Source organism: Oncorhynchus mykiss, chromosome 19 (genome assembly GCF_057628025.1).
Source record: "Oncorhynchus mykiss isolate SJ-2025 chromosome 19, ASM5762802v1, whole genome shotgun sequence".
Lineage (NCBI taxonomy): Eukaryota > Metazoa > Chordata > Actinopteri > Salmoniformes > Salmonidae > Oncorhynchus > Oncorhynchus mykiss.
This window is the reverse complement of record NC_143040.1, coordinates 28,084,404-28,141,133: the sequence shown is the minus strand read 5'-3', so window position 1 is coordinate 28,141,133 and position 56,730 is coordinate 28,084,404. Positions and strand designations below refer to the sequence as shown.

The 56,730-nt window shown below is 45.0% G+C and overlaps 1 protein-coding gene, 1 long non-coding RNA gene and 2 pseudogenes across 10 annotated transcripts; 1 reads left to right on the top strand and 3 right to left on the bottom strand.

Annotated features, from left to right (window-relative positions):
• Positions 1 to 8,574: 8,574 nt before the first annotated feature.
• On the bottom strand, positions 8,575 to 18,746 carry LOC149975160 (uncharacterized; annotated as a pseudogene).
• Positions 18,747 to 19,809: 1,063 nt separating this feature from the next.
• LOC149975159 (uncharacterized) lies at positions 19,810 to 20,635 on the top strand (annotated as a pseudogene).
• A 1,301-nt stretch (positions 20,636 to 21,936) lies between these two features.
• On the bottom strand, positions 21,937 to 47,778 carry LOC110497524 (ribosomal protein S6 kinase beta-2). Of its 9 annotated transcripts, none has more exons than XM_036954430.2 (16): positions 47,669 to 47,778; positions 46,682 to 46,736; positions 46,350 to 46,387; positions 46,103 to 46,217; positions 45,876 to 45,944; positions 45,565 to 45,712; positions 45,355 to 45,412; positions 45,059 to 45,159; positions 43,408 to 43,498; positions 41,957 to 42,047; positions 41,738 to 41,845; positions 29,179 to 29,241; positions 28,838 to 28,915; positions 25,142 to 25,249; positions 24,767 to 24,879; positions 21,937 to 24,257 (listed from the first exon to the last, which is right to left on the bottom strand). In XM_036954430.2, exons 2-16 carry the CDS (start codon positions 46,733 to 46,735, stop codon positions 24,065 to 24,067), a joined length of 1,428 nt encoding a protein of 475 aa, XP_036810325.1. In that variant the 5' UTR covers position 46,736; positions 47,669 to 47,778; the 3' UTR covers positions 21,937 to 24,064. The 9 variants fall into 9 exon arrangements, with proteins under 9 accessions (XP_036810325.1, XP_036810324.1, XP_036810322.1 ...); XM_036954429.2 differs by having other exon boundaries at positions 47,527 to 47,773; XM_036954427.2 differs by lacking the exon at positions 47,669 to 47,778 and adding an exon at positions 46,999 to 47,473.
• Positions 47,779 to 51,622: 3,844 nt separating this feature from the next.
• On the bottom strand, positions 51,623 to 55,176 carry LOC110497526 (uncharacterized). The gene is made up of 3 exons (XR_002469681.3): positions 52,898 to 55,176; positions 52,194 to 52,325; positions 51,623 to 52,087 (listed from the first exon to the last, which is right to left on the bottom strand). It is a non-coding gene; the product is annotated as an uncharacterized LOC110497526 (long non-coding RNA).
• Positions 55,177 to 56,730: the final 1,554 nt, after the last annotated feature.

The following is a 56,730-nucleotide window of genomic DNA, read 5'->3' as shown; positions in this document are numbered from 1 at the left end:
CAGTAAGTGCATTCAACTAAAGTAGGTAAGACAACCACAGTATCACAATCATTCCAAAACAACCTCTATCAGCTAGTTCTGTGCAAGTCAAATCTGTGCTAGTAAACTCGTCAAAGGAAGGACTCCCGTGCCTGACCTTTAACCTAAATGTAGTTTTACCTGAACAAAAAGGGAAATGAGCGGAACATGTGACAGCTGTTGTTCTGGGGTCAGAGGGCAATAGGACGGCTTCCAACTGTGACCTGCTATCAAAGTGTCCCTCTGTTAGTTCTCAGGGTAGCATAGTCTTCCATAGCTCATGACCCTTGCAACCCCAGGATATTGGGTTTGATTCCCGAGACCAGCCGTACGTAAAATGTATGCCCATAAGACCATAAGCAACTTTGGATAAAATTGTCTGCTAAATTCCATGTCGATTTTACAATATATGCTGAATAGACTTCCTAGCTGCATGATGACATTTTAACACGACATGGCTCCTCCTCTCACTTTCAGGGGCGAGACAGAGAAAGAAGGAGAGAGGAAAGAGAGACAGACGTACAATGAGAGAGCGAGAGAGAGCCAGATAGAGAGAGTCAGATGAGAGAGCTCCGTCAGTGAGGCATTTCAGAGTGCAGTAAGGAAACGTTGCTACGTGGAGAGACAATCATGGTCATAAAATAAATGCATTAAGACATTTTAAAGTGATTGAATCGTGTGGTAATAATGATTTTGTCATGTACTGTCATGTTGTGTCTTGTCTCTGTCCTTTCCCTTCACCCTGTCTCCCTCTGCTGGTCGTTGTTAGGTTACCTTTTCTCCTCCTCTTTCCCCCAGCTGTGCCTTGTCTCCTCCTAACTACCCATTCACCCTGTTTCCCACCTGTTCCCTTTTTCCCTCTGATTAGGTCCCTATATCTCTCTCTGTTTTTGTTCCTGTCCTTGTCGGATTCTTGTTTGTTGTGTTTCATGCCTGAACCAGACTGTCGTCATGTTTGCTGTAACCTTGTCTTGTCCTGTCGGAATCTGCCGGTCCGTCTGAGCCTACCTATGTTTGGTAATTAAAGAAGCTCTGTCTAAGTTAATTCGCTTTTGGGTCCTCATTCACGCACCGTAACAGAAGAATCCGACCAAGAATGGACCCAGCGACTTCGGATCCTCTCCACTCAGCCGTCGGGATCCAGGGAGCGATGCTAGGCAGACACGAGCAGGAAGTGTCTGCTGCTCGACATGCCGTTGAGACCCTGGCCACCCAAGTCTCCAACCTCACAGAACAGGTTCACCATCTCCGCCTCGATCCACCGGCCACTTCCAGGGCTTTCGAATCTCCGGAGCCCAGAATCAATAACCCGCCGTGTTACTCTGGGGAGCCCACTGAATGCCGCTCGTTCCTCACCCAGTGTGATATTGTGTTTTCTCTCCAGCCCAACACTTACTCCAGGAGCACTGCTCGTGTCGCCTACGTCATATCTCTCCTTATTGGACGGGCTCGTGAGTGGGGCACGGCAATCTGGGAGGCAAGGGCTGAGTGTACTAACCAGTATCAGGACTTTAAGGAGGAGATGATACGGGTTTTTGATCGATCTGTTTTTGGGGAGGAGGCTTCCAGGGCCCTGTCTTCCCTATGTCAAGGCAATCGATCCATAACAGACTACTCTATTGAGTTTCGCACTCTTGCTGTCTCCAGTGGCTGGAACGAGCCGGCCTTGCTCGCTCGTCTTCTGGAGGGTCTCCGCGCAGAGGTAAAGGATGAGATTCTCTCCCGGGAGGTTCCTTCCAGCGTGGATTCCTTGATTGAACTCGCTATTCGCATTGAGCGACGGGTTGATCTTCGTCACCGAGCTCGTGGAAAGGAGCTTGCGCTCTCCGTCGCCCCCCTCTCCGCATCACTACCATCTTCCTCTGCCGGCTCGGGTGCTGAGCCCATGCAGCTGGGAGGTATCCGCATCTCGACTAAGGAGAGGGAACGGAGAATCACCAACCGCCTCTGTCTCTATTGCGGTTCCGCTGGTCATTTTGTCACTTCATGTCCAGTAAAAGGCCAGAGCTCGTCAGTAAGCGGAGGGCTACTGGTGAGCGCTACTACTCCTGTCTCTCCTTCAAGATCCTGCACTACCTTGTCGGTCCATCTACGCTGGACCGGTTCGTCAGCTTCCTGCAGTGCCTTAATAGACTCTGGGGCGGAGGGCTGTTTTATGGACGAGACCTGGGCTCGGGAACATGACATTCCTCTCAGACAGTTAAAGGAGCCCACGGCCTTGTTCGCCCTGGATGGTAGTCCTCTCCCCAGGATTCAGCGTGAGACGCTACCTTTAACCCTCACTGTTTCTGGTAATCATAGTGAAACCATTTCTTTTTTAATTTTTTGTTCACCTTTTACACCTGTTGTTTTGGGCCATCCCTGGCTAGTTTGTCATAATCCTTCCATTAATTGGTCTAGTAATTCTATCCTCTCCTGGAACGTCTCTTGTCATGTGAAATGTTTAATGTCTGCTATCCCTCCTGTTTCCTCTGTCTCTTCTTCACAGGAGGAGCCTGGTGATTTGACAGGGGTGCCGGAGGAATATCACGATCTGCGCACGGTGTTCAGTCGGTCCAGGGCCACCTCTCTTCCTCCACACCGGTCGTATGATTGTAGTATTGATCTCCTTCCGGGAACCACCCCCCCCCGGGGTAGACTATACTCTCTGTCGGCTCCCGAACGTAAGGCTCTCGAAGATTATTTGTCTGTAGCTCTTGACGCCGGTACCATAGTCCCCTCCTCCTCTCCCGCCGGAGCGGGGTTTTTTTTGTCAAGAAGAAGGACGGGTCTCTGCGCCCCTGCATAGATTATCGAGGGCTGAATGACATAACAGTGAAGAATCGTTATCCGCTTCCTCTTATGTCTTCAGCCTTCGAGATCCTGCAGGGAGCCAGGTTTTTCACTAAGTTGGACCTTCGTAACGCTTACCATCTCGTGCGCATCAGGGAGGGGGACGAGTGGAAGACGGCGTTTAACACTCCGTTAGGGCACTTTGAATACCGGGTTCTTCCTTTCGGCCTCGCTAACGCTCCAGCTGTCTTTCAGGCATTAGTCAATGATGTCCTGAGAGACATGCTGAACATCTTTGTTTTCGTTTACCTTGACGATATCCTGATTTTTTCACCGTCACTCCAGATTCATGTTCAGCACGTTCGACGTGTCCTCCAGCTCCTTTTAGAGAATTGTCTTTTTGTGAAGGCTGAGAAGTGCACTTTTCATGCCTCCTCCGTCACATTTCTCGGTTCTGTTATTTCCGCTGAAGGCATTAAGATGGATCCCGCTAAGGTCCAAGCTGTCATTGATTGGCCCGTCCCTAAGTCACGCGTCGAGCTGCAGCGCTTTCTCGGCTTCGCGAACTTCTATCGTCGTTTCATCCGTAATTTCGGTCAGGTGGCAGCTCCTCTCACAGCCCTTACTTCTGTCAAGACGTGCTTTAAGTGGTCCGTTTCCGCCCAGGGAGCTTTTGATCTCCTCAAGAATCGTTTTACATCCGCTCCTATCCTTGTTACACCTGACGTCTCTAGACAGTTCGTTGTCGAGGTTGACGCGTCAGAGGTGGGCGTGGGAGCCATTCTTTCTCAGCGCTCCCTCTCTGACGACAAGGTCCACCCATGCGCGTATTTTTCTCATCGCCTGTCGCCGTCGGAACGTAACTATGATGTGGGTAACCGCGAACTGCTCGCCATCCGGTTAGCCCTAGGCGAATGGCGACAGTGGTTGGAGGGGGCGACCGTTCCTTTTGTCGTTTGGACTGACCATAGGAACCTTGAGTACATCCGTTCTGCCAAACGACTTAATGCGCGTCAGGCGCGTTGGGCGCTGTTTTTCGCTCGTTTCGAGTTCGTGATTTCTTATCGTCCGGGCTCTAAGAACACCAAGCCTGATGCTTTGTCTCGTCTCTTCAGTTCTTCAGTAGCCTCCACTGACCCCGAGGGGATTCTCCCTGAGGGGCGTGTTGTCGGGTTGACTGTCTGGGGAATTGAGAGGCAGGTAAAACAAGCGCTCACTCACACTCCGTCGCCGCGCGCTTGTCCTAGGAACCTTCTTTTCGTTCCCGTTCCTACTCGTCTGGCCGTTCTTCAGTGGGCTCACTCTGCCAAGTTAGCCGGCCACCCTGGCGTTCGGGGTACGCTTGCTTCCATTCGCCAGCGTTTTTGGTGGCCCACCCGGGAGCATGACACGCGTCGTTTCGTGGCTGCTTGTTCGGTCTGCGCGCAGACTAAGTCCGGTAACTCTCCTCCTGCCGGCTGTCTCAGGCCGCTTCCTATTCCCTCTCGACCGTGGTCTCACATCGCCTTAGATTTTGTCACCGGACTGCCTTCGTCAGCGGGGAAGACTGTCATTCTTACGGTTGTCGATAGGTTCTCTAAGGCGGCTCATTTCATTCCCCTTGCTAAGCTTCCTTCTGCTAAAGAGACGGCACAAATCATCATCGAGAATGTTTTCAGAATTCATGGCCTTCCGTCAGACGTCGTTTCGGACAGAGGTCCGCAATTCACGTCTCAATTTTGGAGGGAGTTTTGCCGTTTGATTGGGGCTTCCGTCAGTCTCTCTTCCGGCTTTCACCCCCAGTCTAACGGTCAAGCAGAACGGGCCAATCAGACTATTGGTCGCATCTTACGCAGTCTTTCTTTTCGTAACCCTGCGTCTTGGTCAGAACAGCTCCCCTGGGCAGAATACGCCCACAACTCGCTTCCTTCGTCTGCGACCGGGCTATCTCCTTTTCAGAGTAGCCTCGGGTACCAGCCTCCGCTGTTCTCATCTCAGTTCGCCGAGTCCAGCGTCCCCTCCGCTCAGGCTTTTGTCCAACGTTGCGAGCGCACCTGGAAGAGGGTCAGGTCTGCACTTTGCCGTTATAGGACGCAGACTGTGAGGGCTGCTAATAAGCGTAGAACTAAGAGTCCTAGATATTGTCGCGGTCAGAGAGTTTGGCTCTCCACTCAGAACCTTCCCCTTAAGACGGCTTCTCGCAAGTTGACCCCGCGGTTCATTGGTCCGTTCCGTATTTCTCGGGTCATTAATCCTGTCGCAGTTCGACTTCTTCTTCCGCGATACCTTCGTCGCGTCCACCCGGTCTTCCATGTCTCCTGCATCAAGCCCGTCCTTCGCGCCCCCGCTCGTCTTCCCCCCCCCCCCCCATCCTTGTCGAGGGCGCACCCATCTACAGGGTCCGTAGAATTTTGGACATGCGTCCTCGGGGCCGTGGTCACCAGTACCTCGTAGATTGGGAGGGGTACGGTCCTGAGGAGAGGAGTTGGGTTCCCTCTCGGGACGTGCTGGACCGTGCGCTGATCGAGGATTTCCTCCGTTGCCGCCAGGTTTCCTCCTCGAGTGCGCCAGGAGGCGCTCGGTGAGTGGGGGGGTACTGTCATGTACTGTCATGTTGTGTCTTGTCTCTGTCCTTTCCCTTCACCCTGTCTCCCTCTGCTGGTCGTTGTTAGGTTACCTTTTCTCCTCCTCTTTCCCCCAGCTGTGCCTTGTCTCCTCCTAACTACCCATTCACCCCGTTTCCCACCTGTTCCCTTTTTCCCTCTGATTAGGTCCCTATATCTCTCTCTGTTTTTGTTCCTGTCCTTGTCGGATTCTTGTTTGTTGTGTTTCATGCCTGAACCAGACTGTCGTCATGTTTGCTGTAACCTTGTCTTGTCCTGTCGGAATCTGCCGGTCCGTCTGAGCCTACCTATGTTTGGTAATTAAAGAAGCTCTGTCTAAGTTAATTCGCTTTTGGGTCCTCATTCACGCACCGTAACAGATTTGCCAGCCTTTGCCGGAAACTGGAAAGTGTGGTTGCCATGCAGACCGGAGGGCAAGAGAGACAGGGCCTTAGTGTTTGAGATGTGTTCAGGTTTTAAACTATCTTCTTGTTGCTGTGAAATACGGAACCACAAGCTCACCAATAGCATCTTAATTGGATTAAATGCTCATAAGATCAATTTAAGATACAAGGGGTATGATGAATGATGTTTATTTGTCTTTATGGAGACGTGTAGTTAGGGACTCTGTCTCTAAGCTTGACAGGATGTGGTAGGGCTGCAGATAAACAGAGATTATAGATAATGGGGGAAGGGAGAAATACACAATCTCTGACTAGTAGCATCAACCACACGGCCAAGGTGACAAGCACCAAATACCTGTTCAAACTAGATTAGTTGAAAGTATTCAAATGTGTGAATTCAGAGTAGGGTTAATGCCAAATAAAGTAGTGTTCATTGTATAGAATTTGACCTTTTAAGGATATGGTAAATGCTTTGTCTGTCTCTTTCCCATGGTGGAGTCTTAACAAAGATTAGGGACAGCTGCTGTGTGAAACTACACTGTAAAAGTAGAAAGTCTCAAAACGGCATGGTTGTGTAAATGAAACCATGGAAAGTTGTGTTCCTAATCAAAAATCAAATCAAATCAAATTCGATTGGTTGCATAAACATATTTTGCAGATGTTTTCACAGGTGCAGTGAAATACTTATGTTTTTAGCTCCAAAAGAGCAATACTTTAGGTAACCTGGTGGTTGGGCCAGTAACCGAAAGGTAAACATCTGTTGTTCTGCCCTTGAGCAAGGCAATTAACCCTAATTTCTCCAGGGTTGGCGTCAGTATTGGCTGATCCCTTGCCGTGAACCCCACTCCTCTCTGAGTGGGACATGCAAAAACAAAATCTAATTCTGGTGTTTGGAGGCGGTTTGTATGTAAACCCAATGTAAGTGATTTAATACACAGAAGTTCAGTGTTAAACCTAAATATTTGTATTTTTAAGAGAATGTTGTGAAACACTTTTGGGGGGTTTCAGTGCATGTAAAAGGCAGCATCAAAACACAACAAATATATTTCTCAAACAATCAATGGTTTAGAAATGCAAATGGTTTATAGCCTAAATATTTATTGATAATAAGGGCCTACTGAGTTTTTTTGGGGTGTAATTCCACCTATATTTGTTCAATGCTTTGTTAAGACAGATTGGAATCAGAAGGGGCAGTAAGATACTACATTTCATTGGAATTTTACCCCCTCAACCACATAGCCACACTGTAAGAATATTTAGGGGGTGAATTTAAATTGACAAAAAAGTGCATTCGGAAACTATTTAGACCCAATCCCCTTTCCACATTTTGTTATGTTCCAGTCTTATTCTAAAATTCATAAAATCATATTTTCCCCCTCATCAATCTACACACAATACCCCATAATGACAATGCGAAAACAGGTTTTTAGAATGTTTTGCAAATGTATTAAAAATAAAAAACAGAAATACCTTATAAACATATGTATTCAGGCCCTTTGCTATGAGACTCGAAATTCAACACCATAGTACCCTCAAAGCTGGGAACCTGGGACTAAACACCTCCCTCTGCAACTGGATCCTGGACTTCCTGACAGGGCGCCCCCAGGTGGTGAGGGTAGGTAGCAACACGTCTGCCGTGCTGATCCTCAACACTGGAGCTCCCCAGGGGTGCATGCTCAGTCCCCTCCTGTACTCCCTGTTCACCCACGACTGCATGGCCAGGCACGACTCCAACACCATCATGAAGTTTGCAGACGACACAACAGTGTTAGGCCTGATCACCGACAACGACGAGACAGCCTATAGGGAGGAGGTCAGAGACCTGGCCGGGTGGTGCCAGAATAACAACCTATCCCTCAACGTAACCAAGACTAAGGAGATGATTGTGGACTACAAGAAAAGGAGGACCGAGCACGCCCCCATTCTCATCGACGGGGCTGTAGTGGAGCAGGTTGAAAGCTTCAAATTCCTTGGTGTCCACATCAACAACAAACTAGAATGGTCCAAACACACCAAGACAGTCGTGAAGAGGGCACGACAAAGGAAACTAAAAAGATTTGGCATGGGTCCTGAGATCCTCAAAAGGTTCTACAGCTGCAACATTGAGAGCATCCTGACCGGTTGCATCACTGCCTGGTACGGCAATTGCTTGGTCTCCGACCGCAAGACACAACAGGGGGTAGTGTGTAGCGTGTAGCCCAGTACATCACTGGGGCTAAGCTGCCTGCCATTCAATGTAAAGCATCTCTTTAATAACACTTCCTGTTGACTCAGCCAAGTGACCTCTCACCTCTGTGATCATGATGTGCCCTCTGTCAGGCAAGCCAGAGGGGAGAAGTTCACTGACACAGCTGATATAACCTGGAGGGTTTAGGGAGAAGGATGAAGGGGGAAAATGCATGAAGTGAGGGAGATAAAATAAGGAAAATAAGAGACAAAGTGTTCAACAGGAATCTGTGTGTTTCTCTGTGTCTTCACCTGGTGTCCACAGTGTCCAACCTGAGGGGCCTCAGAGTACTTTATACTGAAGAACATGCAAAGACACACAAGCGTGCGCGCACACACACACACACACACACACACACACACACACACACACACACACACACACACACACACACACACACACACACACACACAATATAGCGAACATAATAATGGAGTGTCTTACTATTCTCCATGGTTGGTCCTTTTGACTATTCTTTGAAGGTTGAAAGTGCACAGCCCACAGTAATACACCTGAGCCTCTGAAAACAGCCTGTTTTGTGTAGACAATAACTGCAGTTGACATGGCTAAGTAAATGGAACAATACTATTTTATTTGAATGTGGGTGGCTCTTAAAAGAGCCTTTGTGTGTGTGTGCATAGTGTCGTCTATGGCACAAGGTGTTGCCAGGGAACAGCACCCTCCTCGCAAAAGTAGGAGGCGAAGGTGTCCCGTGCACAGATGGTCCCCCGGGCAGTGTTGTTGTTCCCCATCCTGGCAACATCCTGCAGAGCAGCAGACCTCTCCTCTGGCACGTGGCGGTGAGCTGCAGGTCCCCTCCTGGTTCTCGTGTACATCCTCATGAAGTTTGGAGGACACACAGGTAGCTTACACACACGCCTCTGTGTTAGCACTGTGGGCCCCAATGACTCGCCGGTACATCTGCCACTGGGACGCAAGAATGCCGAAGGTGCACTCGACGGTCAGCCTGGCTCGGGAGAGGCGGTAGTTGAAGACCCTGTTCCTTCTGGGATTGTTTGCTCCGTGAAGTTTCTCCGGAGAGGAACGGCCTCAATTCCCACAGAGACATGGGGCTGGGGTCCCCGGTGCTCTGCTCCAGGAATCAGGGTGTCTTATGGAAGGTCCAGGGTGCCATCTCTGAGGACCAAAGGCAGAGTTGGCCATTGTGCCTCCGTCGCTCGTCCTCACGTAGCTGCCGACATCCACTAACCGGAAGAGGTAATTGGCATCCACAACTGCCAAGAGGACAATGGAGATTGTACACTTGCAGTTGTAGAGCAGGGAGCCGGAGTTTGAGGTGGGGGGCTTGCAGGTCCACATGCTTGCCATCCACTGATCCCAGACAATGAGGAAAGTTCCATCGTTCTTCAAAGCCAGCAGCGATGGCCCTCCAGTCACCCGTGGTTGGGACAGGCATGGATTCCCCCATGAGACAGTCCCAGATGACCCTGGTCACAACTCTGTGCAGTCCCCCACACGGTGGCAGTAGGTTTTGGTCTTGAAAGAATCTCCAGTCGCAAGGTATCTGTAGGAGTATGGAAAACAATGCAATTTTTAGACTTTCACATCAACGTGTAATTGTGGATTACTAGAGTATAATATCTCTCATAACAAATCATGATGACATTTGGATAGAGAGCTGCATGTGCACACACACACACACGTGCATGTGTAGCATGTGACAACAGGGTCATATGAAGGACAGCATCACAAATGAATATATAAATACCATAATAAAACAATAGCATCAGTAACCTCAAAGATATAATCAAGACACATTTAATGAAAATGAATCCCATAAAGAATGCTTTCTAGTGTAGCCTATGAAATATTTTGTGTTGCAACGCTATTAGTTTTTGGTCTGATCCATTCATAGCTGCTACTGACTCACTCCTTATAGATTTAATCGATCGATAATAAGGTGTCAGGATTCTAAAATTGCTTGACAATATTTACCTTCGACCAGGCATTCCCCCCCAGGGGTACGTGCAATGCCGTCGGGGGTACGCCAAATAAAAATGTGATTCACATAGAAAAAAAATTCATACAAATACAGTGCCTTGCGAAAGTATTCGGCCCCCTTGAACTTTGTGACCTTTTGCCACATTTCAGGCTTCAAACATAAAGATATAAAACTGTATTTTTATGTGAAGAATCAACAACAAGTGGGACACAATCATGAAGTGGAACGACATTTATTGGATATTTCAAACTTTTTTAACAAATCAAAAACTGAAAAATTGGGCGTGCAAAATTATTCAGCCCCCTTAAGTTAATACTTTGTAGCGCCACCTTTTGCTGCGATTACAGCGGTAAGTCGCTTGGGGTATGTCTCTATCAGTGTTTCACATCGAGAGACTGACATTTTTTCCCATTCCTCCTTGCAAAACAGCTCGAGCTCAGTGAGGTTGGATGGAGAGCATTTGTGAACAGCAGTTTTCAGTTCTTTCCACAGATTCTCGATTGGATTCAGGTCTGGACTTTGACTTGGCCATTCTAACACCTGGATATGTTTATTTTTGAACCATTCCATTGTAGATTTTGCTTTATGTTTTGGATCATTGTCTTGTTGGAAGACAAATCTCTGTCCCAGTCTCAGGTCTTTTGCAGACTCCATCAGGTTTTCTTCCAGAATGGTCCTGTATTTGGCTCCATCCATCTTCCCATCAATTTTAACCATCTTCCCTGTCCCTGCTGAAGAAAAGCAGGCCCAAACCATGATGCTGCCACCACCATGTTTGACAGTGGGGATGGTGTGTTCAGCTGTGTTGCTTTTACGCCAAACATAACGTTTTGCATTGTTGCCAAAAAGTTCAATTTTGGTTTCATCTGACCAGAGCACCTTCTTCCACATGTTTGGTGTGTCTCCCAGGTGGCTTGTGGCAAACTTTAAACAACACTTTTTATGGATATCTTTAAGAAATGGCTTTCTTCTTGCCACTCTTCCATAAAGGCCAGATTTGTGCAATATACGACTGATTGTTGTCCTATGGACAGAGTCTCCCACCTCAGCTGTAGATCTCTGCAGTTCATCCAGAGTGATCATGGGCCTCTTGGCTGCATCTCTGATCACCCAATTTGGCACGCCCAATTTTTCAGTTTTTGATTTGTTAAAAAAGTTTGAAATATTCAATAAATGTCGTTCCACTTCATGATTGTGTCCCACTTGTTGTTGATTCTTCACAAAAAAATACAGTTTTATATCTTTATGTTTGAAGCCTGAAATGTGGCAAAAGGTCGCAAAGTTCAAGGGGGCCGAATACTTTCGCAAGGCACTGTAAAAGTTACTTTTTGTTAACAAAAAATGATCGTAACATTTTCAAACAGTACATTTATATTTTCCAATGGGGCTATACAGTTGGGTGAGTTTTTTTTCTCTCACCTGAGTAGCCTCGTTTCACTGCCAAAAATAAAATTAAACCATCTAGTGTTCAGCGAAATAACACCACAATGTCAAATACAGGTAGCCTAGTCAAATAATTAACATCCAATCACATTAAACGTTACTCTCTCGCAGGAAACCTTCACTCTTGTGCAGACATTTAGAAACGAAGTATGACAATTTGAAAAATAAGCCATGGGACTTTTTTGAGCGAGAATAAAGATGACTTTCGTGTAGTAAGACATGTATTAAAGAAACAGATACCATTAATAAGAAGGGGCTAGAAGCGTCTGATATGGTGAGCTACCGAGTGGCTAGGACAGGCAAGCCCCATACTATTGTGGAGGACTTAATTCTTCCTGCTGCCGCGGATATGGCTGGGACAATGCTGGGGGGAAAAGGCAACAAAAAAAACTATACAGACAATGTCTTCATCAAACAACAATGTTTCACGACACATCAGAGACATGGCTGGAGATGTTTTGAAACAAGCCAGTGAATTATATGCGTTACAGCTGGATGAGTCAACAGACGTGGCGGGCCACGCACAGCTCCTGGTGTATGTCAGTTACGTTTATGGGGGGTAACTTATGGAAGACATCCTCTTCTGCAAACCACTGGAACCACCAGGGCAACATGATATGATATTTTTAAAGTACTGGAAAGCTTTGTGACATCAACTGGACTTTGGTGGTCAAAATGTGTTTGTATCTGTACTGATGGTGCAAATGCCATGACAGGGAGACATAGTGGAGTGGTAAGCAGTTGCAAGCAGTTGCTCCCCACGCCACTTGGGTCCACTGCAGCATCCACCGAGAGGCTCTTGCTGCCAAGGGAATGCCTGACAGCTTGAAATACATTTTGGACACTACAGTGAAAATGGTTAACTTTGTTAAAGCAAGGCCCCTGAACTCTCGTGTATTTTCTGCATTTTGCAATGATATGGGCAGCGACCATGTAATGCTGGTTATCAAGGGGCAAAGATTTGACACTTTTATTTTTTAATTGAGAGACGAGCTTAAAGTTTTCTTTACTGACCATCATCATCCGCAACTATATTAAATGTGCGGGACAAAATTGAGGCTATGATTAAGAAGTTGGAGCTCTTTTCTGTCTGCAATAACAAGGACAACACACAGGTCTTTCCACACAGGTCTTTTTGTATGATTTTTTTGTGTGCAAATTTAACTCAAGCTTACGGACAATGTCAAATGTGATATAGTGAAGCATCTGAGTGACCTGGGTGCGCAATTACGCAGGTACTTTCCCAAAACGGACGACACAAACAACTGGATTCGTTATCCCTTTCATGCCCGGCCTCCAGTCCACTTACCGATATCTGAACAAGAGAGCCTCATCGAAATTGGAACAAGCGTTTCTGGGAAAATGTAATTTAATCAGAAGCCACTGCCAGATTTCTGAATAGGGAGCGCTCTGAGTTTCTTGCCTTGGCAAATCGCGCTGTTAAGACACTGATTCCCTTTGCAACCACGTACCTAAGTGAGAGTGGATTCTCGGCCCTCACTAGCATGAAAACTAAATACAGGCACAGACTGTGTGTGGAAAATTATTTAACGAGCCGGGTTGTGACAAAAGCTCATTCTTATGTTTAATAACTGTATCATAAAGTGTGTGTGTGGCAGACTTACAATGATGGCAAAAAACAACAATTGAAAGTGCGCTGACCCTGGTGCTGAGGTTGAATGTTTTGAAGGGGTATGGCGAGACATTCAGCTGGATAAATAGCTCACTGAAATGTTGTGTCTTCCCTTGCAATGCGAGGTCCCATCCTGCACAGCAGGTCATCGAACTGGGCTTCATCAAGCCTGAAATAGCCCTGGAACATCACATCGTCAAACCGCAGCTCCTGTACCAGAGGATGGTACTCTCCATACTGGCTGCGGGACATCAGGACGGGGGTGAACCCACCTGGAGCTCCGTCGCCGCAGGTTCCAACGTTGATAGATCGCCGCAATAGCGAAGAGTTTCCTCAGTTTGCAATTTCATGATGGAAATACAGATATGAGGAGGAAATCACTATTTATAGGCAAATTCTCTTAATTCGGTGTCAAGGTGTCAATAATGTTGTCTTTAAGAAAATGTGCCGATTATATGCAAATAAACAATTAAATACATTTTCTGCTTTTAAACACTGTTTACCCGTGAATAAATTCATAAAATGGAGAACGGATTAAACTACTTAACCCATTTCATATCCAGACCTGCTTACAAACTTGCTATGCTGAATTCTTGATGCACAATCGAACGCGCTGCTATATGCTGCCAGCAAGCCCACAAGCGAGCCACTCTGGGCGGCCTAAGCGGCACACAGCAATTTAGCTCGTGCTAGTGAACACGAGCCATAAAAACCCTTTGCTGCTAAGAAGGTGTCTTTATCTCAAACGCCTGCTCTTTTATGTAAACAGCTGTTATCCTCTGGCAAGCTAAACAATTACCAGCTTATAAAAAGATACAGGGAGGTACCTACAATTAAACAACAGAACGGTCAGTACTGAAAAGAAGCTTCGGCCCAGCAGTAGCATAGTATACACCAGGGATGCAACTTTCACTGGGGACGGGGGTCCCCCCCCACATTCTGAAGTAGCAATTTTGTGCTTTAGGACCATGCGGACACCTGCGAGCTGTTGGCTAGGCTGTTTGGAGTGTTAATATGACTGGATTTGAAAAAATCATAAAATAGAATAAAAAGTCATGCCCCCTCCACTTCTAAAAACCAAAGTTGCACCCCGGGCAAACACACTAGTGAATTGTATTAAAATGTATTAAAAAAGTTCCATTTGTTTCAACCTATAAATTGGGATTTTGGTACAAAAGGCATTTAAAAAAAGGATTATCCTTATCCTTCTAATAACTCTATGCATAGTTATTGAATTGGTGCGTATCGGTGGATGTCATCGAGGCCTTTCTTTGACAGGTCTGTGAGAATGACCTACAAAAAAAGCCTGAAAATATAACATTATCTCAACAGTTCCAGGGGAATGTTCTCCCATAACAAGTGTGCCTCTAAAATGTTTTCTGGGTGAATATTGTTTTAATTTAATTTTGTTCAAATGATTCTCCGGCCTCTCAGTGACTTCCCATTTCGCTCCTTCATGCTGTGTCAACATCCCTGCTGGCAGCTATGCGATATGATTGTAGTGTATCATAAACTGATGTCAGTTTTGGTTTGTCTCTATGTGAATCCAGTTCTGGTACACCTGTTCGCTCCTCCTAGGCAGGGAGAGGGAGGGAGGTAGGGGAGGGAAGGACGGAGAGGGACAGGGAAAGGGAGGGAGGGAGAGGGAGGTACGGGAGGGACAGGGAAAGGGAGGGAGGTAGGGGAGGGATGGAGGGACAGGGAAAGGGAGGGAGGTAGGGGAGGGATGGAGGGACAGGGAAAGGGAGGGAGGGAGTGGGAGGGATGGAGGGACAGGGAAAGACAGGGAAAGGGAGTGGGAGGGAGGGAGGGAGAGGGAAGGAGGTAGGGGAGGGAAGGATGGAGAGGCACAGGGAAAAAGGGATAGTGTAACGTGTGTGCTGAGAGTCGGGAAGCAAGGTCAGGGAGCGAGTGTTTTAATAAATAAACTTAACATAATACCAAACAGGAACAACGCACAGAGATGACACTGGAACAGATTACACAACGACGCCTGGGGAAGGAACCAAAGGGAGTGACATCTATAGGGCAGGTAATCAAGAAAGTGATGGGAGTCCAGGTGAGTCTGACGATGTGCAGGTGCGCGTAACGATGGTGACAGGTGTGCGCCATAACAAACAGCCCGGTGACCTAGAGGCCGGAGAGGGAGCACATGTGACAGATAGGGAAAGAGGGGCAGAGAAAATGGGTAGGAAAGCACAAAAAAAAGAAGGATAATATGGATAATAGTTTCATTATTAGATACTTTATGCCAGAGGAAAGAAACAAGACACGTCTTGACGCTCTCTTGTCTACTCTCATTGTTCTGCAGTAGGCAACTCAACAGTCAACACAACACACATCTAGAACCATTCCTAAAGGGGATAGAAGGGGTGGGAAGGCAACAAAAAGGAAGAATAAGCTTTGTGCCAGAGGAAGGAAACAGGACAGTCCCGATGCTCTCTTGGCTACTCTCGTTGTTATGCCGTAGGTAGCTCAACAGGCAACGCAACACACCTAGGATCGTCCCTAAAACTAGTGGGAGGAAACACTTTAAAAAGCGTAACTTGAAAAAAGTTCACAGCTCTAAAAGACAATGTGAAGAGCGAAGGCATTACTATATACCGTATGTGCTGTGTGGCTTCTCGTTGTGCAACCCAACCATATCATACGGTTGCAATGACATCAGGCCGGGTTTCAAACTCAGGTAGTCTGTGGAACTCAAGACTCGCCTTCACTTGGACCATGTGACAGGATTATTCAGTCTGTCAGACCTACAGATAAAAGATGCTTGCATATAGCGCTAAAGCTTACAGTTGTAGCCACGAGGGCTGCCAAAACTGGTTTTTATTGTCTATCAGCCTGTCGCATTGTTACTAACCTGGCTATCTGTTTGTTTTTGTAAGTAATCGTTTTGCATACTCAGTGTCAACTTGCACTCTTTCGGATGAATCTAAGAAGACAAATGAAGTGAAATAAATATACAGCGGGGGTGTGACTAACTGACAGATACATACAGATGCTCATCGCCCGGACAGGTTCTGTAAACACTGACTGCTACCCGTTTCTCTTCTCCAACGGTCTTTTCTGGCACCCTCGAAGCCAATCTATGAAGTAACGATTGTAGTGAGTGTGTTTGTGTGTGTGCCTCCTGCTTTTGAAACATTTAGAGACGCGTATCAAACAGGTCTGAGATGATAATAATACTGTAATTCATCAGGCTAGATCATAAATGAACAGTTGTCCAGGCTGAGGCGTGAGTTTGCGAATTCCCGGTTTATTAACCAAACTCAACACAGGCTACTGTTTGGCCGGAGCCCACACCAAATAAATCAAGGATACCCGTATAAAACAACCGTGACCATCTCTTGTTAAGACCAAACGTAAGAGAGAGAACAATGGAACAATTGCTACTTTTACCTGTCTCCTTGGGATGACCATCTTTGCTGCAACATTTTGGGACAGGAACTGTCTCATTACTGATAGGGTTAGCAGCCACACAGCTGTAGGTGGGGTTGTAGTTCTTTCCCTCTACCTCCAAACGGAGAGATAGATCGGTGGTGAGATCAGGACTGCTGGTCTGGTTTAGTATGTCCTCTCCCCTGTACAAGGTCAAAGTCACAGCACACTACATGAGCCGTTGTCACACTCTGTCATCTGAGGTTTGGAAACATCACGCACGCACGCGCGCGCGCGTGCACACACACACACACACATTTACAGTAAAGAATGAGGTTCAATTTAGGTCCTCTCTTCTTTCCATCTTTATTCTCCACAGAATAAACCCCAGCATCTTCTATCTGTAGGTCTGACAGAGTGAATAATCCTGTCGCATTGTCCGAGGGAAGGCGATTTTTCAATCTCTCTTCTGGATCTATTTGTCCATTGAGCACAAATGCATTAGTGTCTTCTCCGTACCTTAAATAGCCAGTTTTAAACACTCTCTCTGGAAAAGATAACGACTGGCCCACGATGCCATTCACCCGCTTGAGTCTCAGACTGGATGGTTGGTTGGGAAGCACAGAGTACTGTGGACAGAGAGAGACTCAATATCAACACAATAGCAGTATTCCAGGACGTCTGCAAAACACTAAATCTCACAACACCTGGATAAGTGTTTGACATGTCAGTAACCACATCCACATGATATTGCAATCTGATTCCGGACTGCAAATAACAATGACATTCAATCACGGGTTGATTTGTGCAGCACTTCTACAATGTAGTCGCCTGGAACAACACTATTGACTTGAGTATCACACTTCTTCTTTTTCTTTTTCTTTATTTCACCTTTATTTAACCAGGTAGGCTAGTTGAGAACAATTTGTCTTCCAAATGGACAATGACCCCAAGCATACTTCCAAAGTTGTGGCAAAATGGCTTAAGGACAACATTGTCAATGTATTGGAGTGGCCATCACAAATCCCTGACCTCAATCCTATAGAAAATTTGTGGCAGAACTGAAAAACCGTGTGCGGGCAAGGAGGCCTACAAACCTGACTCAGTTACACCAGCTCTGTCAGGAGGAATGGTCCAAAATTCACCCAACTTATTGTGGGAAGCTTGTGGAAGGCTACCCGAAACGCTTGACCCAAATTAAACAATATAAAGGCAATGCTTCTAAATACTAATTGAGTGTATGTAAACTTCTGACCCACTGGGAATGTGATGAAAGAAATACATCTAAAATAAATCACTCTCTACTATTATTCTGACATTTCACATTCTTAAAATAAAGTGGTGATCCTAACTGACCTAAGACAGGGAATTCTTACTAGGAATAAATGAGTTTAAATGTATTTGGCTAAGGTAAATGTAAACTTCCGACTTCAACTGTAGTTGTTCCTTTTGTCCAGGTGTGAAGTGCAATAGAGATTGCATCATCTGTTGATCTGTTGGGGCGGTAAGCAAATTGGAGTTGGTCTAGGGTTTCTGGGATAATGGTGTTGTGAGCCATGACCAGCCTTTCAAAGCACTTCATGGTTACAGATGTGAGTGCTATGGGTCGGTAGTCATTTAGCCAGCTTACCTTAGTATTCTTGGGCACAGGGACTATGGTGGTCTGTTTGAAACCTGTTGGTATTACAGACTCAGACAGGGAGAGGTTGAAAATGTCAGTGAAGGCACTTGCCAGTTGGTCAGCGTGTGCTCGAAGTGCATGTTCTGGTAATCTGTCTGGCCCTGCGGCCATGTTAATGTTGACCTGTTTAAAGGTCTTACTCACATCGTCCGGAACAGCTGATGCTCTCATGCATGTTTCAGTGTTACTTGCCTGAAAGGGAACATAGAGGTTATTTAGCTCGTCTGGTAGACTCGTGCCACTGGGCAGCTCTCGACTGTCCTTCCCTTTGTAGTCTGTAATAGTTTGGAAGCTCTGCCACATCCAACGAGCGTCGGGGCCAGTGTAGTATGATTCGATCTTAGTCCTGTATCACTTTTTCTTAAATTACTTATCTGAACCATCTCTCTCTGCAGTTTCACTCTCTATTTCTGTCTCATTGTCTTACCCCACCCATCCACCGTCCTTATTTCCCTGTCAGATTCAGAATTGATCGATCACATTGATCAGGTGAATTGAAAGCTTTGATTTTATATCATGTTGTTTATTAATTTGATAATTCATTGTAATACATGTTTGATGATTTCTGCTCACTCTTGACTTGTTTTTCCCTGTGCCTTTGTTGTCAATCCTTTCCTCCATCCTCTCGTTTTCTCTGCTGTCCATCTCTGCATCTCCTCCCGATTGTCCACACCTTCTGCCCCCTCCCCTCTCGGCCCGACCACTTCAAAACATTATGTGACCACACTTGAGTTCTTCTTTTCTCATTCTGCATTCCACTTCCTCTTTAAGTAGGACTTAATTATTTCCATTGATGATCTTGCTTCCTGTTTTTTCACTATTGACCAAGCATACTGTTATCTTCATCATTTTGGTTTTGTTCAGAAGTTTGTTCAAGAGGATTCAAACTCCTGAGGATGGACATATTTATTCCAACTTTATTTGTCTTATCAGTTGGAACAATACACAGACACAATCAGTTGTCAGATTTTAGAAATTAATGTTGGTTTCTCATAGTTCTCTGTGGGCCGGGGCCTGGCGACCACCACACAACTCAGCCATTGAAGCACGAGATTATACTGAGAGAACAGATGGGGTTATTTAGTCTATAGTTCTGCTTTATGACTTGTCTTGATGAGGAATAAAGTGAACTGGCCAAACAGTGGTTATTGACCTCTTCTGTGTGAACTGTTGTTCAGGAATGTAGAGAATGTTTGAAAGCTTTGCAGTGGTCTAAATCTTAGGTTATGTAGTGTTTATGCTTTCTTGTAAGGGCAAATTCATCCATTTTTTCAATCTGTGATAGTAATGTGAATGTTTAGACTGGGTATTCTTCTCATGCCCTTCTGGTAGTGGCATGTGTTGTCAAATGGTGGTTCAGTTTGCAAAACGAGGAAGGATGCACGATAGGTGGTTCTGCCACAAGTAGTCTTTAGTTCCTGTTAATACGGGTGAGTCACAGAAGCTTCTGAGGCACACCGCCATTTCCTGTGTGTATGTGTCGGTGCGTGCGTGACACCTTTGTGTTTTCCCGGTGCATGAAATAAATCAGAACATAATATTTTAACTAAGTCCCTTTTATTGTACACTTAAAGTAGCAAATAAGTTCTAACCTATTTTAGTGTTCAGTTTCTTGTTCTCATTCTCCACCTCATGAGTAATTTAGGCACGTGTTAAATTTCTTCCTATCACCCACCATGTTAGGCTGACCACCTAATCCGCCATTTCTATATATATCACCCTGGCTCTGAGCACACTCTGTCTGGTCGTCCTGATCTTTGTCCATGAAGCCATGCCTGCCTCTGATGGAACTTCCTACAGTGACACACAAACTGAAAAGACGAGCGTGAGAGATGGACATTTGAATGAAACCAGGAACTCCACTGAACAATCCGCACGAGAAGCACGACAGAGGAATGCATGGTCATCATACTGTCATGACAACAGACTCTCCGAATGGTACATCCACAGATAGACATCTGCAACATCAGGTAGCTAAACCCAGCAGACTGAAAAGAACACATCACTCCCACCCCCTTCACAGACAATCCCTATCTCTTCCCAAGTCCCTCCACACCACCTCAACTTCTCCATCCCGTACTAAACCCCCATCTGTTCAGTTAAATATGGGTTCCATCGTGGTCCTCATTATTCTTCTCCTACTGATTATCGTACTGTTCTTCTACAAGTGGAACACTCGCCACTCAGGCCAGGTCAGCTCCGACTGTTATTGGGGTCAGAGAGCGCATGAGGGCTGGGGTTAGAAGCCTGGAGGAAGGGCTGGTGTTCCGCCTCTGGCCCGGGAAGAGAGTGGTGGTGGGGGACGAGGGGAAGAGTGGAGAGGCTGCTGTTGGAGTGAGAGGGGGACAGAGGGAGGAGGATGATGGAGATTCCTCAGACGACTACTCCAGTTTTAGAAGGTATTTGACCTCAACGAGAGCCAAGAACCTAGAGGATGAGGAGGCCAAGATAACATGAAAGGAGAGGACTGATGGAAGGAGGGTGGTGAATAAGAGGGAACAGGGGAGATCCCCAGAGGAGAAGAGTGAGGGAGAAACTTGTGACCTCACAGCACTCGAAGGAAAAAGGGAGGAAAGGGTTAAACTGGTGATATTTTCCACCATAATTTGCAAATAAATTCATTAAAAATCCTACAATGTGATTTTCTGGATTTTTTTTTCTCATTTTGTCTGTCATAGTTGAAGTGTACCTATGATAAATTACAGGCCTCATCTTTTTAAGTGGGAGAACTTGTACAATTGGTGGCTGACTAAATACTTTTTTGCCCCACTGTAGGTTTTTGGTAATCCATGTTACATTTGTGTTTTAATTAACTGACAGACCCCCTACTAGATTACAGATGAGGTCAAATATTGGCACCTTTTGCACAATTCACCAATTCTTTTAAAATAAGTTGAAATTGAAAAACTTTGTTCAACTGTGTATTTGTTTGATTTACAACTGGACCTAAAATAAAAAACAGAGATTTGCACTTCAAAGTAAAACATGTCCTGGACTAAACTATTCTAAATTAAAATTAATTTGGGTGACGGTAAGTGATTCTTGTTTGTGTCATTTCTCACTTGTGGTAAGTTGCAGGTGCCTACTGGTTTAAAATATCCATTCAATCAGTTTAGTAAAGAGAACATTACATTCTGCTCCATGGAAGTGCAAAGGCGCCAAAATACACTGAGTATACAAAACATTAAGAACACCTGTGCTTTCCATGAGACTGACCAGGTGAAAGCTATGATCCCATATTGATGTCACTTGTTAAATCCACTTCAATTAGTGTAGATGAAGGGGAGGAGACCGGTTAAAGAAGGATTTTTAAGCCTCAAGACAATTGATACTTTGTGTATGTGTTTCATTCAGAAGGTGAATGGTTTGTGCCAAGAACTGCAACGCTGCTGGGTTTTTTCCATGTGTATCAAAAATGGTCCACACCGAAAGGACATTCAGCCAAGCTGACACAATTGCGGGAAGCATTGGAGTCGACATGGGCCAGCATTCTTGTGGAACGCTTTCAACACCTTGTAGAGTCCATGCCTAGACGAATTGATGCTGTTCTGAGGGCAAAAGGTTGCAACTCAATATTAGGAAGGTGTTCCTAATGTTTGGTATACTCAATGTGTTTGGCCACAACCGTTTGTGTGAAAGAGAGAACTTTTCAGCGATTGTTTATCATTGTGTTGAAATGTTCTAATTATTAGGACTGACCCACAGGTCAACTGCACACAGTTAGGGAAATATATCCTACATTACATCTGGACTATGGAGGCTGTTGTTCAATTCCTGTGACAGCCAGACAGACATTGCATTAAACCACAATTAATAGCACATTCATACCACAGAGTTCAGACATTCAATGTCTTTATTCTTCAGGATTCTGCAAACCTATTTTCCTCACAACCACATTAGCTGCAGGAAATACAAAAAAACTGATAAAAACATTCCACTTAGATCCAGAACATGTCATCAGTCCATTAAATAATACTATTTTTTAAATGAAATACGTGTAAATATTATTTCCCTCCCCCAGACCCAAATATGACTTTCAATGATAGAGGTCTTGTCTTCCAAAGCTAGTTCTCACAACAGTATGACAGGATGGTTGATGAAAGAGCCACGGATAAACAGAGTTCGGCAAACTGCTTCAGTTGGAAGAATGTGAACGGGTGCTATGTTGGCACCAGACCTGGGTTCAAAATCAAACGGTATCCAATTTTCTTTGGTCATTTGATTGAGCCTGACTGGAGAGCCAGATGGATGGCGTTTGGACTATTCCATTGGTCCCAGTGCGCCAGACAAGCTCAAATCAAGTGAAACTTTAGCTCAAGGAAGAAAACAAATACTATTTGAACCCAGGTCTGCCCACATGTACAATAGTTTGCTAGAACTCTGTAGATCTATGGTTCTACATGATATGAGTAATGTTATGGTATGAGTGCTTGTTAAAAAATAAAAGGCTAATTCAACTTCGCTTCAGACACATAGGACTCAAATGAGTCGGATTGCTTTACAGCTGTAATACGAGCTTATGTATAAATGCGGTCGCTTTCATAATCAAAAATACTCATCTTTTTAAAGATTATCTTAAGCAGAGTATTTTATACAGTGTTTTTAGAAATGTGCGTCATTCAATACTTTCATTCCTGCGTTATGACAATGATCACTAGTCTAAAATCAACCTTTTAAAGGTCGACTTTGGGCGTGAAATACGGTCCAACTTTGCCTATTCCTCAATTTTCAAACAGGAATGGGCCGTGCCTTTGGTGGTTCATTGTGTTATTGTGGTCAGGCGTGCCGCAACCAACGTTGCTAGTTCATTAGCTACGCGAGCCAGTAACTCTTCCAGTACATGTGGACATCATTTCACATGACTTGATTTTGGCCGGAAACTGTAGAGATCAGTAAGAAATGGCACATCTATAGTCAAATATCTTATTCATAATTTTTTTTTAAAGCATTAAATAACCTGGTATGATGGCACATTGATCAGTTAAACAGTTTAAAGTTGTTCTTTTTGCCCAAAATCGACCTTTTAACATCTTGATAATGGCAATGTCAAATGCTTTGGCAGTAGTTGGTGTTCTCTTTGCTTATGTGGCAAGTTGAGAAAAATGTCAAGTGAAGTGGCTGGATCCCAAACTGATAACCCAACCTGTTCCCTAAACCCTTGTTGACTTCCCTTTGTGGCTCTGTGGCAACTGGCCATGGAAAAGCAGTGGCTGGTCCTCTGGTAGCGTAGGAAAGGTTGGGGTCAATTCCATTTCAAGTCAATTCAGGAAGTAAACAGATATTGACCCCACCCCTGGTAGGTGATCCTGACTAGAGAGAGTACAGCTACGACTGAAAGTGACATTTATGCAGCAGGTTAGGATCATTGACGTGGCAGGTTAGGAATTAAGGTTAAGAAAAGGGTTAGGATTAGCTAAAAATGCTCTCCTAACCTGCGACGAAAAGTCACGTACGGTTGTAGCTGTACTCCCTCTAGTCACAACCCTGGTAGGTGGAGGTGGGCACCAGCCTGGCACCAACACACCTGATACTACTAAACTAATCATCAAGACCAGGAGCTGAATCAGGTGTTAGTGCTTGACTGGAACAAAAAAGCTGCACACCCTGTAGCTCTTCAACTAAGCTCACTCCCTATTCAGACCTTAAAGGAATGAGTCAAAGAGGGTATAGGGGGAAGGGAGTGAGTGTGCAGTATGGGGTTTTGGGACCCAGCCTGTGAGAAACACAAGGCCCCCTGAGAGCGGCCGCGTTCCAGACGGACTAGCAGTCGTCTGCCAGACGTCACAATGCCTGGATAGGTGTTAAACATATCAGCTAACCACATCGTATGGTAGAGCAACATGCGCCCAACTGTCGATAACGTGGCAATCAGCCATTGGCGGACGCGCGCGGCACGTCTGCAAAGTAGTCGGCCTGGAACGCAGCCAAAAGTTCGGACTCCTCCCGACTCGGCTTACTCCAGTTCATCTCCGGCTACACTTCTGCTTCTTGTTCCGGCCTGGTGTGCTGATTGGCTGCGTGGCGCCATTGTCGGTGGGCGGGGTTGTTGGCGGGAGACGGAACGAGGTCTGGGAGAGAAGGTCCGACTCGCTCTCTCCTCCCCCTGATCCTCCTGTGGACTTGGCGAATGACCCGGGGAGAGAGAACTTGAGAGGACTGAGGAGTGACAATAGGAACAATAATAGAAAGAAATGGGGAGAGACATTAGATAAGGGAAATGCATATCAATCATGGTGTATGTGTGTGTACAGCGTGCATGTACATATGTATATACACTCCCCGAAGTATTTGTTTGGACAGAGAAGCTAAACCTTTTCATTTGGCTCTGTACTCCAGCATTTTGGATTTCAGATTAAACGTTTTATTTAAAGAAAAACTAACAGGTCTGTGAGCCGGAATTCTTACTGGTTGGTAAGTGATCAAATACTTATGTCATGCAATAAAATGCAAATTAATTACTTAATCATACAATGTGATTTTCTGGATTTTTGGATTTTTTAGATTCCGTCTCTCACAGTTGAAGTGTACTTATGATAAAAATGACAGACCTCTACATGCTTTGTAAGTAGGAAAACCTGCAAAATCGGCAGTGTATCAAATACTTGTTCTCCCCACTGTAGGTGAGTGTAAGCCCATGCATGTGTGTGTGTGTGTGTGTGTGTCACCTGATGGGGGTGCGTGGGCTGCTGTTGTGTCTGCGTACGGGACGTGTCCGTGGCTCAAAGGAGAAGCCCTCCTTCAGACTCTCCAACACAGAGGGAGCCACGTAGGTAAAACCCTGGACAGACAACATCCATTAAATTAATTATATAGGATGACAAGCAATTCTAGCAACACTTCCACTACTCTATTTTGTTTGGGAAATACCTGAATAAGAGGTGTTTTGTTCCAGGTGAGAACAGGGTTGTGTTCAATAATACTTGCCAGGGTTCTGGGTTCAAATCCCATGTGTGACCAGTACGGAAAATGTATGCACTCACTTACTCTAAGTCGCTATGAATAAGAGCATCTGCTAAATGACTAAAATGTAATCGTCTCACAGCGAAGGCGTGTTCGTGCTGGTGGCTGATTGTGGAGTCGTCAGGACTGTCCACCGGAGTCTGCTTGGTGAACCTCGTGTCAAACTGACTCACGTCCTCGTCTGACTGCTACAGGGGGTGAAGCGAGAGAGAGAGAGGAGAAAGAGGGGGGAACAGGTTGAATGGAGAGAGAGAAATGGTGGGAGAAAGTATGTTTACATGCACACGAATAATTTGATATTGAACCGATTACGTAGTATGGCAATACTCATGTAAACACTTTACTCTGCTTAACTTCAATCAGCGTAAGGTCAAAACCAAGGTAAGTATACGCTGAATAAAACCTGGTTTTCTGAGGCATCGTTCAAGTTATTAGGACATGTAAACAGCTTAATTGGTGTTCCAGCGGTGTATTTGATCTGTGCATGTGCCAGCAGCGCAAGCCTCTGTCTAATGCGCGAGAGAAGTGAGTTCGGAAAAACAATCCACAGTGCATTCGGAAAGTATTCAGACCCATTGACTTTATCCACATTTTAATACTTTATTTAAAAAAAAAGTTTAAATCCTCAATCTACATACAATACCCCATAATGATAAAGCTGAATCAGGTTTTTAGAAACTTTTGCAAATGTATTAAAAACGAAAAACAGATACCTTACTTATATAAGTACTCAGACCCGTTGCTATGAAACTCAAAATTTAGCTCAGGTGCATCCTGTTTCCATTGATCATCCTTGAGATGTGGTAAATTCAATTGATTGGACATGATTTGGAAAGGCACATACCTGTCTATATATAAGGTTCAACAATTGACAGTGCGCGTCAGAGAAAAATCAAGCCATGAGATCGAAGGAATTGTCATAGAGCTCCGAGACAGGATCGTGTTGAGGCACAGACCTGGGGAAGGGTACCAAAAATGTCTCTAGCATTGAAGGTCCCCAAGAACAGGGTGGCCTCTATCATACTTAAATGGAAAAAGTTTGGAACTACCAAGACTCTTCCCAGAGCTGGCCGCTCGGCCAAACTGAGCAATCGGGTGAGAAGGGCCTTGGTCAGGGAGGTGACCAAGAACCCGATGGTGACTCTGACAGAGCTCCCGAGTTCCTATGTGGAGATGAAAGAACCTTCCAGAAGGACAGCCATCTCTGCAGCACTCCACCATTCAGGCCTTTATGGTTGAGTGGCCAGACGGAAGCCACTCCTCGACAGCCCGCTTGGAGTTCGCCAAAAGGGGGGAAAGGACATGAGAAACAAGTTTCTCTGGTCTGATGAAACCAAGATGGAACTCTTTGGCCTGAACGCCAAACGCCACATCTGTAGGAAATCTGGAGCCATCCCTATTGTAAAGCATGGTGGTGGCAGCAGCATTATGCTGTGGGGATGTTTTTCAGCAGCAGGGAGTGGGAGACAGCCTACAGGGAGGAGATGAGGTTCCTGGGAGTGTGGTGCCAGGAAAATAATGTCTCACCCAACATCAACAAAACAAAGGAGCTGATTGTGGAATTCAAGAAACAGCAGAGGGAGCATCCCCCTATCCACATCGACGGGACGGCAGTGGAGAAGGTGGAAAGCTTCAAGTTCCTCAGCGTACACATCATTGACAAACTGAAATGGTCCAACTACACAGACAGTCTGGTGAAGGCACAACAGTGCCTCTTCAACTTCAGGAGTCTGAAAAAAAATTGGGTTGGCACTTAGAACCTTCCTAAACTTCTACAGATGCACAATTGAGAGCATCACCGCCTGGTACGAAAACTGCATGCCCCGCAACCGCAGGGCTCTCCAGAGTGTGGTGCGGTCTGACCAATGCATCACAGGGGGCAAACTACCTGCCCCCCAGGACACCTACAGCACCCGATGTCACAGGAAGGCCAAAAAGATAATCAAGAACAACAACCACCCGAGGTTTTTATTTTACTCTTACTGTAGTACTGTAGGCCACTCACGACCGGTCACGTTGTACAGCGCCTGAGTGGCGCAACGGTCTAAGACACTGCATAGCAGTGCAAGCTGTGTTGCTACAGATGCTGGTTCAATACCTGTGCCGGCCTCGACTGGGAGGTTTGTAGGTTTTTGGTTTCTCTCCCTCTAAACAGAAATAAATCATTCTAAATAACAAGGTGGCTTTTATTTACAAAGTAGTAACAATGTCTCACCCCATGTTCAAGAATGTCCTTTTTCCTCGCTCATTTTACGTTATTTGAAAACGATATCGCAAAATATTTAAGGGGCATTGCACTAATAATGGTGCTGACTAGGGAAACGTTCCCACTGTTCTTTGTGCCAGTCTGCACGTTCAAACTAAAACAATGTAACTAATAATGGCATCTTTATGCTTTCATTAATAAAAAAATATATATATAAAAATACCATTTCAAAATGCCGGTGTTTATTTAGTTAAGGATCCATAAATTACTATGGGAATAAATATCACTGAATTACAGAAATATCCTCCAATCCTCTATATGTAATTATTGGCGGAGAGTCGCGTCATATTTTTCAGTATACTGTGGGCGTAGGCGACATGAGTCTCACTAGTGTTGAGTAATGTGCTGTTACGTGGTGTTGGTCTTATTTAATGAAAGAGCATATTGAAGTTAGAAGCAAAAGCCTACAACTATTTTAGCACCGTTGGGGACTGCTCTTGATAAATCAATGAGATTTTTATTTTCACTTAATCTCCATTTGGGTGTTGGATAGACTACAATTAGGGTGTAGAAATGGTATGCTCTTAGTGTAACCTTTATTTAACTAGGCAAGTCAGTTAAGAACACATTTTTATTTACAAGGACAGCCAACTCCTTCCTTCCCATCGGGGAAGGAAGGACCTCAGGAAGAGCGCTCAGGACCTCAGACTGGGGCGAAGGTTCACCTTTCAACAGGACAACGACATTAAGCACACAGCCAAGACAGTGCAGGAGTGGCTTCTGGACAAGTCTCTGAATGTCCTTGAGTGGCCCAGCCAGAGCCCGGACTTGAACCTGATCTAACATCTCTGGAGAGACCTGAAAATAGCTGTGCAGTGACGCACTCCATCCAACCTGACAGAGCCTGAGAGGATATGCAGAGAAGAATGGGACAAACTCCCCGAATGCAGGTGTGCCAAGCTTGTAGCGTCATACCTGAAAAGACTCGAGGCTGTAATCACTGCATTCGGTGCTTCAACAAAGTACTGAGTAAAGGGTCTGAATACTTATGTAAACGTAATATTTTTTTTTTTTTTTTATTGTAAAAATGATATATATTTTTTGCCTTGTCATTATGGGGTATTGTGTGAGGAGAAAAAAAAACATCAATTACAGAATAAGGCTGTAATGTAACAAAATGTGGAAAAAGTAAAGTGGTCTGAATACTTTGCATCTTATAATTTTCATAAACTTTATATATGTCTGAACTCAGAATCTAAGACTTCTGTAGAATGTTTATTTTGATAGGCCATTTTCTGCATTTGTCCGATCAGTTAGCCAGGATTATTAGGGAAATAGTTGTTCTTGCAAAGCATTTAAACAAACTATTATATTAATCTGACTATCCACAGTAATCATATTATTGTGTGCATGTATCCATGCTCAGATAGCAGGATGGAGAAACCGTGCTCATGGAGTGGTACGCCACAGTTTCAACCTTACAAAGGCACCTCCTCAATTATTTAAAAGACCCAGCTTAAAATTGGACATTTTAGCTATTGAGACAGTGACAGTAGAATAGTGGTCATACCAGGCATGGCTTGTAGGGCGGCTCACACCTCTTATTCAGCAGGTCGTCCCAGTTGATGTGTCTGAAGAAGGGATGCTTCTGTGAAACCAGCAGAAAAACGCTGCACTTAGAATCCATCCCTGTACAGTGCAGGTCTAGGCTCATGCGCTATTGGATTTTGTTCAAATAGCATCCGTATAAGCACTGATCATAACAAAGCAGGGTTGGAGGCAATTTCATTCCAAAGGAGGTAGACATTTCTGTTTACTTCCTGAATTAAACCCAAGCCTATTACACAGCTTTATGATGTCAATAGAAAACAAAGGGAGTTGTGGAGTGAACGGGAGATGTGTGTGTATCACCTGTATGTCTTTACAGTCTGCCGCACTGGAGCCTAGCCTCTGAGAAGGACTCTTCTTCAGCAGCTACAGAAAGGAGAGCGAGGTAAAGCGAGAGCGAGCGGTAAAGAAAAAGAGAGCGAGCGAGGGGTAAAGCGAGCGAGCGAGGGGTAAAGCGAGCGAGCGGGGGGTAAAGAGAGCGAGCGGGGGGTAAAGAGAGCGCGAGCGGGGGGTAAAGCGAGCGCGAGCGAGGGGTAAAGCGAGAGCGAGCGAGGGGTAAAGCGAGAGCGAGCGAGGGGTAAAGCGAGAGCGAGCGAGGGGTAAAGCGAGAGCGAGCGAGGGGTAAAGCGAGAGCGAGCGAGGGGTAAAGCGAGAGCGAGCGAGGGGTAAAGCGAGAGCGAGCGAGGGGTAAAGCGAGAGCGAGCGAGGGGTAAAGCGAGAGCGAGCGAGGGGTAAAGCGAGAGCGAGCGAGGGGTAAAGCGAGAGCGAGCGAGGGGTAAAGCGAGAGCGAGCGAGGGGTAAAGCGAGAGCGAGCGAGGGGTAAAGCGAGAGCGAGCGAGGGGTAAAGCGAGAGCGAGCGAGGGGTACAGCGAGAGCGAGCGAGGGGTACAGCGAGAGCGAGCGAGGGGGTACAGCGAGAGCGAGCGAGGGGTACAGCGAGAGCGAGCGAGGGGTACAGCGAGAGCGAGCGAGGGGTACAGCGAGAGCGAGCGAGGGGTACAGCGAGAGCGAGCGAGGGGTACAGCGAGAGCGAGCGAGGGGTACAGCGAGAGCGAGCGAGGGGTACAGCGAGAGCGAGCGAGGGGTACAGCGAGAGCGAGCGGGGGGTACAGCGAGAGCGAGCGGGGGGTACAGCGAGAGCGAGCGGGGGGTACAGCGAGAGCGAGCGAGGGGTACAGCGAGAGCGAGCGAGGGGTACAGCGAGAGCGAGCGAGGGGTACAGCGAGAGCGAGCGAGGGGTACAGCGAGAGCGAGCGAGGGGTACAGCGAGAGCGAGCGAGGGGTACAGCGAGAGCGAGCGAGGGGTACAGCGAGAGCGAGCGAGGGGTACAGCGAGAGCGAGCGAGGGGTACAGCGAGAGCGAGCGAGGGGTACAGCGAGAGCGAGCGAGGGGTAAAGCGAGAGCGAGCGAGGGGTAAAGCGAGAGCGAGCGAGGGGTAAAGCGAGAGCGAGCGAGGGGTAAAGCGAGAGCGAGCGAGGGGTAAAGCGAGAGCGAGCGAGGGGTAAAGCGAGAGCGAGCGAGGGGTAAAGCGAGAGCGAGCGAGGGGTAAAGCGAGAGCGAGCGAGGGGTAAAGCGAGAGCGAGCGAGGGGTAAAGCGAGAGCGAGCGAGGGGTAAAGCGAGAGCGAGCGAGGGGTAAAGCGAGAGCGAGCGAGGGGTAAAGCGAGAGCGAGCGAGGGGTAAAGCGAGAGCGAGCGAGGGGTAAAGCGAGAGCGAGCGAGGGGTACAGCGAGAGCGAGCGAGGGGTACAGCGAGAGCGAGCGAGGGGTACAGCGAGAGCGAGCGAGGGGTACAGCGAGAGCGAGCGAGGGGTACAGCGAGAGCGAGCGAGGGGTACAGCGAGAGCGAGCGAGGGGTACAGCGAGAGCGAGCGAGGGGTACAGCGAGAGCGAGCGAGGGGTACAGCGAGAGCGAGCGAGGGGTACAGCGAGAGCGAGCGAGGGGTACAGCGAGAGCGAGCGAGGGGTACAGCGAGAGCGAGCGAGGGGTACAGCGAGAGCGAGCGAGGGGTACAGCGAGAGCGAGCGAGGGGTACAGCGAGAGCGAGCGAGGGGTACAGCGAGAGCGAGCGAGGGGTACAGCGAGAGCGAGCGAGGGGTACAGCGAGAGCGAGCGAGGGGTACAGCGAGAGCGAGCGAGGGGTAAAGCGAGAGCGAGCGAGGGGTAAAGCGAGAGCGAGCGAGGGGTAAAGCGAGAGCGAGCGAGGGGTAAAGCGAGAGCGAGCGAGGGGTAAAGCGAGAGCGAGCGAGGGGTAAAGCGAGAGCGAGCGAGGGGTAAAGCGAGAGCGAGCGAGGGGTAAAGCGAGAGCGAGCGAGGGGTAAAGCGAGAGCGAGGGGTAAAGCGAGAGCGAGGGGTAAAGCGAGAGCGAGGGGTAAAGCGAGAGCGAGGGGTAAAGCGAGAGCGAGGGGTAAAGCGAGAGCGAGGGGTAAAGCGAGAGCGAGGGGTAAAGCGAGAGCGAGGGGTAAAGCGAGAGCGAGGGGTAAAGCGAGAGCGAGGGGTAAAGCGAGAGCGAGGGGTAAAGCGAGAGCGAGGGGTAAAGCGAGAGCGAGATAAAGAGAGCGAGAGTGCGAGGTAGAGAGAGAGTAGAGCACAGTAAAGCGAGAGCGCGATAAAGAGCGGTAAAGAGAGCTCGCGGTAGAGAGAGAGCAGTAAAGAGAGAGCGGTAAAGAGAGAGAGCGGTAAAGAGAGAGCGGTAAAGAGAGAGAGCGGTAGAGAGAGAGCGGTAGAGAGAGAGAGCGGTAGAGAGAGAGCGGTAGAGAGAGAGAGCGGTAGAGAGAGAGAGCGGTAGAGAGGTAAAGAGAGAGATTGTACAACTGAAGATCAACACAGGAAGACATTGGTCAACACATTGGTCTTTTAACTCACTCTGTCAATCTTAAGCATGCTAAATTCAAATTTGCAAATTTGTCAGCTAGCGTACCACCTAGCTCCAACTGTTTACTGGTGGCAACCATAGCAACACCACCACCAGAGACACACCACCACCCCCCCCCCCCCCCCCCCCCCCCCCCACCCCCCTTTTTGAATTTCCAGCAGAAATCAAAATCAGAGAAGGTAGGTAGGTTACGGGGGACTGAGGAGATTCACCTTTTTTTACATGCATTTTATTTCACCTTTATTAAACCAGGTAGGCCAGTTGAGAACAAGTTCTCATTTACAACTGCGACCCGGACAAGATAAAGCAAAGCAGTGTGACACAAACAACAGTTACACATAAACAAACGTACAGTCAATAACACAATAGAAAAATCTGTATACAGTGTGTGCAAATGAAGTAAAGAGGTAAGGCAATAAATATTTTCCATTCTGGCAAAGTAATTACAATTTAGCAATTAACACTGGAGTGATAGATGGGCAGATGAGGATGTGCAAGTAGAGATACTGGGGTGCAAAAGAGAAGGTTATAATAAAAAAAAGTATATATATATGGGGATGAGGTAGATAGTTGGTTGGATGGGCTATTTACAGATGGGCTGTGTACAGCTGCAGTGATCGGTAAACTGCTCTGACATCCGATGCTTGAAGTTAGTGAGGGAGATAAAAGTCTCCAACTTCAGTGACTTTTGCAGTTCGTTCTAGTCATTGGCAGTAGAGAACTGGAAGGAAAGGCGGCCAAAGTGGTGTTGGCTTTGGGGATAACCAGTGAGATATACCTGCTGGAGTGCGGGTGGGTAGGTGTTGCTATGGTGACCAGTGAGCTGAGAAGGCCGAGCTTTACCTAGCAAAGACTTATAGATAACCTGGAGCCAGTGGGTTTGGCGACGAATACGCAATGGTGGGTAGTATATGGGGCTTTGGTGACAAAATTGATGGTACTGTGTAGACTGCATCCAGTTTGCTGAGTAGAGTGTTGGAGGCTATTTTGTAAATGACATCGCCGAAGTCGAGGATCGGCAGGATAGTCAGTTTTACGAGGGTATGTTTGGCAGCACGAGTGAAGGAGTCTTTGTTGCGAAATAGGAAGCTGATTCTAGATTTAATTTTGGATTGGAGATGCTTAATATGAGTCTGGAAGGAGAGTTTACAGTCTAGCCAGACACCTAGGTATTTATAGTTGTCCACATATTCTAAGTCAGAACCGTCCAGAGAGTAGTGATGGTCCAGAGCACCTATTGCTCACCTCTTGGCCACAGACATTGACCCTTTCTCTCTCAGCTCATTCACTGTCAAGCCACTAACACCTCTGTCTGATCACAGCCAAATCACCATGTTCCTCAAAAGAATAGACATGGAAACAAGCACACATTCACAGCCCAGTAAGCTATACAATCAGAAATGCATACAGATGGGCCCAAAACAGCACAGAAGAATACCAGAAAGCAACCTGGAACCAAAATATCCATAAAAAAACTCTTAGATACATTTCTGGATACCACATTCACTCACGGTAAAAAAAAAGGCATCAATCTAGCAGTAAAAAACATCAACTATATATTCAGGCAAACGTCAAAAGAAGCACAACTGAAATTGACAATCTTTTTTTTGTTGTTTAAAGATCACAAACAACAACTGGTTTGATGCAGATTGTAAAATAAGGAAATAAACTTAGAACACTATCCAGCCAAAAGACCAAAATAATGGTGAATTACACCTTCATTACTGTGAGACTTTAACTCTATAAACATACACTCAGAACCAACAAAAGCACAGTACAACAGCAAGCAGCTGACACTAATTGAGGAGTCCATAAACAAACAACTTCTGGAAAGATTGCTCAATATTTGAGAGGTTGAACGGATTAGAAAAAGCTATAAAGGATAATCAAAATCCATTGGACTCCCCAATTACTGACCAGGAGCTCTACAAGAAACTTCAAGCCCTCAAATTAAAAAAATAAATGCGGACCTGATGGAAAGTACAAACAATGCACGCAGGGCAGAATTAGGCCAATATCCACCAATAATAAGAACTCAAAAAAGAGCAATTAAGTTTCGGAAACATCTAAAATACAGTGACCACCTCTCATATCATTACCAAGCCCTGCAGAGCTGAACAAAGAAAAGAGTCCCCTTGTAGCGGTATTTATTAGAGAGGGGTAAAGAAAGATTTTGTTCGGGCGCCAGGCAGGTATTAACCATGCCGAAAGGAAAAGAGTAGAATAGAGAGAACCACTACCAGACCCACACACATCAGCAGAAGAGACTGCCTAGAGTGTAGCCTGTTTACCAGATAGCCAGTGGAGAGAAAAAAAGAATACACACCATATAAAACCCACATCACAGCACAGGGGTAACCCCAACAAGAATACCTCATACAATAATACTAATAATGGCAGAGCAATTCAACAGCAACTGCATACAAGAATGAACCCAGTCATCAACATAGGATTTGCAATAATCTGTATTATTTTCTAGTGGATGAGTGCAGAGGGTATGAATGTGGGGGGTGTTCATCGACACAACAAAGGCCTTAAAAATGTCCAGTCTTCTCGGCCACATGTCATTAGTACATCTCAATCCAGTTCACATAACAATACACAACTTGCAAGCAACCTCCCTTTTAACTAAAATGTCCAAATACTTCAGGCAGGGCAATAATAGTCCAGCTCTAATGAACTTCAATAGGAAGTGCATTGGAAAAATAGAGAGTCTGTTGCAGGGTAAAGCACTGGAACGATAGAGGGAAGAGAAAAAGAGAAAGAGAGAGATCTTAGCTGTCGTCTTCAGGCGTGCAGGTGTACTGTCTGACGGTTTGTTGATTTGTTAAAGATTCGCAACAATGTTGCTACTAATCCATGCGATCCATAACGGGCGTGGTCCCAAACGAAAACAACCACGACCTAGAGCGATTACACTGATGATTGAGTTAAATACTCTATAAACTACACACGCTGAAAACAAACAAAACTTCTGCAGCACAGCACACACAATCAAACTGTCGCGCCACCAAAGAGCCCCTCCCCAAAGAGCTGAACGAGCTCTCTTTATTTTCTCCTTCCTTCCTTACTGCTCACGCGCTCTTAAAGTGGCAGTGCACGGTGAAGGCTCCGTGCAGATTTCGCCACACCCTCATCCAGCTGGTCCGGAGTTCACAAACCTGTTCTAACACGCTAAAGCATCAAGACCAGAACATCCAATCAATCAGATCATAAAACAAATTACAACAGTCAAAACTGAACTACATTGCTTATTGGGAAACACAAGCACAAGCAAAATGCAGTGCTATCTGGACCTAAATCGACAGTACACCATGGCAAACTATTTGACCATAGTTACTGATCAAAACCTTAGAAAAACATTCACAAAGTACAGTCTCAATGAGCACAGCCTTGCCATTGAGAAGGGTAGACACAGGAAAACCTGGCTCCCTGTGGAGGAAAGGCTGTGCAACCACTGCACAACAGCAGAACCCAAGACAGAGCTGCATTTCCTGACAAAGTGTCAAAAAATATAAAACAATTAGAGTGTCATTTCCCCAAATTTGAAACCCTTATTCAAGGTTTCAAAGACCTCTCTGATGAGAGTAGGCTACCCGTCCTGTTGGGGGAGGACGCAGAGAGCTATGGGTTGGCAGCGCACTACATTGCTGCCTGCCATAAGTTGAGGGAGAGTGTCTGACAGACCAATCAACCTGCACTCTACTGAATGCTTATTGTTCAATGTATGGTTATTTTGACCTTTGATTATTCTTGTTACTGTTGTCCTGTTGACCATTTTGATTCTTATTAGTTTCATATTGTAAATATCCAAAGTAAGCTTCGGCAATATGTACATTGTTACATCATGCCAATAAAGCAAATTGAATTGAGAGAGAGAGAGAGAGAGAGAGAGGTAAAGAGAGAGAGACAGAGACACCGTGAGCAGGCAAACAGGCACAACCCAGCATTCTTACACTAGCCCAAGCCAATGGCATGTACCAGATAATCACACTTAATGGTCTGAGGCCAGACCCCACGCCTAACAACATTGGATACTTTATGGAACACAAAGCCTTCACTCTCTCATCCTGGAATATCCAAGGCCTGAGGTCATTGGCCTTTGGCCTAAAAGAGCAGGAACCTGGAACGAATAAATCAGAAATATAGACATCGTCATCCTACAAGAAACACAGTATAGAGGAGATGGACCCACTGGCTGCCCTCTAGGTTACAGAGAGCTGGTAGTCACATCTACCAAACTACCAGGTGTTATTATTGTTATTTTACCAGGTAAGTTGACTGAGAACACATTCTCATTTACAGCAACAGCCTGGGGAATAGTTACAGGGGAGAGGAGGGGGATGAATGAGTTAATTGTAAACTGGGGATGATTAGGTGACCGTGATGGTGTGAAGGCCAGATTGGGAATTTAGCCAGGACACCGGGGTTAACACTACATCTCTTACGATAAGTGCCATGGGATCTTTAATGACCTCAGAGTCAGGACACCCATTTAACGTCCCATCCGAAAGATGGCACCCTACACAGGGCAGTGTCCCCAATCACTGCCCTTGGGCATTGGGATATTTTTTAGACGAGAGGAAAGAGTGCCTCCTATTGGCCCTCCAACACCACTTCCAGCAGCATCTGGTCTCCCATCCAGGAACTGACCAGGACCAACCCTGCTTAGCTTCAGAAGCAAGATAGCAGTGGGATGCAGGGTGGTATGCTGCTGGCAAACAGGGAAGGGACTCAGTATGCTAATTTGGTATACAGCAGACCTAACTCGCTCTGTTAAATTAAATCAGGAACATTTTACATTTGGCTAGAAATTCAAAAGGACATGATCTCAACAGAAAAATGTCCTCCTGTGTACTACCTATACCCCCCCCCCCCCCCACTACAATCACCATACTTTAATCAAGACAGCTTCTCCATCCTGAAGGGGGACCTAAATGCCAGAACTGGACAATAATCTGACTCCCTAAGCACACGGGGGGACAAACACCTACCTGGAGGTGACAGCATTTCCTCCCCCATATGCCCCCCTAGGCACAACACAGCTCTGCTGCACGCTGGGTATGTACAGTCAATGGTAGGCTTTGAGGGGACTATAAATAGTACTGTAGACTACTTTATCACTGACCTCAAACCAGATTCTCTAAGAGCGTTCACAGTCAGCCCACAGGGAAGCTGAGAGATCAAATATACTGTTTAGGTTTTCTACTGCCAAGTTTACACCTTCACTATTACAGTGAAACGTTTTGTCCATGAAGGTGTCTAAAAGGGATTGAATTTGTGGTTGTCTAATTGTTTTTTGGTAGCATTTCTTCAAGATATTCAGTTCCTTTTGGTTTTGATGCCTCGTGATTTAAGCATTGCTCTGTTCAAGTAGACTTGGATTTTGCCGTGATCTGATAGGGGTGTCACCCCAGCACGCCAGAAATCAGCTCAATGAAATTGATGAATCCATTGACTAACCACTTCTGGGAAAATTGGAAAACAACAGAGTTATCTATCCAAAACAGAGATGTATGGATAAACCACTTCTCCAATATTTTTGGCCCTATAACAAAGAACAAACAGCAAGAACGTATACATGATCAAATACAAATCTTAGAATCAACTATTAAAGACTGAAGAATCCAGTGGGTTACATTGAATGAACTACAGGACAACAAAATACAAACTCTCCAACCCAAAAAGGCCTCTGGTGTTGATGGTATCCTGTTGGATTCTGGATTAAACTTGGAACATTGCTATCCTAGCGTTTGTTTTTATTTTTACATCAGATGTTAATAGTTATCTGTAGGCACCAGATCGCTTTGGAATGTGCTGGGTGGACGGGAGGAAGTCACAGGATTACTATAGAGGATGCGGATGGAAATCTGTGGATTAGGCAAATGAGGGGTTGAGGTCAGGTCAGAATCCCTTAAGGGAGAAATTATGGTTTATTACCCTATTACTTTGTCTTCCTGTCAAATCATAATAGATGTAAGGATTGGAGAGAAGAAGGAGTGCCTCATTTTGGAGTAATATACACACATACACTTGTGGTGGGGGAAACATGTTTTGTCTAACGCAGCTGTATTGATCCTCTAGGAAGAATAAACTTGATTAGGCTTTCATAATGTCCGTTGAGTTTTTTACTCTGAGAATTAGAACCTAACAATCCTAAACTAAATGGTAAAATATAGAGACCACAAATTCCAATTGGCTATACTTAAACATCATCCTTAGCTCTGGCATATTCCCCAATATTTGGAACCAAGGTCTGATAACACCAATTCACAAAAGTGGCGACAAATTTGACCCCAAAAACTACTGTGGGATATGCGTCAACAGCAACCTTGGGGAAATCCTCTGCATTATCATTAGCGGCAGACTCATACATTTCCTCAGTCAAAACAATGTACTGAGCAAATGTCAAATGGGCTTTTTACCAAATCACCAACAGACCACGTATTGACCCTGCACACCCTAATTGACAAAGAAACAAACCCCAAAAAAGGTAGTCTTCTCATGCTTAGTTGATTTCAAAAAAGCTTTGACTCAATTTGGCATGAGGGTCTGCTATACAAAATTGATGGAAAGTGGTGTTGGGGGAAAAACATACAACATTATAAAATCCATGTACACAAACAAGTGTGCGTTTAAAATTGGCAAAAAAAAGAAAATTCTTTCCACAGTGCCTAGGGTGAGACAGGGATGCAACTTAAGCCCCACCCTCTTCTAGAGGTCGACCGATTATGATTTTTCAACGCCGATACCGATTAATGGAGGACCAAAAAAAGCAGAAACCGATTGATCGGAAGATTTTTTTTTAAATACTTTATTTATTTGTAATAATGACAATTACAACAATACTGAATGAACACTTATTTTAACTTAACCAATAAAATCAATTTTGCCTCAAATAAATAATGAAACATGTTCAATTTGGTTTAAATAATGCAAAAACAAAGTGTTGGATAAGTAAAAGTGCAATATGTGCCATGTAAAAAAGCTAACGTTTAAGTTCCTTGCTCAGAACATATGAAAGCTGGTGGTTCCTTTTAACATGAGTCTTCAATATTCCCAGGTAAGAAGTTTTAGGTTGTAGTTGTTATAGGAATTATAGGACTTTTTCTCTCTATATCATTTGTATTTCATATACCTTTGACTATTGGATGTTCTTATAGGCACTTTAGTATTGCCAGTGTAACAGTATAGCTTCCATCCCGCTCCTCGCCCCATACCTGGGCTCGAAAACTAGGAACACATCGACAACAGCCACCCTCGAAGCATCGTTACCCATCACTCCAACAACTACTTCAAGGTCTCAGAGCGAGTGACGTCACCGATTGATGCGTGGGTAACGATGCTTGGGTAGCGTGCACCCCGCTAACTAGCTAGCCATTTCACATCGGTTACACCAGCCTAATCTCAGGAGTTGATAGGCTTGAAGTCATAAACAGCGCAATGCTTGAAGCACAGCGAAGAGCTGCTGGCAAACGCACGAAAGTGCTGATTGATTCAATGCTTACGAGCCTGCTGCTGCCTACCATCGCTCAGTCAGACTGCTCTATCAAATCATAGACTTAATTATAACATAAAAACACAAATACGAGCCGTAGGTCATTAATACGGTCAAATCCGGAAACTATCATTGCGAAAACAAAACGTTTATTATTTCTGTGAAACCGTTCCGTATTTTATCTAACGGGTGGCATCCATAAGTCTAAATAGTCCTGTTACATTGCACAACCTTCAATGTTATGTCATAATTACGTAACATTCTGGCAAATTAGTTTGCAACAAGCCAGGCGGCCCAAACTGTTGCATTTACCCTGACTCTGCGTGCCATGATCGCAAGAGAAGTGACACAATTTCCCTAGTTTAATATTGCCTGCTAACCTGGATTTCTTTTAACTAAATATGCAGGTTTAAAAAAATTTACTTCTGTGTATTGAGTTTAAGAAAGGCGATGATGTTCATGGTTAGGTACACATTGGTGCAACGACAGTGCTTTTTCGCGAATGTGCTTGTTAAATAACCATTTGGCGAAGTAGGCTATGATTCAATGATAAATTAACAGGCACCACATCGATTATATAACTATACGCAGGACAAGCTAGATAAACTAGTAATATCATCAACCATGTGTAGTTATGTTAAGATTGATTGTTTTTTTTATAAAGATACGTTAAATGCTAGCTAGCACCTTACCATGGCTCCTTGCTGCACTCACGTAACAGGTAGTCAGCCTGCCAGGCAGTCTCCTCGTGGAGTGCAATGTAATCGGCCATGATCGGTGTCCAAAAATGCAGATAACCGATTGTTATGAAAGCTTGAAATCAGCCCAGATTAATCGGCCATTCCGATTAATCGGTCGACCTCTACCCATCGTCAACATATACATCAACAAATTGGCGAGGGCACTAGAACAGTCTGCAGCACCCGGCCTCACCCACCCCGCCATCACCCACCCTAATAAGTCAAATGTCTACTGATGATCTGGTGCATCTGTCCCCAACCAAGGAGGGCCTACAGCAGCAACTAGATATTCTGCACAGATTCTGGCAGACCTGGGCCCTGACAGTTAATCTCAGTAAAATAAAAATAATGTTGTTCCAAAAAAGGTTGCCAGGACCACAAATACCATCTAGACATCGTTGCCCCAGAGCACACAAAAAACTACACACACAAACACACCTCTGCCTAAACATCAGCGCCACAGGTAACTTCCACAAAGCTGTGAACAATCTGAGCGACAAGGCAAGAAGGGCCTTCTACGCCATCAAAAATTGACATACCAATTAGGATCTGGGTAAAAATACTTGAATCAGTTATAGAACACATTGCCCTTTATGGTTGTGAGGTCTGGGGTCCGCACACCAACCAAGAATTCACAAAATGGGACAAACGCCAAATTGAGACACTGCATGCAGAACTCTGCAAAACATACCTCCGTTTTACGATGTAAAACATCAAATAATGCAGAGTCAGAATTAGGCCGATACCCGTTAATGATCAAAGTCCAGAAAAGAGCCATTCAATTCTACAACCACCTAAAAGGAAGCGATTCCCAAACCTTCCATAACTAAGCCATCACCTACAGAGAGAAGAACCTGGAGAAGAGTCCCCTAAGCAAGCACTGTTGTTGCTCTGTTCACAAACAGACCCCCAGGACAGCAACACAATTAGACCCATCCAAATCATGACAAAACCCCAAAAGATGATTATTTCCAATGTGTCAAGTAATTAACAACAAAAAAACAGAGCAAACTAGAATACTATCTGGCCCTGACCACTGTGACTGACACAAACTTAAGGAAAGCTTTGATTATGTACAGACTGAGCATAGCCTTGCTATTGAGAAAGACTGCCGTAGGCAAACCTGTCTCTCCAAGCGAAGACAGGCTATGTGCACACTGACCACAAAATGAGGTGGAAACTGAGCTGCACTCCCTAACCTGCCAAATGTATGATCATATTAGAGAGACATATTTCCCTCAGATTACAGACCCAAAAAGAATTTGAAAACAAACCCAATTTTGATAAACTCCCATATCTATTGGGTGAAATACCAGTGTGCCATGACAGCAGCAAGATTTGTGACCTGTTGCCACAAGAAAAGGTCAACCAGTGAAAAACAAACACCATTGTAAATACAGCCCATATTTATGTTTTATTATTTTCCCTTCTGTACTTTAACCATTTGAAATGTACATTTCTTTGGAACTTTGTAAGTGTAATTGTTTATTATCCATTTCACATGCTTTGGCAATGTAAACAAATTTCCCATGCCAATAAATCCCTTAAATTGAAATTAGAGGGAGAAAAAGTGATGAAGGAAATGTAGAGAGAGGGAGAAAAAGAGATGAAGGAAATGTAGAGAGAGATGAAGGAAATGTAGAGAGAGAGAGCGAGAGAGAAAGACAGAATAATAGAGAGATTGAGTCTGGACCTCTATGATAAATGTTCTTAAACATAACGAGAGATGGGGACGGGCGGGCGCCTTTACCTTTTTGATCATATCTCGGGCGTCCAGTGTGAGGTAGGGCGGCAGGTTGACTTTACACTTCAAGATCTTATCGATGGTCTTTTTCCTGTTCTCAGCAGTGAACGGAGGCTATGGGGGAGTGACAGGGACAGGCAAGAAGACCACAGAGGTTTGAGTCAAAAGTCTTTCAAATGGTACACCCCATCACTCTTTAACACCCCCCCCCCCCCCGTATCTCACCGAGCCCGTCATCATGTCATACATCAGAGCTCCAAGACTCCACCAGTCCACCGCCCGGTTGTGTCCTGTACGCGTCAGAATCTCTGGAGCCCTGAGAAAGAGAGAGGAAGAGAGTGAGGGGATAGAGAGCGCAGGGAAGAGAAAACTTCAGTAGAAGAATCACAGTAATGGCTGTGATTCAATGATCAACCTTCTAGAAGTGTGAACTTTTCACTCCCCTTCATGGATTGAAAGAAAATCCAATATGCGACAGATTTTTATGTGAACATTCTAAAAATCAGAAGAAAATAAGCACATTTTCCCACCAGTGGTGTTTCCACCAAACGGAATAAAAATCAGTGTGGGTGACTTCAATGAGTTCAATGTGTTTCCATAGCATTTTCAACTCTAGAGTTTTGTCACAAAAACTGTTGCGTTAAATAGCAAATGTGCCTACTCTGGTCTTGGCGCGTGAACTCAGACACAGTAGGCCTACAGCGCGGGTAGGCTGTGTGGGTAGGCTAGTCTACATGATGAAACTATATTACGGATAGAGCGACAAATATTTATATTTTGTCAAACGGCAGTCAAGCATCGATCGTCATGTCACCAGAATCAGACTCTTTATTTATTGGTTAGGAGCATCAATATCAATGTGAACTTTCACCACCCTGTGAAGATCATCATAAGTCCTTTCATCTGCAGCCTAATAAACTGCATGTTTTCCGAGTCGTAGTGGGAGGACCCACACACACCATATCTTATGACTCCCAAGTTTACTTCAATATGATGGTTAGAATATTGATATTTGCGCTTTAAAGCATTTCCACTGCCATGTCTCATATGATTAATTTCACAGACACAAAAAGATCCCATGTCGATGGAACAAATTATCTTCTCAGCATTTATAAAGTTGTACCATCATAGTTGTCGTGATATTTTCTTTTTGATACAGTATGACTTTACCCGCATAAAAAGTTTGAAAAACAACATGTATTTATTTATTTAACCTTTAATTAACTAGGTTAAGAACAAATTCTTATTTACAATGACGGCCTACCCCGGGCCAAACCCGGACGACGCTGGGCCGATTGTGCGCCGCCCTATGGGACTCCCAATCGCGGCCAGATGTGATACAGCCTGGATTTTGAACCAGGGACTGTAGTGATACCTCCTGCACTGAGATGCAGTGCCTTAGACCGCTGCGTCACTCGGGAGCCCAGTTTAGTTAGTGTAAGGAATATGGTGGAAGACCATGCAGCCCATGGACAAAATGTAATGTTTTTAAATGCACACTTAACTTCAAGGAGGAGGGGGAGAATTGTACTATAACTAGTTTGGTGAATGCAGACCTATCTGAACAAGGATTACTAAAGCGACCCCTACTGTCATTCAAAGAAAGTGCAGTCTCAGAGCGACAGCTGACTCAGAGACAGCATCCTAATCTCACATCAGTGTGGCACTACACTCACATGTACTCTATGGTCCCACAGAAGGTGTGCGTGACAGCGCCGTCGTGAATGGACTCCTTACACAGGCCAAAGTCAGTCAGCTTGATGTGTCCTGGGAGACAGAGATACAATATCTGTCAATTGTAAATGATAACAATAAGCCAATCCATAGCAGATCAATTATCTATTTTTTATTTATTTTTTATTTTAAAATCATATTTTCATCTCAGTCACATTGATTTCTAAACTCAAAAAGAAAATGTCCCTGTTTCAGTACCCTGTCTTTCCAAAGATAATTCGTAAAAATCCAAATAACTTCACAGATCTTCATTGTAAAGGGTTTAAACACCGTTTGAATCATAAACAATTAATGAACATGCACCTGTGGAACGGTCATTAAGACACTAACAGCTTACAGACGGTAGGCAATTAAGGTCACAGTTATGAAAACTTAGGACACTCAAGAGGCTTTTCTACTGACTGAAAAACACCAAAAGAAAGATGCCCGGGGTCCCTACTCATCTGCGTGAACATGCCTTAGGCATGCTGCAAGGAGGTATGTGGCCAGGGCAATAAATTGCAATGTCCGTACTGTGAGACGCCTAAGACAGCCCTACAGGTAGATAGGACTGACACCTGATCATCCTCGCAGTGGCAGACCACGTGTAACAACACCTGCACAGGATCGGTACATCCAAACATCACACCTGCAGGACAGGTACAAGATGGCAACAACAACTGCCCGAGTTACACCAGGAACGCACAATCCCTCCATCGGTGCTCAGACTGTCCACAATAGGCTGAGAGAGGCTGGACTAAGGGCTTATAAGCCTGTTGTAGCAGGTCCTCGCCAGACATCACCGGCAACAATGTGCCCACAAACCCACCGTCGCTGGACCAGACAGGACTGGCAAAAAGTGCTCTTCACTGACGAGTTGCGGTTCTGTCTCACATGGGGTGATGGTTGGATTCACGTTTATCGTCGAAGGAATGATTAAATTGGAGGTGGAGGGTCCGTCATGGTCTGGGACGGTGTATCACAGCATCATCGGACTGAGCTTGTTGTCATTGCAGGAAACCGCAACGCTGTGCGTTACAGGGAAGACACCCTCCTCCCTCATGTGGTACCCTTCCTGCAGGCTCATCATGACCCTCCAGCATGACAATGCCACCAGCCATACTGCTCGTTCTGTGTGTAATTTCCTGCAAGACAGGAATGTCAGTGTTCTGCCATGGCCAGCGAAGAGCCCGGATCTCAATCCCATTGAGCATGTCTGGGACCTGTTGGATCGGAGGGTGAGGGCTAGGGCCATTCCCCCCAGAAATGTCCGGGAACTTGCAGGTGCCTTGGTGGAAGAGAGGGGTAACATCTCACAGCAAAAACAGGCAAATCTGGTGCAGTCCATGAGGAGGAGATGCTGCATTAAGTACTGCAGTGCTGGTGGCCACACCAGATACAGACTGTTACTTTTGATTGTGACCCCCCCCTTCGTTCAGGGACACATTATTCAATTTCTGTTAGTCACATGTCTTGTTCGGTGCATGTCTCAGTTGTTGAATCTTGTTAAGTTCATACAAATATTTACACATGTTAAGTTTTCTGAAAATAAATGCAGTCGACAGTGAGAGGACGTTTCTTTTTTTGCCGAGTTTATGTAACAGACAGACACACCTTGGTGGTTCAGCATGATATTCTCTGGTTTCAGGTCTCGGTAGATGATTCCGTTTGAGTGGAGGTGTCCCAAAGCAAGCACAATCTCACCCAGATAAAAACTATTTGCCAAAGAAGGAAAAACATGTATTAACACTCCTCCTCGTACACATGCACAAGACATACGGTCAAGCTCTTATTCTCATCTTCTACAAAATGTTCACATGGAAATTAAACTGCTGTTTATGGCCTCAGCCTCACACTTGTATCCTTTCCCAATGATAACCTGAAGCTGAGCATCTCTCTCTCTCTCTTACCAGGCAGTGTCCTCCATGAAGATTCCTTCTTTCTCCAGCTGCATGAACAGTTCTCCACCTGATAAAGGAACAAAAACAACAAGATTAGGGAGATAAGTGTCGAAGTTGAAGTGCCAGGATTCAGAGATAAGACATGGTTGTCCTACCCAAATCCCCTCCCTCCAGGAGGAGGTCGAAAGCGTACAACAGGTCCCCCTCCCTCCCTCTCACCACTGAGACACTCCAGGATGAGGTAGAGTTTACCCCCGGTCTGGAAGGCGTACAGCAGGTCCACGATGAAGGGGTGCCGCACTGTCTCTAGAATCTCCCGCTCCGCACGCGTGTGGGCCGTGTCCTTGGCGTTACACACGATCTTCGCCTGGCAAGGAGAGAAAGGAGAGAGGGATGAGTGCAAAGAGGGATGGGTGGAAGGAGGTGGAGGAAGTTGTACATTTAGATATACTACATTTTGCCCTGGCTCCTTGGCAGCGTTTAGAACATACTTTCGGCTGAGAAGAACGATTAAGAGGAATCGCACGGACCTTCTTTAAAACCTTCATTGCGAATATCTTCCCCGTCTGTGTACCCTGCACTTTCCGTACCTGGAAAACCTGAAAGTAGAAATACAATTGTTAAATAGGTCGATGACAAATGGATTGAGTTTCTGATCAAGAGATTGGTGTATATCCAAGTAGATTGTGAAACTGAAATTCTTAGAAACGCACTGATTGACTGACGGGCGCGCGCACGCACACACACACACACACACCTTGCCATAGCCCCCCTTGCCCAGCACACTTAGCAGCTCAAAGCTGTCTGGTCCGATCCTCTCACTGTCTCTGTTGACAATGGCACTGGTCAGCTCTATCTCTTCTGTTTGAACACTAAGAGAGGTGATGAGAGAGAGAGTTAGGAAGAAAGGGAATGAGTGAGGGTGAGTTTATAGGATTCAGTAAAAGATATAGGCTCAAGCATGAAATGGTGGACAAAGTGACTAAGTTCATTGTTCCCCTTACGAGTCTGTCTCTGCTACGGTGAAGTCACAAATGTCATCCTACAGAACACAAGAGGGATAGAAGAGAGGATGTCAAAGTTAATTCACTGTAGACACGTGAAGAAGGGCCACTGCTTATTGACTGAACATGGCAGTGTGTAATATCACAGATCATGCATGCATCTTTTATTTTGGGGAACATTCTTCATAGTTTATATGCTCTGTTTATACTAGCTGCAATTGTCTGGGCTTTTTCGTCACTACATTGAACACAGCCTTGATCTGACACTCTAATAAGTTAGTTAGGTACCCTAATTTAACAACAACAACAAAAAGTGTCCTCAAATCCCCCACCTCTGCATCGCTAAGGTCGTCCGACTCCAAGTCAATATCGAAAACACCTGCCATCCTGCGGAAGAAATTACAGTTATAGTTTAGCTATGCGTGATGTGATTAAAAACACAACGGCCCCGAGAGCTAGCAATGTGAAAACAAGCATTTATTGTTGTTACTATCTAGTTAGCTATGCCTGACAGGTGCAAACACTAAGCAGCTAAATTACTGTCAAAGCTGGACAAGAAGCGGGCGTAATCTAACGTTAACCTAGATGGGATCTAGGCAGGCTAATCGGACTCATGGGTGAAGTTTACGTAAAAGGGAACATTTCTTACTGGGCCCGCTGGCAGGGAATGCAATATACGCTAGCTAATGCTGTCGAGCGTCGTCCAACAGGCATGGTTGGGGATAGCCGACTAAACTCAACGATTTACGGTAGAGTTGAGCGGTGACTAGTATGCGGGGACTGGAGCTCCGACGTCACATACAACCGACGTTATCAAAAACTAGCTACTGATTTCCGCACCCTGGTACAGAATAGTCCTACTGAAAGCAGTAGTTGAGTTATAATCGGCCGGATTCGAGAGAACCAGAGTCCGAAAGCTAGCCAGCTCGTGTGAAACTAAACTCGGATTCTGGGAATGTTGAAAGAAAAGAGAAAATCAAGTTTGTTGTGTCACTTATGCTAGTTAAAATGACTGAACTGACTGTATCAATGTAATAATATATAACGGGTCGTGATCACATCGGTTTGAGAGCTGGTTTGACAACTAACGTTAGCTAGCTAGTTAGCTGATTACGACGACTCGTAGGTGGTAAGTTACCGTTCGTTAGCTACCCAAGCATTTCACCTCGCCTCATACCTTCACTCTCAGCTGCATTCGTCGTGACCACTGAGTCAGTGAGCTTATAAGTGGCTAATTCCACTTGTCTTGCTGTGTCGCTCCCACAAGTATCGTTGGACCTAAACTGTAGTCGTAAATAAGAATTTCGATTTTCTGTCACCTCTCTCTGGTCTTTGTTGATGTTCCGTTGTTTGTTTCTCTTGGCGTGTGTGATTGAACGTTGACCTTTTTTTAGCCACGTCATCAGTAAAAGACTGTCGATTGGCTGCTATTTTATTTTATAGCGGAAGATCAATTTATGGCACTGCTTTATTTTATTTTATTATAAACAAAACAGAACAAACAAAGACAATCACAAATAGAGCAAGTGACGTACGTGAAAAAAAGTTTATATAAAAGTGGACATGGGCATTTTGACAAGTGCAGACATGGGTCAGAAAGGCAATTCCCATTGGGGAAAAATTGCATTCCAGCTGAACAGAAGCTGTTCAGGGGTCAGGGACATTGTGGTATCTCCACCAACTGGCTTTGTGTATGCGGCTCTGACACCGTATTGTAGAGCACCCATAGGGCTCTGGTCAAAAGGAGTGCACTACACAGGGAATAGATTGCCAGGTTTTTGTTATTATAAGGATTACAATGATATTTACATCTATTGAGACTTTGGAGACAATTAAACTATTTTATCAAACTGATAAAAAAGCAACAAAACCTATGGGGAAAAAAAACACTCCAACAGATGCGCTACCTCGCCTATTTGGAAAGTAACAAGCAATCTTTGATTTCGTCATTGTCTCTGGCTTTGTCTGTGTCAATCAAAGGCAGTAGCTCTGTTGGTGGTTTCGTTTCCAGGGTTAACAGAAGTGAGAGAGAGAAAGGTCACTTAGGCCTACAACCTACACACCTCTGTGGGCGCAGCTTCCTGTAATACCTGTCCGAAACACACCAGCTCAGAAGCAACTGTTGTTTCTCCTATGAGAGTACGACACCTTACCAACACCAAACCATCACACTATGCATGCTACTACCACGTATGACAAAGCTTTTTGTTGGGTTTTAGGAGGCTTTTAGGTTTTTTTAATAACCGTGTTTTAAAGTATGACACTAAAGGTTTGCAAATGGTAAAGCTAAGTTGAGCTGATAACACTTAAAAAAAAGTGGTCTACATCTGAAAGGAAGTGGAACTTTCACGGAACTAGAGGTTTTACCAGTGAACATGACACTGTCCATTGTCAGACTGTAACTTGTAACCTGTGACCTGTAATTCTGCTTGTAATAGCACACAGAGAATGGCATCTCTTTGGTTTATCTTGATGATTTGTGAGTCAAATGTATTGTATTTTCAGAGGGTCTTCTTGATGAATAGCCTGATTTGATTATACACATGTTTTTTCATTTGATTGTAATAGATTACAACACATTAGGCAATTTTCTATCTATCAAACGGTGTTCATCGTCAAGCTACGGCAGTCTGTGGAGGAGTCTGTGTTTCGAAAGGTCCAGCTTGGAGATACTGCCATTTTCCCCTGTGATATCTCTTACCATTACGAGATAACCTGTAATCTTTGGTCACCAACACAATCTTCGTGTCGAGGCACAGATTGCCAACAGGTCATTGGCATTGAAAATCAAGACTGTTGAGGATGCAGACCTTGGATTGTATTACTGAATGGGAAAGGTTGGAAAAATGATGATGCTTGGGGGAGAAAGCAGAATTCATGGTAAGAGGAGATTTTTGATCATCAAAAACATATGTGTATTTCTCACAAAATACCATGCTCCTCAATTTAGAATATACCATTTTAGTTGTTAAATCTGTCACAAAATGTTATTCTCACAACTAAAACGTTCTGCCTCAGAGACTTTATGTTCAGTCTCTCCAACTGTGACCTTAACAAACCTATTTATCATCACTGGTGGTACACCTAATCATCAACCGATCTCATTAGTAATTTATGTCAATATTGTTCAGTGTCTGGCCTAGAAACTATAAATGAATATTTTACCACTTGTGTACAAGGTAACATAAATATATATACTAAATTATATTACAGCTTAAATACTATGTCATACTGCATTTAACACAAACAAAAATGAGCCATGCAAATTTCCTAACGTAGCATAATTTCAGCAGGTAAAGCTAACCTCGCCTCCCTCCTCCTATACTTCTCCTTTTAGCTTTGCCTGCAATGTCTATTGGTACTAACGGTCTCTCCTTATTTCATCTGCATGCAGTTTTTAAGTTTTAAGTTCCTCGGTGTACACATCACGGACAAACTGAAATGGTCCACCCACACAGACAGTGTGGTGAAGAAGGCGCAACAGCACCTCTTCAACCTCAGGAGGCTGAAGAAATTTGGCTTGGCACCTAAAACCCTCACAACCTTAACAGATGCGCAATTGAGAGCATCCTGCCGGGCTGTATCACCGCCTGGTATGGCAACTGCACCGTCCTCAACGCAAGGCTCTCCAGAGGGTGGTGCGGTCTGCACAACGCATCACTGGGGGCAAACTACCTGCCCTCCAGGACACCTACAGCACCCGATGTCACATGAAGGCCAAAAAGATCATCAAGGACAACAACCACCCGAGCCACTGCCTGTTCACCCTGCTATCATCCAGAAGGCGAGGTCTGCAATAGGTAAGCAGCTTGGTTTGATGAAATCAACTGTGGGAGCAATTATTAGGAAATGGAAGACATACAAGACCACTGATAATCTCCCTCGATCTGGGGCTCCACGCAAGATCTCACCCCGTGGGGTCAAAATGATCACAAGAACGGTGAGCAGAAATCCCAGAACCACACGGGGGGACCTAGTGAATGACCAGTAACACACTACGCTGCCAGGGACTCAAATCCTGCAGTGCAAGACGTGTCCCCCTGCTTAAGCCAGTACATGTCCAGGCCCGTCTGAAGTTTGCTAGAGAGCATTTGAATGATCCAGAAGAAGATTGGGAGAATGTCATATGGTCAGATGAAACCAAAATATAACTTTTTGGTAAAAACTCAACTCGTCGTGTTTGGAGGACAAAGAATGCTGAGTTGCATCCAAAGAACACCATACCTACTGTGAAGCATGGGGGTGGAAACATCATGCTTTGGGGCTGTTTTTCTGCAAAGGGACCAGGATGACTGATCCGTGTAAAGGAAAGAATGAACGGGGCCATTTATCGTGAGATTTTGAGTGAAAACCTCCTTCCATCAGCAAGGGCATTGAAGATGAAACATGGCTGGGTCTTTCACCATGTCAATGATCCCAAACACACCGCCCGAGCAAAGAAAGAGTGGCTTCGTAAGAAGCATTTCAAGGTCCTGGAGTGGCCTAGCCAGTCTCCAGATCTCAACCCCATAGAAAATCTTTGGAGGGAGTTGAAAGTCTGTGTTGCCCAGCAACAGCCCCAAAACATCACTGCTCTAGAGGAGATCTGCATGGAGGAATGGACAAAAATACCAGCAACAGTGTGTGAAAACCTTGTGAAGACTTACAAAAAACGTTTGACCTCTGTCATTGCCAACAAAGGGTATATAACAAAGTATTGAGATAAACTTTTGTTATTGGCCAAATACTTATTTTCCACCATAATTTGCAAATAAATTCATTAAAAATCCTACAATGTGATTTGTGATCTGTTTTTTTTTCTTCTCATTTTGTGTGTCATAGTTGAAGTGTACCTATGATGAAAATTGCAGGCCTCTCTCATCTATTTAAGTGGGAGAACTTGCACAATTGGTGGCTGACTAAATACTTTTTTGCCCCACTGTATGCTGATTATTTATCTGAAGACAATCGTGTTATGGTCAGGAGCTCACGAATTTGGGTCAAGTTTATCAGGAAGGAAACCACCCATCTGAGGTCTGGAACTCCCTCCAGGTCATCTCTCTCTCCATTCCTTGGCCTTGGTTGCCTGGTTTTTAAGCACTACATTCATTCATTGTGGAGAACAAACATCCGTTTGGCCAGAGCGATGTGGATGGGTAGCCTTAGTACATAAATATTTTTGCAGGACAACTCCTGGGAACCATGTACATATGTGGGGCCGTTTCAGCTCCAGATGACACAAGAGGTCTGCAGTCATTCATTTTAATTAGAGAAATATCCTATAAACCGAACTGTTTTAACTGTCAATGTACTTTATTGCACACAATCCTCAAATAAAATCGAGCATAAATAAAATCTGTGTATTTACATTGAGTCTAATGTGTGTGTGAGAGAGAGTGAGGCATGTTTCTCAACTCCAAGAAAAGCACACAGAATTTCCTCAAACTGTACATATTACCACATTATCACATTTTGATTTGATAGATATTTAGAGTAATTATGTAGATACTGCAATGGACAGACAGGCGTAGATATCTCCCATCCTAAAATAAACTGGAGCATCCATAAAATAAACAAGTAATTACAATTTCTTTACATTGGGGATAATGTGTGTGTGTGTGTGTGACAGAGAGAGAGAGTGTGTGCATGTTTTCTTTTTTTCCTTGTCAGCCACCCATCTCTGCTTTATCAGTCTTGATAGGCCCAGTGTATGCACTTCTGGGTGAGGCTGTCGGGCAAATGTGGAGTGCATGGCAGATCTGAAAGAGTGATGCACATAGTGACAGTAAGCTCAACGACATGTCTGTGTGTGTACATCTGTTGGTGTGAGTGAGGACATGTGTATGGAATATAATTCTGAATGACCTGAATCCATCTGGGAATCCTCACAAGTTTCTTTCTTCACGGCTACTGTAGAAGGAACCGGTGCAGCCGGTAAATTAAATGCCACAGCAGAGGACTGCTGTGACTGCAGCTGAAATGCTGAGGGTGGCAGATCTAAAAGAGAGAGGCACAATTTTCTCAACTGACAATAATCATACAACTAAACAGACTGAATGAGTGTAAGGCCTAGATCCAATCAGATCAAGTGTTAACCGGTGATTGCTGACACCACATAGCTGATGTTTTGGCGGTGTCTGAGGTGTTAACTGAGTTGGATCTGTCAAAATCGGTAAGCAGCAGCTCTTGATCATTGTCATGAAGCTACACCTGTCCTACTCGTGTTACAAGTTCAGAACGAGAAAGTGAAGGCTATAGATATATTGATGCTCAAATTCAAAATCATTAAACAAAAGTGAGGATTTCTATTAGCCTAATCGAGATGTAGATTAAATCTCACATTCCAGTGTTCAAACTTGTAAACAAGTCCGCATGAGATTTCTGTTGATGCAACTCGCTTTAGGTATAATGCCAGGGGGCGCTTGAGGATTTCACAGCTCTAACACAGTTCCACCTCAGACACCACCAAAAACAACCGCTATGTGGATGTCGGCTAAAGCGGACGTGATTGAATAGAGCCCCAAGTGAGGGAGTGTGTGCATGTGTGTATACATGCATGTGATGATTACCTGTATCACCAGTCGCCGCAGCAGATGCAGGGGCAGACGACTGCAGCTGTGAGGTTGTAATAGGGTTGTCAGATCTAAAAGAGAGAGGCACAATTTTCTTAAGTGAAAATAAATGACACAACAAAACAGAGTGAGCGATTGAGTGAGTGTGTTAACATGTGTGTGATCATTTTTTGGACCACATCACACAGCTTCAGATCTACAAGCCTCTGGAAGTTCCAGCGTGCCACTCCAGGGCTGGAACAGTTTGGTGGGAACACCCACCAAGTCTGGTTGTCAGATCTGAAAGATAGGCACAATAATATTTTAATGGCAAAGCCTCGACTACACATTAAACTAAATTAAGTGTGTGCTTGTGTATATCGGGCAACCACACAGCAGACTTAATTTCCCCAACTGCTCATTGTACTTGCCCTCGTAATCTGTGGTGTGTGTGTTCTGTGTTATTGACTCAGAAGTGTGTCATCCTGACCACATCCTTGTAGAAGGACATTCAGTGATTAGCTATTAACAGTGTACAGTAAAAAGGATATCAAATATTCAGATCTGGAATGACAAGTAGGCTAAATCAGTTTCAAAACCTCTAGGGCAGGAGTGGGCAAACTTTTTGGCTCGAGGGCCACATCTGGATTTTTAAATTCAACGGAGGGACACATTTTTTGGGGGACCAATTGTTTGTTCAAATCAATTTGCGGGGGCCTCCAGAGTGGTGCAGAGGTCTTGAGAGTGGTGTAGTGGCTTGAGGCGTCACCACAGACCCAGGTTCGATCCCAGGCTGTGTCACAGCTGGCAGTGACTGGGAGACCCATGAGGTGGCGCACAATTGGCACAGCGTCATCCAGGTTAGGAGAGGGTTTGGCCGGCCGAGATTTCCTTGTCCCATCGCACTCTAGAGACTCCTGTGGCGGGCCAGGCGCATGCATGCTGTCACGGCGCCAGTTGTTCTTCCAACACATTGGTACAGCTGACTTCCGGGTTAAGCGGGCATTGCGTCAATAAGCGGTGCAGCTTGGCTGGGTCGTGTTTTGGAGGACGCACGGCTCTCGAACTTCGCCTCTCCCGAGTCCGTACGGGAGTTGCAGCGATGGGACGAGACTATAACGTACATTTCTGTGTCTTAACTACTAGCTTCGTAACATATGGTCCGTTTAATCATAATTGGAATAATGCATTGGTCATTCACAGAAAATGTCAAACGGAAAGGGGGGTTCACCCGATGTCTTGGCTAAATTCCCAACCTGGCCACATTCCATCATGGCCATCTAATCATCTCCCTCATTCCTAATTGGCATATATCACTTCTCACCTCTCCATCTGATAGCTGACGTGTGGTGAGCGTTCTGGCACAAAAATGGTCGCCGTGCATCACTGAGGTGGGCGCTACACATTAATGGTTGGTGGATAAGGTGAGTTTCCCCCTACTATGTAAAGAGCTTTGAGCACCTCAGTTGGTAGAAAAGCGCTATATAAATCCAATCAACTATTATGTATTATTATTATTTGTATACGATCACATATGTCTCTCTATTGTGAGTGGGAATATTTGGGAACAGATTTCCACAATTAAAATCACTTGGAGCTGATGTCCCGATGTTTGTATAGTCTTTTATGTCCAGCAAAATTCAACAATATATGTGTATACACAAATTATAATTTTTTTGCTCAGAAACTTGGGGGGGGGGCAGTTGGGGAACCCTGTGATAAGATGTTCAATACATTTGTATCATGACATTGTTTACAGTCACAATCTTTTTAGATGTCATTACATGGAAAAAATTATAAATCAACTATGATTAATGTCATAGTTAGCTTATCACATGAATTAATCTGTCTATATTTTTTTTACTACTGGAAATGAAACCATCGAGTAAATCTGCCAGTCTGTGTGGTGAGATATAATCATATTGTCCAGCAGAGGGCAATATCACCTTGTTTGTATTTCAGTTCAATTCATCCGTCATCTGTGAATCACATCATGTCAAGCTTTTGAAAGCTCCACATCACAGACCTATTTGGCAGTTTAAATGATCACCTCCTCATTTGTACAATGGCCCACACCCTACGCTCGCCTCATGATCCCAACCCCCCAAAAAAGTGTTTGTTTTCAGACATTGTGACCATAAAAGTGCAACAGGCGTGGGCAAAATGGAGATAATGTGTGTTCGCTGCCGAGTAGAATTTGTGTAACGAATGCTGGCTCCATCCAACAACCCTCCAACTCCTAGCCTAATTCAATGGTGCACTTATCGGTCCGCACAACACTGCCAGGGCCTTCTCCCAAGAAAAATACAATACATCACATCACACATTTGTTGTATGTTTCTGAAAGTCTTTATTTCATTCCTCAAAATGTCAGGATTGTGACAAAGTACAGATCTGGGGAAGGGTACCAAAACATTTCTGCAGTATTGAAGGTCCCCAAGAACACAGTGGCCTCCATGATTCTTAAATGGAAGACGTTTGGAATCAACAAGACTCATCCTAGAGCTGGCCGCCAGGCCAAACTGAGCAATCGGGGAAGAAGGGCTTTGGTCAAGGAGTTGACAGAGCTATGACAGAGCTAAGATGAAAGCCATTCCTCATTAAAAGGCACATGACAGCCCGCTTGGAGTTTGCCAAAAGGCAACTAAAGGACTCTCAGAATGTGAGAAACAAGATTCTCTGGACTGATGAAACCAAGATTGAACTCTTTGGCCTGAATGCCAAGCGAAAACTCTGGAGGAAAACAGACACCGCTCATCACCTGGCCATTACCTTCCCTACATTGAAGCATGGTGGTGGCAGCATCATGCTGTGGGGATTATTTTCAGGGGCAGGGACTGGGAGACTAGTCAGGAACGAGGGATAGAAGAACAGAGAGATCCTTGATGAAAACCTGCTCCAGAGTGCTCAGGACCTCAGACTGGGGCGAAGGTTCACCTTCCAACAGTACAATGACCCTAAGCACAAAGCCAAGACAACGCAGGAGTGGCTTCGGGACAAGTCTTTGAATGTCCTTGAGTGGCCCGGGGGGGGGGCTGTAATGTGGGAAAAAGTGAAGGTGTGAATTCCATTCCGAATGCTCTGTAGATGAGCCAATTGGCCAGTCCCCAACTTTATCCAAAGCTTTTTGCATGGCCCAGCATCTTTCCGTAGTTACTTCTGAGGAATTCTGAAGGTTTCCGCAAAGGAATTTAGTTTTGCATTTGCAATGTACTTAATATAGACCAGGGTTCTCCAAACGGTGTGATTTGATTTGGCCCCCCAACTTTTCTGAGCAAAAAAAAAAACAACACACTTTTGATTTTATTTTTGTTTTTATTGTTGGACAGAAGACTGGAGAAACACAAGCAAATGAGTTCCAAGTGATTCCCACGCATAATAGGGAGATGTGCACTCATGCTATTGTGTTTTGCTTGCAATGGAATTACAGTATGCGTGAGTGATTTAAACATCATAACATTCCTTCGAAGTCATATCGGAGGCATGATTAACGTATCCTTGTTGGTTCATTGACAGAAAGATATTTTATAGACAGCCTATTGCTGTGCTATAGTCTAAATATTTTGGGAAAGGGACAGACATTTAGTCTGGGATTTGGTCTAATATCAGCATCTGATCTTTCTGCGAGTGACATAACCCCTCTTATATTTTTGTAATCAATCCAATTTGGTTTGGTGTTACTTTGTTACTGCATGTTCTTACAAGTGAAATGAAAAGATACAGTGCCTTGCGAAAGTATTCGGCCCCCTTGAACTTTGCGACCTTTTGCCACATTTCAGGCTTCAAACATAAAGATATAAAACTGTATTTTTTTGTGAAGAATCAACAACAAGTGGGACACAATCATGAAG

Coding starts and splice junctions, on each gene's coding strand:
- LOC110497524 (XM_036954427.2), bottom strand. CDS start 47,063: ATGCCTGTTGGACGACGCTCGACAGCATTAGCTAGCGTATATTGCATT. Junction 28,916..29,178: donor CAGACTGTAAAGACATACAG/GTGATACACACA, acceptor CTGGTTTCACAG/AAGCATCCCTTCTTCAGACA. Junction 24,880..25,141: donor AGCACGAACACGCCTTCGCT/GTGAGACGATTA, acceptor TTGTCTGTCCAG/GGTTTTACCTACGTGGCTCC.